Genomic DNA, 65,014 nt, shown 5'->3' with positions numbered 1-65,014 from the left:
GCAATCCCTGTGTCTTTTTTTAGGGTCCTCCTTACTAGGTAGCCTCCCTGGAGTTATGAGTAGCAGTCTATTCATCCTATGTTTTACATCTAGTATCCGCCTATAAGTTAGTACATACCATGTTTGTCTTTCTAAGTCTGGATTACCTCACTCAGGATGATTTTTTCTAGATCCATTCATTTGCCTGCAAACCTCATGATGTCATTGTTTTTCTCTGCTGAGTAGTACTCCATTGTGTATATGTACCACATTTTATTTATCCATTCTTCAGTTAAAGATCATCTAGGTTGTTTCCAGGTTCTGACTACCACAAAGTGCTCTTGTGGTATGATTGAGCATTTCTTGGGTATAAGCCCAAGAGTGGTATAGCTGGATATTTGGGGAGATCGATTCCCAATTTTCTAAGAAAGCTCCATATTGATTTCCAAAGTGGCTGTACAAGCTTGCATTCCCACCAACAGTGGAGGAGAGTTCCCCTTGCTCCACATCCTTTCCAGCATAAGCTGTTTTCAGCGTTTTTTTTATCTTAGCCATTCTGACAGGTGTAAGGTGGTATCTGAGAGTCGTTTTGATTTGCATTTCCCTGATGATTAGGGATGTTGAGCAATTCCTTAAATGTCTTTCAGCCATTTGAGCTTCCTCTGTTGAGAATTCTCTGTTTAGCTCTATAGCCCATTTCTTAATTGAACTGTTGGGCATTTTGATGTCTAATTTCTTGAGTTCTTTATATATTCTAGATATCAGCCCTCTGTCAGATGTGGGGTTGGTGAAGAATTTTTCCCATTCTGTAGGCTGTCGCTTGTCTTGATGACCATGTCCTTTGCTCTACAAAAGCTTCTAAGTTTCAAGAGGTCCCATTGATTAATTGTTTCTCTCAGTGTATGTGCTACTGTTGTTATATTTAGGTAGTGATCTCCTATGCCAATGTGTTCAAGACTACTTCCTACTTTCTCTTCTATCAGGAAGTGGTTGGGGTCTCGGGTAGATGTGTGTGGGGGCAGGGCGAGTAGATTGCAGGGTCCACTGGGGAGTCTTAGAGAAGGGGAACCTTCCCAGGGGAGCCCTGCCTGCTGGCCATCAACTGGGGCCCAGTTAGGCGGATCTTCCCCAGGAATGGCTAGGCCCAGGGATAGGACCTAGGGGCAGGCCTCCCTGGGTATGATGCCAGACACTCACCTCTGGTCCAGATGGGAGCTCTGGGCAGGATCACTTTTATCTTCTTAAAGAAAAGTATGAGACAGTCACTGTCACCACAATTCAGATTTTTGACTTGGGACTAGAAATTTTTTTTTCTGCAGACACAGATGGTCAGCCTGGCTCAGTTCATTCACTTATGCTTTTAACTATCTTCTTTTTACCTTCCTTAGGAAGAATTTCATAATGCCTGTGATTATTATTGAGCATTTCCACAAATGTTTACATCATGTTCAGGAAAAAGGTAATCTTAAGTGGCATTTCATTTTCTTTCTTTGGTGAATAAATATTTGACTATGATGTACCCTGGAACCTAACTGAAACATGAACAAACAGGAAGTCGTGTGACTCCGTTACTTAAGTTTTTTTTTTTTTCAGATGAGATTTCTTCCAGCTAGACAGATAACAGTCCTTCCATCAAGAATCTTAAAGGGTTAGCTTTAATTAAGAGCATCCATAATTTGAAATAAATGTCTACACAAATCATTCACAGTGCACTTTAATATACATTGTTCTCTAAATTTCAGAACCATCAAAACTTTTCATCATGAAAAGTACCAGGGAAGGGACACTGAGATGGCTACTTAGGTGAAAAGAGAGAGTTTCCTCCTCCCAATTTGTTTCTTTATCTTCACATGAGCAGAATGACAGAACAGTATGGCATGTATTGCTTGTCATCTGGCTGTCTGGCTGTCTATCTATCATCTATCATCTTCCCCTTCTCTCTAAATAAATATATTGTTTTTAAAGTACTCATCAGTAGATTTCCATATATTCATCATATGAATGTTTATTTTTATAATGACTGAATAAACAAAAACTGTTTAAAATCATGGGAAAATCACCTTTGCTAGGAGATAATAGTTTTTAATCATAGCCAAAAGAGAATCTGCCCCTTAACTTTGTGTCTATGAAACTCTCAATCCTTCCCTCATAAAAGTGTGAGTTTCTACTTTGTTTTAAAGGACCTATCATTTAATTTTCTCAAGTCCATCTGTTAGTTTGGTAGAACCATTGGCTTTGTGCCAGTGGTTTGAATCAGCTGTGCCTGTGTGAAGGAGATAGCACTGTGGTGTGGGGCTAGTGTTTGTATTCATGTCATAAATATGTTGACAATTTAACTTAAATGGAAAATCACTCCAGGCTCAAAATTGTTGTAAATAGAGAGGGAGGAGGGAACTAATGTGAGAAAAGTGGCAAATTTTCATATCCCTTCCTCCTACTTTGTTTGTCTTCTGTTTCTGGAGAAATAAAAGTGGTGTTGTCTTATTGGGTAGGACAGTTTCCCAATGCTTACACCAATCCTATCAATCTCGGTAGGCACACCTGCAAAACCAGAGCTATGGAAGCAAGGGAAAAAGTATCTAGAGTTGATGGAACCCTTACCTGTCCCTCATTACTCCATTTTCTCAGCACAAGAGATGATTATATACACACGCTCATTGGTCAATACCAAGTTATGCTAAGCATGTGTTAGTCAATGGCATTGGCTAAAAGAGATGTTTTCATCACAGTGATTTAACTACTTAGTAAAGAAGTAGCATTCCCTCTTCATTATGCAATTTGTCTTTGCTATATCCTCACAGGTCTAAATTTGAAGTTTCCTCTCTGAAGTCATCCACCTGATGAGTACTGCAATGATGAGTCTCTTTATTGGAAGGTAATGTACAGGATTCTAAGAAATGGAGTAAATCACGGTTCTATGAAGGTTCAGATGGCCAAGGACCCATTTTCTATAACAGACCAAAAACATAGGTAGACAAGGAGAAACTCTTCAAATGCTGTTCTTTGGCAACTTCTGATGTTTTACCTGATGGGGAGCATCGGTAGGGACAGTGACTAGGCAAGGACAATGACAAGTGGTTTCTTCTAGTGTTATATTTCTCCTGAAGCCCAATGGATCAGGAACTTTATGGGATTTATCACACACATGTGCCCATTCCCAGCATTATTGATTTCATCCTGGATTGTGAGACTCTTTTTCTAGGAGACACGATCATGCATTTGAACTCTTATAATACCCAGAGCTTTTAGGTCCCCTTCTCTGGCTGCTCATAGACTTCTTTTTCTTTAGTCTTACTTCTGTTTTTTGTTCATTTTTTTTTCCATTTCTGATGGCTGCCACCTTCTTCTGCCTTTGCTGTTCTTGAAGGATTCAAGGGTTTCTGCAGCTGAGATCCTCTCTCAACCCTATTACTGCCATTGGAAGTAATACCCAGAATGCTATCCTCAGTCATTTTATTTCTGGTATCAGCTTGGGTCATTCACTACACCAGGAACAAAGTAGGCCTCTTGGAAATATTTCATATGTGGGGAACCGAGTGCTTGTTTTCCAAACACTGCACAGGAAGTCTCATTCCTTCATTAAAATCCCCCTTTTCATATTGAAAAATAAAATCTACTGGGAAATGACATCGTTTGAATGGGAAGGAGGGAGGGTCACCTGCCTCAAATACAGGAGCATGGAAACACACCCAGGAAGATCCTGCAGGGCTGGTTACAATGTTGGAATTGGGTTGGGGTTACACTGAGAGACGCCACATACCTAGCTGTTGAAAACTGCCTCAGAGGTGCCTCAGCAGATAGACAATATAACTGTGAGGATGCTGTGATGAACGGCTGGCAGAGGTAACTTGAACAGTGCAGCCCCCAGGAGAAAAATCCCTCAGGTTGAGTGTGGTTCCCTCCATTCTGCATTTAAGAGACCAAAACGAGATAGATTGCATGCCTCTGTGGCATACACATTGAGATTAACTGTTGAAAAAAGAAAAGGCAGCCAGGTAGTGGTGGTGCATGCCATTACCCAGCATGTGGGAGGCAGAGGCAGGTGGATTTCTGTAAGTTCGAGGTTAGCTTGGTCTACAAAGCAAGTTCCAGAACAGCCATAGCTGTTACACAGAGAAACTCTGTCTCAAAAAAAAAAATAAAAAATCAAAAAAAGAAAAGAAAAGGCAAAGGGGGAAAAGACAATAGCTGTGGACATGGCTCAGTTGGCAGAATGATTCCTACCATGTAGGAAGCTTGGGGTTCAATCACCATGCACACTCAACAAGTTCCCACTTCTTTAGTCCACACAGGAGGGACTGGAGAGTTCAGAGTTTGTTCAGCCAGGATATTTCTTTTAATCATAGAGCAGTTTCTATGCCTAGAGAGGTGATGAGGTTTGGGTGCAACCTGTGGTACATTGTGATTTTCATTAATTACTTGATGTCTCACAACGGCAAGTTTACATTTTTGTTGAGTTCCTGTCCCTGTCAATGAACAAGGAAGGATGTGGGGCTTTTCATTTCACCAGCATACTGACAGTGTAGAGTTCCAGCCCAAGCTCTTGCTCCTCATTTGTTTTTGAATTCACTTCCTAAGTGTTTAAGGCTCTGCCATCTCAGTATTAGAGGAAGTTGAGGTTCCCAGCAGCAACCATGCTCACAGAGTCCACACAGAAGTGTCTCTGTGAGAAACGTGACCTCCTCCTGGACATCACTATTTCTTGAGTATACTGAACAGACTGCCTGATAGTGCTGAACACAATCAAAGCAGAAGAATATAAAATATACTTCTATTCCACCTGGCAAGATAGAAAACCAAGTCTGAACTTAGGTTAATGTACAGGAATCTCTGGGATACTTGTGGAAATTTGGGATTACTTCCATGTCACTCTGAGAGTCTGAATTGGGAACTGGAATCCACATAACAGTTCATATAAAAATAGAAGGGTTGACTACATTAAATCCATAGCATAGTACTGAAATTCTTTCCTATGAATATATTCTTTCTCCTCCATATATTAAAAACACATCAAAAATGATGCCCTACATGATAGTTTGTGCCTTACATTCTAGGACTCACAAAGCATAGACAAGTAGACCTCTGTGAGTTCAAAGTCAGCCTAGTCTACAGAGTGAAATTTAGGATAATCTTGGCTACAGAGTGAGATCCTGTCTCAAAAGACAAAACGAAAACAATAAAAAGAAGTTACCCCCAAAAAGGTGGGGCATAGTGATGTACACTTGTAATCCCAACACAATAGATTTGGATGTCTGTAGGCCAGCACAGGCTACATGATGAGTTTCAGGACTACATACAGAGACCCTGTCCCAAACATCATCAACAATAAGAATAACAAAAAGAAAGTGAATAACACATGAACCTACACATGAGAATAGTTTGTGAATGTTTCAGTAAGGATCTAATATCCAGGACACTAAAGATCTCGCTTCATTTTCATTTTATGTGTATGGGTGTTTTGCCTTTTATAAAGAGTACACACTTAGAAAAACACTCTCTTGGAGCCAGAGAGATCAGAAGTCATTATGGTTTGGGTACATCAGTTTTCTTTTCTAGGCAAATGTCTAAGCTGAAATAATACATTTACATACCTCACAATATTAAGGGCTTTAAGAGGCAGTGGACAAAAACAGAACTGGATCTTTCCTGCAAGCTTTGAGTGTCCTGGGATGATATTAGAGAAGATGGCTTGCTTAGTATGGTGACCATGTGCTGTCCCAGCATCTCACTTCCAGCATCAGCAGCAAGGTTCTCAAGTGATCAGGCAGATAACCTGGGCATCTCCGTCCACATGAGTGTTTGTGAACTGTGCCAATTTTCTCTTGGCTTCTGAGGTCAGACTTGAGGGTTGTGAAACTAAGCTGTATCCTGTGCCACTCTAAATGAGCTTGTGCCACTCTAAATGAGGAGGCTGTCCCCTGGTTACCTGGAGGATGTAAAAGGAAGGAAAAAAGCTATCTGACCAATGAGACCCTAGAGAACTAGAAGCATTTGGCTGGTTAAGCTTTTAGGCTTTTGAGCAGCAGTTCAGCAGAGGTCCATTTGGATGAGGACTCAGAAGCATCCAGTCTCAGGAAACAGGATCAGCTGAGGAATTAGCAAGATGAGGTAGCTGTGGCTTGTTCTGTCTCTCTGATCTTCCAGCATTCACCCCAATACCTGGCTCCCAGGTTTGATTTTATTAATAAGACCTTCTAACAATTATGCAACACCAGGCCTCCTTCTTAGTTGCTGGTCTTTGCAGGCAATCCATTATACCTTGCTTTCTAGATCTTTTCACATCTCAGATTGATTTGCAAAGTCATATCTCTCACATTTTCTCTCTATCTCACTTCTCTCCTCTGCTTCTTTACCCCAGCACTGCTCTGCATGTTCATAAAAATTTTCATACCAATTTTGGCACATGCTTTGCTCTTAAATTTCAATAGGTCCTCGACTTGGTCTCTACAAGACCTATTTAGAAATAAGGTTGATAATCACATTTACAGGATTGAGGCTTCAACATCAGAAATGACAGAGATCACCTGACAGACTTCATCAGCCCTTGGTTCCATGCTTTGGTGGAGAAAGTCCAGAGATCTGGAGAACGTGCTTTCCAGGCTGACAGGGGGCTCCTCTTTACAGGGACTGTCAAAAGTAGAGAGGTGAGGTTAGGCTATAACAAAGCTCTTTGATTCAACAACCCTGAGCCTCTCCCCTTGCCGGTCCTTCTCATGACCTCCTATGTGTATTGGACCCAAAGATAGCAGTACCAACCATTCCCAAGCATGTAGAGTGTAACAGGTGGCTCCAGACCAAGGAATTTAACTTTTGTTTGCTGGTTGAAACACCATAATAATGATGTACATCATGTTCTATCCCATGATTATTGAATTCCTGGTGTGTGTGTGTGTGTGTGTGTGTGTGTGTGTGTGTGTGTGTGTTTATGTGTGTGTGTGTGAGTGCATATGCATGTGCACGTGTGTTTCCCACTCAAGGTGCCTCTACATAGCCTAGACTGAGCACTGCCTTGCCACTGACCTTTCTTTTGTCTATTGATTCAACATTTGGACCATCATACACTTCCTAGGACTGTTTGTTCTAAAATCTGGGGGCTTAACTGGGCGCATGTGTCTACAGCCAGACCTGTAAAGAGCTAATTGCTGGGAGTCATCCCCAGTGGTGGATGGGTCCAGCAGAGGATGTAAGGCATCAGAGGGGTAAGGAAGTGAGCCAGGCCATGGTGGTTGAGAGAATCTTGCAGCCTGACTGACTAGCAGCCAGAGTGTTTCTTTATTTATACAGAATTTAGTTATCAGGAACTAGAACATATCAGTTTTTGTTTTGAACGCATGTTTCACTTCCTTTTGCTCATCTTTTAGTCATCATTAATAAACTATGACAGAATAGAGTTATTATTTCAAATCATTTTCCCTCAGGTTTTGACATCATTAATAAACAGAGTTATCATTCTTACTCATTAACCCCATAGCCCAATTTTTGGAGAATCTAGAGGCATTTGACAGCCTGTGCTCAGGCTGGTTGCTTTGGTTGCTTCAAGGACACTAGACCAAAACAAAATCTTCAGCCACTGTGGACATTTTGCTATGTCTCAAGCAATGTATTATTAACTCTCAGTGGTCAGAGTGCCCAGGAAAAATCCTCAGGCTAAAGCTGCTGCAGTTATTATTCAAATTCTGGCATAATACAATCAATGTTCACATTTATAACTTTATAGAATTTGTCTATATGTCTAATCCTGGCATTCTGTTGTTCCTTGGTCAAATGACATTATAGTGGCTCTACATGAGCTAACTTCTAAGAGAGGGAGGTCCTCATACTTTTATCATCTTTCCACTCCATACTTTGCTCATCAGTATGTCTCTGTGTAGGGCAGAGTTGTATGCCACATAATTGTCTGAGTGTACAGTGGGAAGAGCCTTGTAATATGAACTGTGGCCAACTCCTCTTGACCTTTTTGAATTTACTTTGTTTTGAATATCTTGTTCCAGTGTAAGTATAGAGACAGATGTTTCAAGAGTGTCTCATAGCCTCATGAAGAGACCTCTGGCTTCTTTATATGTCACAGCCTACAAGGTGTAAGGAAGACCTTCAAGTAGATAAGGATATCTCCCTAAAAGCAGGGCAGAAATAGTATGTTCAGGACTTTCCTGGGTAAGCTCAGAAGCAGCATTCCTGGGAGAAGGTATAAATGATTCATAAGGAATTTTCCATCAACCCAATATCCTCAAATTGTACAAATATTAAAAGTGCCCAAGTATGTAACAGGTGGAGATGAAAACCAAAGGTGGCATGGCAGCCATGATGTGGCTCAGTTTTGCTGGATCTTTGTCACACAGCTGGCTTTCTAACTTCTGCCATTCCATTCAGATATGACTGTGCCAGCTAATCACATCTTCACTCACAGCCTCATAGCTTGAGTGAGCTCTGTTTACTCTCAAGGGGAAATTTTTTTTTCGAGACAGGGTTTCTCTGTGTAGCTTTGCGCCTTTCCTGGGACTCACTTGGTAGCCCAGGCTGGCCTCGAACTCACAGAGATCTGCCTGCATCTGCCTCCCAAGTGCTGGGATTAAAGGCGTGCGCCACCACCGCCCATTGGAAATTTTTATTACTATCTATGTGACTTATCTTTGTTTTGAACTCCCGAATCTCTAAAAGTCTGAAGATCTTCCCCCATGATGTTTACTTCAGAGGACTCATCACTCCTACTCCCCATCATCCTGACCCAATTCTTAGCATCATTTGTTTCTCATCATTCTGAGTATGGATCTGAAGCAGGGGAAGAGCCATTCCTGTACAGTGCTTTGAAAGTGAGCCTTCAACTCCCCATAGATAGTTTCTAATGAAGCAGAGAGCCAGATCTCTGACTTTGGAAGGAGGGTGTGCCAAAGAAGTTTCTGTGTGACCCCCCAGAGGGACTTCTGATATGGCACCTTGGTTTCAGATCATTTTGGAGTGAAGTAGTTATCAGGGAGATAAAGGCTGTACTGTGGACATCAGCCATCTCCTCCCTGGACATTCTCCTGTATCCTGGAGAGCTCTGGCATTCCATGTGATGTCACCAGTGTTGTGGCAACACCAACTGCCATTGGGGCATCTGTTCATTACCTAAAGGTTTCACTTGCAGCCATGCTGGAAGACTGAGCAGGCTCCTTGGGAGACGGAAGGCAGAACATAACGAGACTAGAGAGAGGAGGAAGGAAGCTGGCCTTCATTCTCAGTGCCACACATTAAGAAATAAATGGTTCTGGGGAAAGTGCAGTGAGTCCTGAACAAGGGATGGGGAGCTTCCTGAAGGAGGAAAGGCTTCAGCTGGGTTTTTCACAATGGGACTCAGGATCTTGGAGCTGTTTGGAAGTAATGGACCTATTAAGCTTCTCTGAGTTCCTAATAAGCAGGCCTGGAGTTGAGGATTTCTGGTGGTTAGTTTGGCAGAGAGCCAGGAATGGTCAAGCCTGCAGCTGCTCTGCTCAGGGCCTCTGCTTTCACTCCGAGTGGGAAGAAGCATAGGAGGGAGAATGAGGCTTCAGTTACAGCACTGAACTTCACCCTCAGTGGACATTGTTTGGTTGTGTGATGCTAATAACAGGCAGAGTAAAGTCCCTTGGCCAAAGTTGTAGGTTCTCATTTTACCTCATAGCCACTTGCAGGGCAGGAGCCACCAAGCATTGTTGCATTTCAGTGACCCCTAAGGTTCCTGAGCTCCTGCCCGCTCACTAGCCAGTCATCTTTTCTCTAACTTGGGTACAGGAATTGGCCATCACTCTTCCTGCAGGTGTTTGTTCTTGGTGTCTGAGGGCTCACCTGAGGATGCCCAGTCCTTAGGTATCTCCAGTCTGTCCTGTCACTAGGTGATCACACCTTTGCTAACATCATGATGAATGGACTGTACTCTGCTGAAGTTTTGGAGAAATTTTCATCATTACCTATGTGACTTATTTTTGGTCTGACAGGACACTCATAATCTCCACCCACTCACCCACAGTGTAACATCCCTGTTCATCTTTCCTGATATCTTCATTCACTTCCTGGAACTTATCTTCCTCCCCCATCATCCTGAGCTGATTTCTTAGTATACTTTACTTCTCATCTTATTGATTAGAGATCTTAAGGAAGGGAAGAGCCCATTCCTGGAGAGTGTTTGGAAAGTGAGTCTTCACCTCCACAGGTTGACCTAGTGAAAAGTTTCTAATGAATCAGAGATCTCTTGATGCTGAAGGTGCTGAAGGCCTTCCCCTGTGTCTCAAGGAAGGCTACTGGAAAGGGAAGCTTGGCTTTTAGTGAATTGAGGAAGAGATAGTTATCAAATAAGTGGTGACAGTTGGCAGTGACTCTAACAGTCCCTCCTCTGAACATTCTATTGTCTCCTAGAGAGCACTTGACAAGATCTGTGAATTCACCATGATTGTGGTAACACCATCCGTCCTTGGGGCATACCTTAAGTGCTTATAGGGCTCACCAGAAGTCATGTTGGCAAGATTGAACACAGTGGTTGGCAGAGAGATCTGGCTTTCTAAGGAGGAAGTGAGGCTTGAGGTGGACCTTCCAAAAATAGGGTTCAGTAGCTGGGGTCTTAAAAAGAGATAGGTCTATGCTGCTTCTCTGGATTCCTGAAAGGGTAGACTCAGAGTCAAGGATTCCTGATGGTTAGTTGGCAGAGAGCCAGGAGCTGTCAAGGCTGCAGCTGCTGTTCTGGGAGTTCCTTAATTTCATTTTGAGTGGCAAAGAAGGCCATCAGGAGTCACAGACTAAGGAGGTGTCAGGGTAGGGTGTTCCTACAGTTCATTGTCAGCGGATTCCTTTAGGTTCCATGGGTATCTGATGTGAGTACCAAGGAGGACTCCCTATCCATGCACCAAGGTCTTAGACATTCAGTTACTTTTAGTCCTGGACACAGGTGAAAAGGGATTGGTGGTGCTAAGCACTAGGGACTTCAGGAATTTCCTGTCTCATGTCAGATATGAGCTGATATTTCCAGAGCTGCATGGCTGGGTAACATATGCCTTCCAGGGACAGTGGAGCTGCAGTAGGGGCTGGTGCACATATCTAGCCAAAGTGACTGGGGACAGAGACATGGCTTCTGAGCCCCAACTTGAGGACAGCTGTCCTGCTCTTTGGGTCTTCACTGGGTTCCATGCATTCCCTCTTTCTCAGGCCTCTTCTTGGGACTCAACATGATCTCTCCTGGCCCTGTGCCATACAGCCGTACAAATTCACTTATGTTCATCTTTATACAGGGACTACTGGAAAGGCATCAACTCCAACCTCCCTCACTGAGCAAGAACAGCAGATGAACAAGGTGGATAGACTGACCCGTCAGCTACAGATGATGACCAATGAAAGGAATGAACTCTCTATAATCCTGGCCAATTTCACCAACAATGATTTCAACAACAGGTAGTCATTATGTCCAGTTCTATGGTGACTATCTTGATCCTACTGAGTCAACCCCAGCAATCCTCAGGTCATTGGAGGCTGTGCCTTCAGGGTATCCTCATGCCCAGGCTAATTTTTCTGAGTGCATCTGAGAGGCAGAACAGAAGCCTAGTTGGGAGTGAGATGGGGATACAGGCTGCCCTGCTTCCTCCAAATGAAAAGCAGAGCTTGTGGCCTGAATCACAGTCTGGGGATAAGGGCAGTAGTGTGTGAGCTCTTACATGCATTTCAAGAGTCTTTGACAGGTGTTGGCTTATGGGAGATGCTATGTGCTGTGAGTTTATGGTGACTCTTTGTTCTGACCAGCAGGTGCTTGGGTGCTGGTGGCTGTTGGAAGCAGCAGGAGGGGCCAGGTGCCACTTGGTCTATCTCAGTGTGTGCTTGAAGGCTGAACTTCATCACTGCTCCTTTCTGGTCTTGATCCTTATACTCTGAGACAATGCTACCTCCCTACATTTATTTGGCTCCGTGTGTGTGTGTGTGTGTGTGTGTGTGTGTGTGTGTGTGTGTGTGTGCATGTGTACCCAGTCCTGGCAGTTGGAGGTCTCTGGCAGGGCATGTGGTTCTTCCTGTGTCAGGAAGTTTCCAGGCAATGTCAGTAACTCACTGTGAGCAACAGTGTTCTTGGCCTGTGTGCTCCTGTTGGCAGCCCATTGGAATCCACTGGAGACTTATAAATTTATCCTTAAGTTGGGTCTACTCCCTGAAAATACTGATTATGTGATCTGGGCATCCATATAGCAATAGGAACCTGGGATCAAAAATCCCCATTCTGAAGACACAAACAACATTTATCATACATTTCTGGTGGGTCCAGACTTGTGACACAGACCCCTGAAGACTTCTTGGAGAGCTAATCAATTCCTCCAGGCCCAGTGATGGCACTCATGCAGCCCTGGCTCACTCTCTTAGCACCACCTGACTGCTGATCTGAGGCCAGGACAGCAAGTTTAATAAGCACCACATTGTCTTACTTTATAGGTTCCATAATACAACATCAACTGTGCTGGGGTAGTTGAGGGCACCACCTGAATTCATATGGTCATTGGGTCCTGTGTTCATGGGGTTCTTTGTTCCTGGGCCATGCCCTACCACAGGCTCAATTTCGAGCTGGAGATGCTGAATATGGAACATAAAAAAGTGATGGTGGACCTGGAGAAATTCCCTAATGAGATAAGTGAGGCCTTGAACAAGTGCAAGGAGTTGACCGAGGAAACTGTCTCCTGCAGGTGAGTAACTGACTTCACTGCAACCCCATTACCTGGGAGTGACTGCTTTTTACCATGTTTTTGTCTTTGAACCAAAGTGAGGCCTTTTGTTCTCTCCTGTGAGCCCCATAGCAAGCAGTCTGCCTTGTGCTCTTGACTTGGGCCTCTTGGACCAGTTTTGCTAAGAGTGAAGTGTCTGTGAGCCACTCCCATCATTGTCCTGCCAGCCTCAGAGGCCTCTAGATAGAAAAACTATTAGCACCATGATGGGGTATCAGGCATTCGTGTGTCTCTGGGACTCTGACAGGGGCTTACAGAGCTGGTTCCCATGGGACCCACAGATGGAATCTATTCCCATTGGATCTTCTGTCCTCCATCAAGAATGTTTACCCTCTACCTGCTGTTGTTTTCCCAATACCATGAACAGTTAAGCACATGTTGGGGGAGGCAAACTTGCTCTCAGAAGTACATGGATCCCTTTCAGTTTCAGGGTTTTCAGAGACAGTCTGAGTCTCTCTGAAATTTGGCTCTTCTCTGGCTTTGCCAGCTACTAGATTATGCTGGCATGGCTACAGTGGACTCTAGTCTGGGCATGGGACCTTGCATGGATGATGTGGGAGTGGCATATGGAGGCTGGATGGGGCTCACCTTGTTCTTTGTGGTGGTTCAGCATCCTTCACAGCCAGCTCCTGAGTGAGTGGACTCATCTGAAGGAAAAAGTGAGCATCTTGAGAGAGGAGAACCGAAAGCTGAGGGGGGAGCAGATTTCACTACAAGAGTCCTGTGAGGAGATGAGGAGGCTCTGTGGGGAGGCCCATGAGAAGATCTATGACCTCTGGGCCAAGGAAAAGCAGGTAGGCTGAGGTATTGTGTGCAGGCTGCCCACCATCTTTAATCATACAGATGTGCATTCACACGCAAACACACACACACACACACACACACACACACACACACACACACACACACACACTCACACACACATTCATGGGACCATCCACCCACTTATCCATCAGATCACCAACATCTCATCCAATTGTTGGTTTCTGTGATCATTCCTAAGTCTTTCTGCAGAGTTAGCCTCTTGTGAGATCACAGGTTGGAAACAGCTTTGAAGGAGCAGTGCCCTGTGAAAATGCCAAAGGAGTGGTTCTCATTGTCACCCTTTTTGTCTTCTCTCATATGTTACATCTCAACATCAGTTCGCCCTCCACCCTTCCTCCCACTCCTTCACCCCCAGTTCCCTCCTACCCCAGGTCCACTCCTCCTTAATTTCCCTTCAAAAAGTTAATTATTAAAATAACATTGAAACCCGGGCTTTGCAAATGCTTGTTACATATTCTAACAATGAGCTATATCCCCCGTCTTTTAAAATCTTGAGTAATGGTCACACCAAGTTGCACAGATTAACTTTGAACTCAGTAGAGTTCAGACTAGCCTTTAATATTCAGTTCTTCTGTCTCAGCCTCTGAGTAGCTAGGATGATGGGTGTGCATCACAAATTCAAACCTAGTCTAAATACTTCAATTAAAATGAATACTTAAACCAAATGTCAAAGGTCAATGGATTACAAATATGTGTTTTTAAGACATAGGTGCTAAATTATTAGTGATCTCAAAAACATCAGTGAAAATATAATTTAGATGTGTCATCTTTAGTAGACAGGTAGCTTTAAAAAATAACAGAATGGTTGCTTTTCAAGAATATTTCTTGGGAGTCACATAAATGCCAGGAAGTAAGCTATACTTGGAACAAACAGATAAGATGTCTGTCCTGAAGGAACTGAGGAAGTTATTACCTTTTATCCATCTCGTACATTCCAGCTGCTTTTTGCTCTGAGCAACCAACCCTCCAGCTCTTCTTGTGTCTGAGATCTCTAATAGAAGAGGATTTTCCTGCAGGAGGCAGCATCCAAACCCTCCTGTTGGTTTGTCCATGAAATTCAGTCTCCACAGGAATGGCAATCTTACCTCCTGCCCATTTTTCACAGCCTGCAACTCACTGCTATATATGAAAATGATTATATGCCATCAAATCATAGGAATTTCAGCTCCTTGTTAATATTTTAGTGGAAGGAAATTTTAAGCTTTCCCTTGGGTAGATACTACATAGTTAATAACTATTTTAGAGTGTTATAACTATTAAATAATTTATTTTTATTGTTATTGAGTGAATATTCTCTTTTTTACTGAAAATAGATCATTCTCTCATACAATAGTTCCCAACAGTAGTTTCCCCTCCCTCCACTCCTCCCAGTGCCCACAAACCTCCCCTCCTCTTCAGATCTGCTCCCCCTTGGCTACTTTTCAGAAAAGAACAGGCCTCCAAGAGAAAACAGCCAAACATGACAAAACAAGATAAGACTAAACAAAAATAAGACAAGACAAAAGCCATCATATAGACTGGACAAAGCAATCCAATAGGAGGAAAGATGTCCAGAGAGGAGGCAAAAGAGTCAGAGACAAACCCACTCCTACTATTAGGAGTCCCATTAAAACTCCAACATGTACTCAGAGAAGCTGGTGCAGACACATGCATGCTCCATGTTTGCTGCATCAGTCTGTGTGAGTTCGTGTGAGCTCTGCTTATGTGATTCACTGGGCCATGTGACCTGATAGAGAGTTTCAATTTAGTCTCCCACTTCCACACAATGACTGGCTGTGGGTCTCTGCACCCATCTGCTGCTAGAAGAAACTTCTTTGATGACAACTGGCAAGACACCAATCTATGAGGATAGCAGAATATTGTCAAGAATATTAGCAATTATTTTATTGATTTTTTTTTGTAGTTACATTTGGTTCTACCCTAGGTCTGTGGGCTATTTGGTCTCCAGTTCCTGGCCATCCTGGCAGTGTAGGGCATGGACTGCTTTTCCTTCCATGGGCCTCAAGTTAAACCAGACATTGTATGGCCACTCTCTCAAGTTGTGTGCCAGCATAGCCCCAGCACATCTTGCCCGTAGGACAGACTATATGTTGAGGTTTTTGCAGCTTGGTTGGTGTCCATGTTTCTCTTTCTATAGCCTGCAGAGTACCTTTCCAGGCCAAACAGAATAGAAGATAGGGGTGAGAGCTCCATGAAGGCAACAGCTTGTTCTCTCTATGTTCAATGAACTGTATAGATGTTGCCCACAACAATGGTACCCCACTGTCAGTTTTCAGAGACGAACACTTTGTCCTAGCATCAATCTGGGTTGTTTAGAGATCTCCACAGAATTCCCTTCCCAACAGTTCAACTGACTGCAATCCAGTCTCACCACTGGAAGCCTTGCCTGGCTACAGAAGATGGTCAGTTCAGACTCTGTACACTCCATTACTAGGAATACTCACTAGGATCACCCATATAGGTTTCAGGAAGTTTTCTCTGCACTAGCTTTCCACAACACGCTCTAAAGGCCCCCAACTCCAGCTGTGTCTCCCCATACTCTCTCCCTCTATCCCTTCCCCCTAATACATGATCCCTTCTAAACCTCCTCCCACTAACCCCAAGTCCCCCTGAAAAATATATTCTATTTTTCTTTCCCAGGGAGACCCATATGTTTCCTCTAGAGACATCTCTTCATCTAACTACTTTGTATCTGTGGAATGTAGCTTGATTATCCTTTACCTAACAACTAATAATATACTTAGAAGTGAATACAAATTATACTTGTCTTTCTGGGTCTAGGTTATCTCCCACAGGATGTTTTTTTCTAGTTCCACACGTTTGCTTGCAATGCCAATTGGATATCATTTTATACTCCCTTGTGTAAATGTACTACATGTTCTTTATTCCTTTGTCCATTGAGGGACATCTAGGTTGTTTCCCGTTTGAGGTTATTATGAATAAAGCCACAATGAACATATTTGAGCAAGTGTCCTTGTGGTAGGATAGAGCATCCTTTGGTTACATGTCCAAGAATGTTTTACCTGGGTCTTGAGGTAGATCAATTCCCAATTTTCTGAGGAAACACCATATTGATTCCACAGAGGCTGTACAAGTTTGTAATCCCACCAGAAATGGAGGAGTGTTCCCCTTGCGACAAATCCACACCAGCATGAGCCGTCACTCCTGTCATTAATCCTAGCTATTCTCACAGGTGTAAGATGGAATTTCAAAGTAGTTTTTTTTTTTTTTTTTTGATTTTTCGAGACAGGGTTTCTCTGTGTAGCTTTGCGCCTTTCCTGGATCTCGCTCTCTAGACCAGGCTGGCCTCGAACTCACAAAGATCCACCTGCCTCTGCCTCCCGAGTGCTGGGATTAAAGGCGTGCGCCACCACCGCCCGGCCTCAAAGTAGTTTTGATTCACATTTCCCTGATGGCTAAGGTTGTAGAATGTTCCAGTGTTTCTCAGTTATTTGAGATTCTTCTTTTGAGAATTCTCTGTTTAAATCTGTACCCCATTTTTTAATTGGATGTTTTTGTTTGCTGATGTCTAGTCTATTGAATTCTTTATATATTTTGGATATTTTCCCTCTGTCAGATGTGGAGTTGATGAAAATCTTTTCCCATTCTATAGGCTGCCATTTTGTCCTATTGATGGTGTCCTTTGCCATAAGAAGTTTCTCAGTTTCATGAGGTTATTATTAATTGATCTTAGCTCCTGTGCCAGTGTTCAGGGCTATTCCCTATATTCTCTTCTACCAGGTTCAGTGTATCTGGTTTAATGCTGAGGTCTTTCATCTACTTGGACTTGGGTTTTGTACAATACAGAGAATATCAGTCTATTTGCAGTCTTCAACATGCAGACATCCAGTTTGACCAGCACCATTTTTTGAAGATGCTTTCGTTTTTCCATTCTTTCTTTCTGGATTCTTTATCAAAAATCAGATGTCTGTAGGTATGTTTATTTATGTCTGGGTCTTTGATTAGATTCCATTGATCAATGTATCTGTTTTATGCCAATACCATGTGGTTTTATTACTATAGCTCTGTAGTACAGCTTGAAATCAGGGATGGTGATACCTACAGCAGTTCTGTTACTGTTGAGGATTGTTTTAGGTATCCTAGTTATTTTGTTTTTCCACATGAAGTTGAGAATTGTCTTTTCATGGTCTTTAAAGAATTGTTGGAATTTTTGATGGGGATTGTGTTGAATCTGAAATTTCTTTTGGTAGAATGGCCATTTTTACTATGTTGATCTTTCTGATCCACAAGCATTAGAGAGCTTTCCACTTTTTGACATCTTCATTTTCTTTCTTCAAAGTCCTGGAGTTTTTAAACATATGAGTCTTTTACTTACTTGGTTAGAGTGACCACAAAACATGTTATAGTATTTTTGGCTGTTGTAAAGAGTGTTGTTCCACTGATTTTTTTTTCAGTATGTTTATTATTTGTATGTATTTGTGCTAATGAATTTTTTAAGATAATCTTGTATCCAGCCACTTTGCTGAAAATGTTTTTCAACTGTAGGAGTTCCCTGGTAGATTTTTTAGGGCACTTATATATACTATCATATCATCTGTAAATAATGATATTTGTATTCATCCTTTCCAATTTGTATCCTCATGATCTCCTTCAGTTGTCTTATTGTTCTAGCTATATCTTCAAGTTCTCTATTGAATAGATATGGATAAAGTGGACAGCTTTGCCTTGTTCCTCATTTTAGTAAAATTGCTTTGAATTTCTCTCCATTTAATTTGAAGGAGGTTATATGCTTGCTGTAAATTATCTTTGTTATATTTGGGTATATCCCTTGTGTCAACAATATCTCTGTGGTATACGCTAATAAAACTTTCCCAGAAATCAGAGAACAAGACAGCCACTGGATTAGACATAGAGGCCAGACTGTGGTGGCACACACTCCTTACCTTTAATTCTATCACTTAGGAGGTAGAGATTTGTCTGGATCTGTGTGAGTTCAAGGCCACACTGGAAACAGCTAGGCAGTGGTGGCACATACCTTTAAACCCAAGGCTTGAGATCTCATGTCTTTGCTTGGGAAGGACACTCGCCTTTAATCCCAGGAAGTGAAGGCAGGAAGAAGAAAGGTATATAAGGCATGAGGACCAGGAACTAGAAGCTTTTATGCAGTTCAGCTAAGACTCTTTTGAGTGAGGACTCAGAGGCTTTCAATCTGAGGAAACAGGATCAGCTCAGGAGTTGGCGAGGTGAGGTTGGCTGCGGCTTATTCTGTCTCTCTGATCATTCGGGCTCCAGGCTTTTTATTTATTATAAGACCTTTTCAGTTCATGTAACATATCTCCAGGACTTTTATCATGAAAGGGTATTGGATTTTGTCAAAGGCTTTTTTTTGGGGGGGGCATTAATTAAAATAATCATTTTTTCTTTCAGTTTATTTGTATGGTGGATTACATTGACTAATTTTCATGTTGTACTGTTCTTACATCTCTGGGTTGAAGCCTACTTGGTCATGATAGATGATGTCTTTGATATGTTCTTGGATTTGGTTTACAAGTATTTTTATTGAGTCCTTTTGCATCTATGTTTGTGAGGGAAAATGGTCTGTAATTCTCTATGTTGAGTCTTTCTGTGGTTTGGCATTCAAGGTAACTATGGCCTCATAAAATGAATTGGGTAATATTCCTTCTATGTTTATTTTGTGAACTAATTTGAGGATATTGACATTAACTCTTCTTTTTCTGGATGGGAGAGTTTTAATGACTGCTTCTATTTCACTAGGTGCTATAGGTCTATTTAAATTGTTTATCTGATCTTGCTTTAACTTTGGTAAGTGGTACCCATTGAGAAAATTATCCATTTCTTTTATATTTTCCAATTTGATGAAGTACAGGATTTAAAGTATGTCCTTGTGATTCTCTAGGTTTCCTCAGTGTCTCTTGTTATGTTCCCATTTTTGTTTCTGATTTTATCAATTTGGATATTCTCTGTCTATCTTTATTTAGTTTGGATAAGGATTTATCTATCTTGTTGATTTTCTCAAAGAACCAATTCTTTGTTTTATTGATTTTCTTGTGTTGTTCTCTTTGTGTCTATTTTACTGATTTCAGCTATGAGTTTGATTATTTCTTGCAGTCTACTCTTCTTGGATGTACTTACTTCTTTTTGTTCTATAGCTTTGAGGTGTGCTATTAAGTTGCTAGTAAGAGATCTCTCTAATTTTTTAATGTAGGCACTTAGTGCTATGAACTTTCCTCTTAGCACCACTTTCATTGTGTCCTATAAGTTTGGGTATGTTATGGATTCATTTTCATTGAATTCTAGAAAGTGTTTAATTTCTTATTCATTTCTGTTTTCCCACTTTTCATTCAGTATAGAGTTCTTCAGTTTCCACGAGCTTATAAGCTTTCTGTTCTTCCTGTTGTTGATATCCAGCTTTAATCATGGTGGTCTGCTGGGATGCAGGGAGTTATTTCAATTTTCTTGTGTCTGATGAGACTTGCTTTATGTTTGAATATGTGGTCAGTTTTGGAAGAAGTTCCATGAGGTGCTGTTCAGAAGGTGTACTCTTTTGTGTTTGGGTAGTATGTTCTGTAGATACCTGTTAGGTTTATTTGGTTTATAACTTCAGTTACTCCAACATTTCTCTATTAATTTTGTCTATATGACCTGCACACTGGTTACATGAACATTGGTGAGATTGGAGTATTTAAGTTCCCTAATATCAGTGTGTGAGGGTCAGTATGTGCTTTAAGCTGTGGTAGTATTTCTTTTACAAAAGTGGGTGCCCTTGTGCTTAGGGCAAGCCTTTAAGAATTAAAATGTCATCTTCGTGGTGTATACTTCCCCATCTCTTTTGATTAATTTTGAATTGAAGTCCTTTTTGTTAAATATTAAAATGGCTACACCAGCTTGCCTTTTAGGTCCATATGCTTGAAATATCTTTTTCCAATCCTTTCCTCTGACATAATGTCTATACTTGATGTTGAAGTTTGTCTCTTGTATGCAGCAAAAAAAAATGTTTCCTGTTTTTTTTAATCCATTCTGTTAGTCTGTGTCTTTTTATTTGGGAAGTGAGACCATTGATACAGAGAGATATCACATGACTAATTCCTGTTATGTTGTTGTTGTTGTTGTTGGTGGTGGTGGTGGTGGTGGTGGTAGTGGTGGTGGTGGTGTGTGTGTGTGTGTGTTGTTTATATTCATGTTGAGTTTGTGTATATATTTGTGCACTTTAGAATGTGTGTGAGCCTCTATGTGTATGTTCACTTGTTCATGGAACATCTTTAAAACTGATAGAGACTAACTTTAATGAGAAAATCCTGTGCCAGCTTTGTTGGAAACCATGTAATCAAACATCACATGGAGCTGCCCATCTTTCTGCATGTCCACATAGCACCCTAGAACAAACACATAAAAACTGCTGTAACTAAAAGTCTTTCAAGTGTTCTCAGAGTCACAAATATTTATAAATATTAAAAACAAAAAATTTAAAAAGTCAGAAAGGAAATCCTTTGGAGAAAACCAAAGGAATGGGGTACATTGTGGTGATTCCCTTGCAGGCTTTACAACAGGGAGGGGAAAATGATCCATGAAAAGACAATAATGAAACTTGGCTCAGCCCAATTTTATTGCGACCAGTGCTGGAACAGGACTCCAAGAGTCTGGACCAGATCATTTAACTTTAGCCATATGTAAGCATAGCTCAATTTTTGAAAAAAGTATTCAGATAACAATTAACTCAGTCCCAAGTCCACAACAATTTAAGTTATGTTTACATTGAGATTCCTTACAAAGTACATTGGACTTCTCTCACCAGAATGGGTACAGTTGACACATAGATGGTGCCCACAATCTAGGCTGTAGGGAGCATGACTGAGGTAAACATAATACCTATGGGCATCAGGATTAGCCACCAGTAAGATAACGTAGAAGCCACTTAGGCTGCTGTAACGCACAAGTGACTTCAGTCTTTAGAGTAAGTTTATGGTCTAAAAGCTCAAGATTTAGGGGACTAGGTCTTGGATTAGTAATAACATTGATTCTGTGAGATATGGCAGAGCCTGTCTCAATAGACAGCAAAGGGTCACCAGGTTATAAAATGACATCATTCCTAGCATTCCAGGAAGAGCAGCTGTGCTCCTCATTCCATTGAAGATGTAAGCTGTGTGTTTTAGTTTCCTGGCTTCTCCAGTACTTACCTGTGTGCATATGGCTTTTTGCTCTCTACAGTAGATGATGGTGAGGAAAGAGATGGTGAGGCATATCACAGTGCCTGAGAGGTAGGAAAGCCTGGATGAGGGTTTGTGTCCCTTCTCTGTTCTTAGTGAATGGTGACTGCCCACTGGATGGTCAGGTGCCGTCCCACACTCTGTTTTATTCTCAGTCTCATGGCCTACTACCATTTTCTTTCCACCTTGGCCTCACCTTTGCTGAGTTGACCTTGGCCTTGAAGCTTGGCCTGAATTTTATTCCCTGAGAGATTCTGAATTGTAGGGGTGCTTGTGGTTTTATCTCAGCTGAGCAGAAGTTCCATAGCCATGCTGAGGTTTGAAAATAGGGCTGTCTCAGTGCATCCCACTTACGCTCATTATAGTCTAAAGCACTCACCCTCTGCTGTGTCTGCAGCATTCAGTAACTGATTTTATTCCAAAGTTGTTAAGTCTGAGTTAAAATGGGCCTTATGGAAGGTTAGGAGAAATAAAGAGTCTCAGACATTGCTGGTGTTGTAAAATTGTGTAGCCCCATGAGAAGCTATGTACAATTTTTCAGAAAGTTGAACTGCAGTCCCCAAGTAACCCAGTGATTCTGGAATGGGAAATCAATTGTTCACAGAGAAACTAGCTGACACCAGGGTTGTAGCAGTCATCTTCAGAGCAGCCCTGAAGTCAGAACTATTCAGATACCCATCATCTGTGAGTGTAAACGTACAATGTGGTCTGGGCTTTCCATGGAATCTTGTTCAGTAAGAAATAATACATGCAATCATTTATGACTTAGTCAACCTTCTCTTATTCAAACAAATCCCTGACACAATCACCTTACAGGGATGAAAGGATTCTATTGGCAACTGGTTGAGGATTTTCTAGTGTCCTGGGCTCATTGCTTTGTGTCTGAAGTGAGGCAGCCTGTGGTTTAGAGAGCTCCTTTTGGAGGAAGCTGTTTACCTTGGAGACACTGGAAATCACTGAGTGAAGCTATTGGCTGCTTCACCACCATCCTGTTGTCCAGTGCTGGGGACCCAAGCCTTTAGTGCATGGACTGGGGAACTTGATGAACAGGCACGGCTTATGGGCCAAACACCCCACAAGTCCATTTTTTGTGCACTGGGTTTACAAGGTTTGTGCACTTCATTGACTGGTCTGTCCATCTGTCCTGCCCACTGTGTTCTTCCATCTAAGGAATGTTCAGTTTCTTCTTAAATGTCCTGGGTGATCTTTTCTTATATTAGCATTATCTGGGAAACTAAACATGTGAATGCAATGTAGTATGCTTGTACGTGTGTGTTCAAGAGTGTGTGTGTTTAGGAGTGTGTGTGTGTGTGCATATGAGTGTTCAACCTTGCACTAAGAACATAATCTTCTACTAAACACAAGCAGGAAAGATTGGAGGAGAGACTGCAATACCTGCTGAAGCAGAGAGATCTGGTCACCAAGCACAAGGTCTTGGCAGAAAAGCTACAGCATTACTTCACTGTCTCCCAGATGAGGTAGGACCCCAGGCCAGGAGGGAGTGGCACTCAGTAGTTCCCCTCTACCTGAATCTCTGTCCTATTTGGATTTCTGCCCATCTGCATGGTCTTTCAGTCACAGCCAGGGAGAGAACATCTGAGTGTATGAGCTGGTTCAGTCAACAGAAATGTCTGTCCAGGAAAAATACGTATTATCCTTAATCTTGCTAGAGATTGTGTCCCCTTCTTCGTTTCTGAGCTCTCATATGTCCTGAGTTCATTGATCTTTATGTCTCCCCACACATGTTCCTATGGCAGCCCAAACCTAACAGGGAGAGTGTTAGATGGAAGACAGTGTGCCCTCCTGCCTCTTCATTTTCCTTCAGGATGGCACCTTTAGAGGTAAGGTGCAGATTTGCATGGAGCCCCTTCTTACTGATTACAGGCTTTCTGCAGTGTGCATCTGTTTGCTGTGGGAAAGTTTCTCTGGAAATAAGCAGGTTTAGAGTTTGACAGGTTGAAGCCAAGGAAGTTTCTGTGCTGCAGGAGTAAACAGAGCCTGCACACTGCAGTGTTGTGTAGACACCACTAGAGGGCCTCATACAGTTAGGTTCCAAGGTTGCTGAGTTGCCTGGCATCTGTTCAAGGCCATGCATATCTCTCCTGAACTGTGACTCTGACATTGCTATGCTGCTTTTTTTTGTTTTTGTTTTTGTTTTTTCAAAATAATGTATCTGAACTATTGGAGAAATGTGCTGGTTTCTTTTTGTTTGTTTGTTTTTGTTTTTAGTTTAGGTGTGTATTTCTCAGTTCATTCTCTAGCAATTTTTAAAGGCTGAGAAAAAATCCAGGGCCAGCTGCTCTCTGGCCCTTCTCTCTTGAGGAAGAAAAGAATAAGCTCAGCTCAAAGGTAATGCAGATTGTCCAGCTGAATGGAGCCGGTGGGGACTCAAATGCTGGCATGGCAGGTCCCCGTCAGGCCTGTGTTCCAGCTGCCTTCCTCTCCCAGGTCTAAAACACTCCAGCATGATCTAGAACAGGCCACAGCCCAGGGTCAGAGCCTGCTGCAGACAAACCTACTTCAGCAGGGACACTAAGTGTGCCAGGCAAAAGGGCCACCATTGACTCCTGTCCCCTGCAACCATGGCATCCATGGGGTGGTCTTTCTTCCTTCACATTGGTGTCCCGTGAGTGAATAGGGCCTGGTTTTGTCTAGGCCATAGCAGAGTTAGGATGCTTATGGGAATAATTGCCATTCTTTCTCTGACAGCACCACTTAAGAGAACTCCACTCTAGCATCAATACCTCCTCAACAAAAGACATCTTGTAGCTGTGAACTAACCAATGAGGAAAAGCCCAACCTACCAGCAGGGATCCATGTGTCTGTTGGTGCATTATTCCAGGAGAAGATAAATCATCAGAAAGAAGCTTGAGCGACAGAGGACCTGCCAAGATTACTCAGAACCCAGCCATCTATTAACAAGTGGTCCTCAAACGGGGCACAGCAGCATGGGGAGGGTATGTTGGTGAGCCAGAGTTACTCTGTCAGTGTACTCTCCATGTCTTTAGTAAGCTGTCTGAGTCCTCCACATGTGGTGAGAAACCTGACAAGAAAGCCTGCATGGCTGTCATGCTGTTATCTATACATACCACATGGAGAAGAATAGGATTCCCTCCCCAGGGCAATGCTGAAGCCAACTCCATGTCTCGCGAAAGTGTTGCTGAAGATGACGCACTGCAGAGACTACAGCACTCCCTCACACCTATGTGAGTCAGTTATCGGGTCTTCCATAAAGAAAATGACTAGGGATTCTCTAGCTTCGCAGCCTGGACTGGCATGACTGACTGGTCCTGAGAAAGAACTTATAGAGGAGGTCTGAGTCATCTTTGTGCTTTGGAAAGCCAAATGTGCTCCATTGGTTTGTTGGGTCTAGAGTAGAAGAAGATTTGTAGCTTAAGTTTTTGGAGAGGTCTTTTCTTTGCTGGGGTTTTGTTTGCTTGGTGTTTACTTTAGTTAGAAATTTTGTTATCTTTTGTCAATTATTTTATTCTTGTCAGTGTTTTAATAGTTGGCTAAATATATACATTGCATTTTCTGACTGCCTTTTAAAAGTCCCCATTGAAGACTTTTTATGAATAAAAAAGCAATTTCCAACTCTTCACTTTTCCAACTCTTCTTTACTCAGGCATGGTGTTGCACTCCTGTAACTTCAGAACTCAGAGGCAGAGATGAATCTCTGCAAGTTCCAGGAGCCTTGGCTACAAAGTGAATTCCCATCTAACCAGGGCTACATAGGGGGTTGACACCTTGAATGTGGATGGCATTGTCACCTCCAGTCTTCATGACCTAGCCTTTATGTTAACAGCCAGATTTAGAGAATGTAACAATGATGAGCTTCTGGAAAGAAAGGAATCTCCCTTCTGCACTACATTAGTCCTTTCCCCATGCCATTTCACAATTGCCCATTGTGGTTCTGGGAGAGCAAAACAGTGAAAATGGCCTTGAAATGCATGAACAAAGTTTACCACTACCCACAGCAGAGGGGAACTGCTGAGCTGCAAGTGTGAATACTGGAGATGCCTTCTGACCTCTCACTCCTTAAGCATGACTATTACATTGGGGAGATGTAGAGTAATGACCTGCTCTGGCACTGTCATCTGCTTCCATTAGGAATACTGTGAGCAAAGCCTGAAGGATTCATTCAAATCTCTGAAATGGTGTTTTCCATTGGTTTATGACACAAAACATTTGATAAAATTCCATAAGGCTGTCTCAGATAGGTAACTCAGAATACCAATTCCATCTGTTAAATTTAAGAAGTATGAGTTTGGGGCTTGGGGAGATGGTTCAGTAGTTAAGAGCATTTGGGTTTGGTTCCCAGCACACATAAGGGGGCTCATATCCATCTGAAATTCTATTTCCAGAGGACCCAATGACTTCTTCTGACCTCTGTACCAAGAATGCCTCTGGTACTCAGATATACATACAAGCAAAACATTCACACACAAGTATACATAAAAGTAAAATAGGTGAGTATTACCAACTAACTTAATGCTACTTAGCAGATGAAAAGCTTCATCTACTTTTACTTTTAAATATTATCTCCAGATTTTTCTCAGGCTACATCAGAATTCACTATCCTACTTTGGCATCAAATACCAAGGTTGTTTATTTTATTTTATTTTATTTCTAATAAAACTAAATTTATTCAATACCCTAGAGTAATAGTTTTGATAATAACTATCCAAGAGTATAAAAAGTATGACATATTTGTAGATTTCTAATGTATTAATACAAAGTGCATGCCTAGATAAAGTATGCTTACAGGCAGAGTTGAGTGGGAGAAGACTGAGTTGAGGTCTAGTAATAAATATATAAATGCAGAAATAAAGATGATCAATCATTGGGCAGTCTGCATATGGTGGCTTGTACTAGGTAGGTTTTTCACAAAAGGAAGAAGCACACAAGGTAAAACTATAAAACTACATACAGGTTGTCATAAACCGTGGCTCTCCTTGTTGTGAAACACTAACAGACTTTAAAAATCCAGTTTTCGGGCTGGAGAGATGGCTCAGAGGTTAAGAATGCTGACTGCTCTTCCAGAGGTCCTGAGTTCAATTCCCAGCAACCACATGATGGCTCACAACCATCTGTAATGAGATCTGGCGCCCTCTTCTGGCCTGCAGTCATACATGCTGTATACATAATAAATAAAAAAAAAAAAATCCAGTTTTCAAAATAATCATGAGTGACAGAATACTAAGGCAGCATGTACCCTTCCCTCTAAGAGATGTCTGACATGGCAGTGTTGTTTTTTCCTGAATTTTGAGAAGAAGCCATTGAACAGCTTCAGGAGCGTTCTGTGGAGAAACCCTCTCTGAGATCTTAATGTGAGGCATTCCATTCAGCTACGTGGATGTTCAGAAGCCCAACACCAAGAAACCAACTCAACTAGCCAACTTAATCTCAAATATACAACTCTTCTCTTAAGTCTACTTTAAATAGTGGGAGAAAAGCAACAAAAGCCCAAATTGTAATAAGGTCAAGACAAGGCAAAGGGCTACTCTATAGATAAAACCTCCACAAAGGTCAACTGAGGAAATCCAGATCTAGAACTGAATCATACAGATTTCAGTGAGTCCCAGGTAGTCATTTAACAGCAATGTCAATTATTTACACACTGCAAGTTCTCTAAGAAATGTGCCTCAAGCAGCATCAGCTATGCCCAGTGCATCCCCAGGACTTACACATATTAATAAGTGTTTCTAACCATGTGTTCTCTACTATGTGGTGATGTTTTGATACTATCCGTATAGGACCTTGCCCATCCTACAGGCTTGCCTTGCCCAGAAGGAGCTCCGGTTCTGTTTTAGAAGATTCACATAAAGTCTTATTTTCAAATATTAAGATGAAGGGAGGTGGCACGATGCTACCTGTGTGTTCAGAAATTGCTTCCTCCTCCAAGCTATTTGGAGAAATCTCAGTCTCCTCTGCTTAATAGTCAGTAGTACAGGTCTGAATCATCAGAAGTTTGGTAATGCTGAAGCATTCCAAAATTTTTAACTGTCTCTAGAGGCAGGTCATGCTACTGAATTATGACAAATTATCATGAGGAAAAATAAGTGTAGCCACACATTTAAAAATGCCTCAACCACAACCTTTCCACAGAAAGACTAAACTACATATGGTTTATCATAGAACAATCGCACCTCTAGCCTCTGAAATCCCCTTATTTCATTCATTTGGGGTTATTAAACAAGCAAAAAAAAAACACTTGAAGAGTACTTTACAACAGCATTCAGCTTTCCTATGAAATACCCAGCATCTTAAATATTATGTACACTTTTTTCCTTGCAGTAAGTTAGACACTGGCTTCTGAGTTTGTTGGATGGGGAATGGGTAACACATTAAAACTGTTATATAAAATGTCTTTTGGCAGAATAATAGGTATCCAAGTTAAAAATAGGAGGGTTAGTTTGTTGCTTTATGTTCTTTTCAAAGTTTAAATCAATCTTTGTTCCCTTCTACATGAACCTCAGTCACTACTCCTGAGGGGAGATGGGGCGAGGTGCCAGCCCCTCCTCCTCAGGCTTCTCAGCAGCTGCTTGCTTTGTGCTGCAGCAAAGCTGGAAGAGATGGGTGTCAGTGAGGACTTGGCCAAAACTGCCCTTAGAGATGATCCCACAACGTATTTTCTGCCTTTTCCAGTAGGTAATATCTAAAAAGGAAAAACTGGAGTCCTCTTAGAGCTGGAAGCCATCTCTGTATCTGAGCCTTGATCTGATGGTTCCTGAAGCAGAGAGACTGGGCCGGAGAGGCACTTGAGGTGCTATGAGCATCAGGATTGTGGTGTTTAAATTCCTTCTGCAGTTTACTGATGTGATTGCTTTTCATCTGGTTTCCAGATAGAGTTCTCACTTTTTTGATTTAAATGTCTTTAGACTGGGTCCTGCCCTTGTGTCTACAACATGATTCCAGTTTTGTTGTTGTTGTTGTTGTTGTTGTTGTTGTTGTTTTTGCTTTGTTTTTCTGGATCTGCTGGCAACTTCTTCCATCTTTTCACAAGAAGCACACACACACTGCAGATGTCTTGTGCAACCCAAAATAGCTCTGAAAATCCTTTTTGTAATGTTTCCTGTCCATGAACCAGGAGCTAGAGGACTTGGCTCTGCAGATACAGCAGTCCTCTGTTCTTCATCACATCTTTGGCTTGTGAAAACCAGACATATTTCCTTCTGGGCAATAGCTTCCATGTGCATCAGCATCCACACAGGGCAGGCTGCACCAAGCCAACTTTAGCTGGAAAGCTTTTATCTCCGGGTCCCACCAAGTCTCGCCAGTCCCGGAGCCCACTTATAAAATAAACACACAGACACTTACATTATTTAAACTGCTTGGCCATTAGCTTAGGCCTATCATTATCTAGCTCTTACTTTAGCCCATTTCTATTAATCTATACTTTGCCATGTGGCTCGTGTCTTACTGTACCTTATATCTTGCTTGTCCTGGCGGTGGCTCCAGGCAGTCTCTCCCTCTGCCTTCCTGTTCCCTCAATTCTCCTCTCTGTAAGTCCCGCCTATACTTCCTGTCTGGCTACCAGCCAATCAGTGTTTATTTATACAGTGCCCACAGTGAATCCAGCAAGTTTGCTGATTTTATATGCTACCTAAGTTAAAAAAAATTCTAAAACCTACCCAAATAATATAGGCTAGAGGGGTAATAAAACAAAATGTTGAGGCAGATTAATGATAAAAAAAATGTAAATGTGTTTATACTTGTCAAAAGTTCTTAAAGTGGTAGTGTGGAGCTATTTTAATGGTTGTAGCAAAAGAGATGGAATTGAACCATATGAAAAAAATGAGTTTGATGGGAAATTTGTCAACCTTAGATATACTTCATTGTTCTCATTCATTGTTTGCCCCTCATTATGCAATTTATTTTAAGAGAACGAAAACAACCCCCCATGTTTATAGAACTTTTATTATCTCCCTCTGTTTTGTAGTCAGAAGGTCCTATGGTATATATGTATGGTTACTTTACCATGATATAAACCATGTGGAAAATAGAAACAATGAAGATGATTGAGGAACAAAGATATGAAAATGTTTTCATCAACTCCTATTTAGACATCAAAGATAATCCATATCATTAGGTGTGGTGGTGCCTGTGTTTAATCCTAGCACTAGGGAGGCAGAGGCAGGATGCAGTGTTTGACACACACCCCAATTGTTAGTTTCTGCCACGCCTCAACAGCCTGCATCTGCTGCTGCCACCACAGCAGTTACATCACCACTTGTCATTGGGTTCTGTCCACCCTCAGCTCTGCCACATGTGCAGCCTTAAAAATACCCACCAGACACAGCTCACTCCCTTTCCATCCCTCTGCCTTTTTCACATCTCTTTGCTTCTCCTCTCTCTTGCCTCTTCTTTTCTCTCTTGCATCTCTTCTTCCTCTTGTCATTCTGTCTCTTTAAGTCTCCACTCCAACACAGCCCTTCACACTTCCACTCACCATTCCCCAATGAACCTCTTTGCACTAGCTGTTGCTGGTGGTGTGTGTTGCTTAGTGGCATACCTTGGCAGGACCTCCTGAAAGGTACTCAGTATCACCTCGCTTTCTTTTTTATTTATCATTTCACCAATTACTTAATTTAATTTAGTTTATGTGCTTTGGGGTGTGGGATAGGGAGAAGTATGCATGTGGAGTTAAGAGGACAACTCTTTGGAAGTCTTTTTGAGAGGATGCCAGGGTTAGAGAAGGGTCAGACAGGGGACAACAGGCCCTTGGATAAATTGTTCTTAAAAAGCCCACCAGATGATCTGCTGCCCCATCACCCCTAGACAATTAGGAGCGGCACACCTGGCATTTCCTGCCATAACATAAAGGATATGCTATAACATAACTGGCATAATAAACAAAGCACCAGATATGTCCTCTGAGATGTTTTCTCTGTTATAGATTGTATACCATAGCTGTCATAGGGAATGAGTTTCCTGCAGATAAAAATGGGATGCCTAGCTATCAGAGGAAATGGATCTGCTGGTCAAATGGATACAATAACATAGATTGCTAGAGGACAGGGCAATTTCCTTTCAGTTGCAACTCTCTAATCAGTTCAAACCAGCATCTCTAACCTGACGTAAGCACCACTCTTGAGCTTGTAATGATATAGACTTGGAATTCCCCTAGATCTTCTACCCAAACCATTAGAAAAACCCTGCTTGAGTGCTACTCAGGGTCTCTCCTGCTCTGCTGCATCAGATGGATGGAGATGCCCAAGTTAACTAGCAGCAATAAATAGACTTTGCAGAATTTGGTCTCTTGGAGGTCTTTGGGGGACTCGGGGTACAACATGTTCCATCCTGCTACCTTGTGGGATTTCAGGGTTGAACATAAATTCTCTGGTCTACTTGGAAATGCCTCTTCCCAATGAGCATTGCTAGTCCTCAGTTTCTTGAAGAAGAACTCCCCCCCCCAATTTTATTTAAATTCCAAGTAAAGTTTTTCTGCCTTACTGTTAAATTTCAGACTTGACAGAGGAGCTGACAAGATGGTTCAGCTGGTAAATTAGGCACTCACCACCAAGACTGATGATCTCGGACCCACATTTTGGGGGGCAGATTAGCAATCCCTTACATTAGTTTCTGACCTCAATACATGTACTGTGCATGCATGTCACACAAATGCACAGAAATAATAGTAGCAATAATAAATCTAATTTAAAATTGGTGGAGAATATTGTTATGCCTATCTCACAGAATTTTAAGTTTTACTGGAGCTGTATGTCAATAAAAATTATGTTGATTTCTATATTTTATAAACCCAAAATCTGTGTTAACTTTGTATTAAGATTAAAAATAACAAATATGTTTCTAAATTTATTTAACTCAGTTGTGCTCTGTTATTAGCTGCCTATGTCTAAACATGAAAAAGAGCACCAGACTTTAGTTACAGAGATTATAATGCAGTACTAACACTTGCCTCTAAAACAAACATGTTTTTGTCAGATGACTTGCAGGGTGCAGTCAGAAAATGAGGCCAAACAAAAATCCAGCATCTTTCCAAAGAATCCATTAAGGCCCAGGAGCTAACTAGAGCAAGTATGCAAAAATGCTTTGAACTCAAGGTGAGGTCAAGGTCACTGGGTCTTATGAAAGCAGCACAGGGTGATTGATGGCACAGAACTCAGAGCCTGGAGGCAAGGCAGGGTCTCCAGAGCCAGGGCTTTGCTAGCCTTGTTCTCAGACATTCACTCAACCTCCCAGCTTTCATTTCAGATGGTGAGATGACAACTGCTGGAGTTGGCCACCTTCCTTCTTTGTGATTGTGAAGAGCTTTAAGAGTCCTAACAGCAAATGACCACTATTGTTAATTCTTAATTACATGCTAATTGCAGGCTGAATGTCCCTTATATGAAATGCTTGGGATCAACAGTTTCAGATTTCATAGCATTTTGTATTTCAGATTTCTTTAGATGTGAAATGCCCAATCAACCAGTGCAAGGTAAGCATGGGGTGCACGGGGTGGTGGTGGTGGTGGTGGTGGTGGTGGTGGTGGTAAATTTAGTTATATATAGAGAGAGTGAATTGAATTATGTCAGTACTCACTTTTGATGAGATTTATTTAACAGGTTTCAGACACGCTTCAGGGTATGGAATCTTGGTGCCAAGCACAGTAGCACACATAAAAGAAAGAAATACTCAAGTTTGAGATCAGCCTGGGTGGCTAGACTTAAAACAAAAAGAAAGAGGATGAGATAGACAGATAGATAGATAAATAGAGATAGATAGATAGATAGATAGATAGATAGATAGATAGATAGATAGATAGATAGATAGATAGATAGATGATAGATAAAATGAAAGATTAAAATCTTCTCATCTTGGCCACTTCTATTCCTGATAATTATTTACCAATGAGGTCCTTGCTGTTCTCTGGAGCTTATATTTCCAGATAATTCCAGTATGTGCCCTTTGGCAGTGAAAATCTTGGAGAGTCCTAAGACCTATCCAATAGATTCTTATGAAATCCTTAGGTTTTGTAAGATGCCCTTCCTGAGGAGAAGAACAACTCAAATGCCCAGAAGAAGCCAGGATCTTCTTACGACTACTTCCATTCCTGGTTCTTAATGACATTACTGTGTTGATGAACTTTAACTTATATGTAACAAAAGCTCTAGTTTAGTTCTAGTGGAACTCGCTCTGTAGCCCAGGCTGGCCTTGAACTCACAGAGATCTGCCTGTCTGCCCAAGTGCTGAGATTAGAGGCATGCTCTCCCACCACCTGGCATTAAATTGTATTTCTTTTTTCTTTTTTCCATTCACAGGCAGGTTTATTAGTTCTCAGCTCAGGCTTGCATCACTGGCCAGGACAGCTCTGCCTGTAGCTTCACTCCTGAGCCTGCGAAGCCTGTACCACCGCGCTGCAGCATGATGATATCACGTTCTGTCAGCGGATCCCCGTTCACCGGGTCCACCATGTCCTTCCGGATCAGTTTCTCGACACACTCCAGGGTGACCACAGCCCCAGAGGGCCGCAGCACTGCACATGGTGTGGCATTGCTCAGGCTGTCTCGGGTCACAGCACACACGTAGCGCTCACTGCGTGTGATGAGTCCCACGCGGTCTCCAGAGTCGTCGAGCTGCGTGAAGCGCACTGGCGTCAGGTCCGACATGCATAGAGGCTTCCCAGACATCGGGCAGGTCACAGTGCGAGATGGTTTTTCCAGCTTGGTGGCCTTTGCCTCAGGCGTCAGTGAGGGAATCCAGAAGCTGGGCAGCGCTTTGTTCTTGTCCTTGCCTGGGGGACCCGCACTGGCCCCTGGCCGCTCACCATCTGTGTTGGGTAAGGTGGCAGCTTTGGACATGAAGGGGTTGAGGGGCCGGCTCAAAATGGCAGCCTCCTTCTCCAGGAAGCCTCGAACTTGGTCCTGGGCTGCAGCTCGCTGAAGCTGTTTCTGCTCTTCCCTCCGGGCTGCTCGCTGCTTCTCATAGGCCTTCATCTGCCCGGCAATCTCTTTCTTCTGGTGTAGGATGTACTCCAGGATCGCCTCCCGTTCGTACAGGTAGCCATCTGGGGTGACCACAGGATCATGGCAGGGCTGCAGTGAGAGACAGCAGCAGTCAAAGTCCTTCACAGCGTCCCGGCTCAGTCGGATGTTCCGGGTTCCATAGCCTGAGGCCCCTGCGTCCTTCTTCTCATGGTAGGTGTAGACAGCCCCTGTAGTACAGTTCTTACTGTGCCGCGTCATCCTCACAAACGGTTATCCGACCCGTCGCTGCTTCTACTGTATTGTGATGACACATAAAGTTCCATTTAATAACACACTGGGAAACAAATGTAGATATTGTAAATTTTCTTTCAACTGGGATTTCTTACAAAGAGTAATTGTTTTCTTGACAACTCCTGATCAGATCCTGTTTCCACGAATCTTCAGACTGAAGCTTGTGAGTCCTCACCGGAATGGATCTCAGCTGAACTGCTGCTAAAGGCCTAAAAGCTGAAAAGGCACTAGTTCCTGGTCCTCACACCTTATATACCTTTCTGTTTCCTGCCATCACTTCCTGGGATTAAAGGCGTGTGTCTTTCCCAAGCAAGACTTGAGATCTCAAGTGCTGGGATTAAAGGGGTGTGTCACCATGCCTGGCTGTTTCCAGTGTGGCCTTGAACTCACAGAGATCCAGATGGATCTCTGCCTCCCAAGTGATAGGATTAAAGGTGTGTGTACCTCCATTTTCTGGCCTCTATGTCTAATCTATTGGCTGTTCTATTCTCTGGCCCTCAGATAAGTTTATTAAGGTACAAATATATCAACCACAGAACTCCCTCTCCCAAGTGGAAGTAGTGTGGCTTATGGGTGGAGTCCCTGCCTAAAATCTCACAGTGAGTGGCTGGGTGCCAGTATGGTTCGCCAGTGAAGCCCTTGCCTAGAATCTCCCAGAAGGGGGCAACAGGCCTGGTTTAATGCTATAGCACTTGGCTACCTTGCAGAAGGCCCTGGCTTCCATTCCCAGCACTGAAAATAATAAAGAAAATAACAACAGTGTAGGTGGCCCCAGGAATGCATCATGGGTTGACTGGACCAAAGTCTAACATGGAAAAACAAGAGAACTGTGGATGTCTAGAGGCCCACACACTGCTGAAGGGCTACATTCCAGAATGCTGAAGTGCCACAAGGCTAGGAGCAAAGCAGGAGTCTGAAACTTCTAGCTAGAACTCTCAATGTGAGCCTGCATAGAGGGCACCATTAGCCAGGCAGGAAGTTGTCTGGGCTGCTTGCTGGCATCCATACCCACTGAGAGCCTTGGTTACTTGGGATAAGGGTCTTGACAGAAACTGAGAGTAGAGCACATATCGTAGGAAATTAGAACAAGCACTAAATGCAATGTATGCCACTCTTAGAAGATACAAGACTGGCATGGTGGCATACTCCTGTGTACATAGCACTAGAGTTTTAGGGATTTGTTTTTGTTTTCTTTTCAGCACTGGGAATGGAACCCAGGACCTCAGCACTGGGCAGACACCACAGAGTTACAGCCCCAAGCACTCAGGAGGCAGAGGCAGGCAGATCTCTGAGTTTGAGGCCAGCCTGAATAACAGATCGAGTTCCAGAACAGCCAGGCTGTTACACAGAGAAACACTGTCTCAGAAAAACAAAACAAAATCCCTCATGTTGTATACTGAGGACAGTAATAGATTTGACTATGGCTTTGGACCTGTACCCTTCCAACTCTGTACACTTAGGGACGACCATACTGAAGGTGTAATAGTGAGGTGCAGATTGCTTTGGAAACCTTGGCCACTGCTTACTAGTTCATGCCCTATGGAGGTAGGTGTTATCGTAGAAGCCAGGAGGGCTGAATTGTCAGGAAAGCAGGTCTTCAGGAGAGAGAAGTGATAACCAAAGCCACTGAGACAGAAATCCCTAAATTATAGATCTGTTAGCCCCATATTTTTATTTACTTTTATTTATTTATTTACTAGTGTTTTACCTTATGTGTGTCTGTGCGCCATGTGCATGCTTGGTGCCTATGAAGTCCAGAGCAATGCCCCCGGAACTGGAGTTAGAGGCAGTTATGAGCCATCAGGAACTGAACCTGGGTCTTCTGCAAGAGCAGCCAGTGCTTTTAGCCACTAAGCCATCTCTTCAGTCCCCCCATTAACTCTATTATAATTGAGATTTAATTATTTTTGTCTTCTGCATTCGATGTAACCCTGATCTAACTAATGTTAGTGTGATGGTGTGTAGATACACATGCAGGCAACACTTTGTACACATAAATCTTTTTCCTTCTTCTTTTTTTTTTTTTAAAGAAAAACACGATCCAACATGGTGACATGACTTTAGTCCTAGCACAGACCTTTTCCCAGACCTCAGGGAGTTCTATGGTTGCTTGGGTAGTTTCTTCAAGGAATAGGTTTAAGTTTTCCTCTTCCACCCTTATGGTGATATTTTATTTGTGCTGAAATGTGATTTTATTTGTATGTTAATAAATAAAGTTGCCTGGGGGTCAGAGCTAATAGCAAGCCATAGCAGAAGTCTGGCAGTGGTAGCACACGCCCTTAATCCCCGATCACATGACAGGCAGATCTCTGAGTGTTCAAGGACACTACCAGCATGGAGACACACACCTTTAATTTCAATACCAACCATAGAAGACCTGGAGGTCTGTACAGACAGGTAGTGACGAGAAGGTCATGTGGTTGGGTTTACAACCAATGAGAAGGCAGAACAGAAGTAGACAGACACACAGGAAGTAGGTCTCTTTCTCAGGAGAAGGATGCAGTGGCAGCAAGGGGTAAGAAGACTGTTTTAGTCTCAGCTCTTAGCTACTGCTCTGACCTCTTGGGCTTTTAACTCTGCATTTGGCTCTGTGATTCTTATTTAATAAGACCGTTACATCGACACACCCTGCTGTCCCTTTATTTCCTAGGGAGGGTCCCCGGCTCCAGTGGTGAATGAGAAGGGCATGGACCACAACATTGCCCCACCGTGCTCCTTCTTGCTTTACCTGGGGTCACTGGCAGCCTGGCACCCACTGTTGCTGTTTGTAAGCTTTGAAGACTTATGCCAGTGTAGAAATTTGGTGTCTTCTTAAGTCCAAAGCAACAGGTATAGAAAACAAGCACATCTTGAGAATGCCATAGGAAGTCAGTTGCCAGCACCTCCACAGCACACAGGAGCACAGGCCCATTGAGATGGCTGGGTGTTGAAGGCAGTCCAGCAGATGTGCCATTAATTTCCCATGTCTGATGAATGTCCCTGTTAAACAAATCCTGCTTGTCCTGTATACAGTTTCAAGACTCCTGCATCTCTCTCTGACCTCTAAGCAAGTACATCAAAGGTCAAGTGGCCTGACCTCTGACTGTTCCATAACAGGTTTCTCTACAGGCTGCTGGGAAGCCACCTGAAGGAAGGACCAACGCATTGCCAAGGACCAAAAGCAGGGCCTGACTGGGGCTTGGGGGTTGGCATTCTGGCATCAGGGAAGGAGCTGCCAGGCCTCCCCCAGAGCAATCAAGACAACCTCTCACAGACATGCCCACAGTCCAGCCTGATCCAGACAACCCCTCACTTCCCAGGTGATCCTAGATTGTGTCAGGTTGGCAATGAAAACTGACCACCAAGGGGTCTCTGTCAGAAAGGATGTGATTCAAGAGTTTGTGATGGGAGCATGGGGCAGTGTGTCTGAGGGCACAGCCATATGTCCAAGGAACTGCTTGCAGATCCAGGGACCATGTGGGGATTGGCCAGGAGCTACTGTTTGCTGTTGGTTTAGGGGCTCTGCAGAATTAGACCCCACTGGGTGCCTGACATCTGGGCACTTAGGAGCTGGAGATAGGAAGATCAGGAGTTCAAAGTCATCCTTGGCCACACTGGGGAGATTGAAGCCAGTCTGGGCTACATGAGACCCTACTTCAGAAAAAAAAAAGCAACAAAACATTCTCCAGGTGGGGATGAGAGCAGCTCACGAGTCTGGCTAGGGTTTTCTCATGTGACTGAGTGAAGGCTGTGATTAAAGCTGGGCCAGTCAGGGTCCAGGACCTGCCTGGATTAAACAGAGTGCTCATCTAACAGTGATGATGACTGGTTAGGGATGTATGCAGACATTTTATTTGGATTTTTGTCATTGGTGGATGGAACTACAGCTGCTGGTTGAGCCCTTGATGCACACAGTAACCCTAGATAGGCCCTGACTAGCCCAGAGGTCAGCAGTATCAAAGCTGAGGAACTACTTTTATTTTATTTCATTTTGTCATCATAGGTAGTTGTGCCTGGCACCTTGGCACATGTGGCATCAGAGGACAGCTCTGTGGAGTTCTTCTCTCCTTCTAGCTTCCTGTGCATTCCCCAGATTGAGTCCATCATCAGGCTTACTATGCAAGGAAGAGCCTTTATGGGCTGAGCCAGCCAACCCATTCCAGTGTTTTTTCTTTTTTCTTTTTTTTTGGGGGGGGCATTGTTTGTTTATTTGTTTTGTCTTTGTTGTTTGGGGTTTTTTGTTTGTTTTTGGGTTTGTTGTTGTTGTTTGATACAGGGTCTCATGTAGCCCAGACTGGCCCAGAAGTTGCCTTGCATCTGAGGGCAGCTCTGAATTCCTGAGTGCTGGGTTGGGCCTTGAGCACAGGAACTACTAACTTCATAGCTCCAGAAGTCAGTAGCTCCTGTGGTGCTGTGAAGTTTCTTAACTGTTTCCCTGCATAGCACGGTTGTTAAAGCAGGAAAATAGAGCCCCTCCCTACCTCTCTTATAGGTCACCACTTTGAACAGATTTATGTTTATCTCTAAGAATTACTTATTGTGGTTTGTGGGTTATGATCATCCCAAGACTTGTTCAGCAGGGCTCCATCTTCAGCACCACAAAGAAGAAACACTTAGCCTAATGGCACCCATGGTCACTTTAGTCTGTCTAGAATGCCTGTGCTTGGGGAGTTGACAGGGTTTGTTGTTGTTTGTTTTTGAGACAAGGTCTCACTGTGCAGTCACAGACTGGGTGGTGGTAACAGGTGTGGGTCCCAGGTGGGATGAAAGCAGCAGGTGTGAGTCTCAGATGAGGTGGCATCAGCAGGTGCAGGTCCCAGGCAGGATGGAGGTAGCAAGCACAGGTCCCAGGCAGAGTGACAGCAGCAGGTACAGGTCCTAGACAGTGCTTCTGTCATAAAGGGCATGAGGGCCTGGGTGCTGGGGTTGAGGGTGACATCTTCCTCTTGTGACAGTCTGAGTCATGAGTCAAGAGGCACCTGTTATGTTCTTGGTCACTTATGGTGGCACAAGCCTGAACCCCCAAGCTGGGGCAGGAGGAGGATTATTAAGTCTTAGGCCAACCTGGACTACATCTCCAAAAACCAAGTGAAAGACTCTTTTTTAAATAAATAAAATGGTCTATTTTAGACAAAAGCATGTTCAGGGAGGCTCCCCAGCTAGACAGGACAATGTCAAAGAAAGCCAACTCCAAGTCCTTCACAAGAAGAGACAGGTAAGTACAGAGGTATTGGGCGGTGGGTAGTTCTGACTCCCAGCACCTAAGGCTTCAGGTCAGAGGCATTCAGTCCTCCTCTAGGACAGAGGCCAGGACTGTGCTGCCCATGAGACCTGCTCAGGTGAGTGTTCATATACTGAGTGGGGTAGGGGACACCCATACAATTTCCAGGCAAGTATAGTCCTGGCTCCACCCCCAACCCCTCTGACACTATTTCCATTTGAACCTATGAAGTACACAGAGGTTGGGGGTTCTGCCATACCCAGAAGAACCAGGTGAACGTGGTTTACTGAGAACTGAACCGCTGGACACTGCAAGATCTGCAGCAGACCATGGACATGATGGAGTAGCAGATGCTGCTAACCCTGCTGTTTGTGTGGGTAGCTTAGCTGGACCTCATGAGCACCAGTGTGTCTTCTGTCATCTCCCCACCCCACCTGAGTTGGTCTTGCACCCACAGGTGGAAGAGAACATGATTCTGCTGGAGAAGGATGAGAAGGAATCGGCAGTCATGTGCTGTGAGGAGAGGCTACAGGACGGGTGCCAGAGATGCAGCACCAGCTGCTGCTCCAGCAGAAAGACCAAGAGCAGAATGCCATCCTGGATGCCCAGGTGGGTCTGAGAATGCTCCTGAGGACAGGGATGCATGAGGGAGCAAGCAAGGGTCAGGGTGTCACCTCTTGCATTCTGCCCACTCTGCTTAGGCTCCTGATGTTAGCATAGACTGGGTATGGACACCTGTGTCTGCCACAAGACGTGCAGAATCCTTGGCACCTGCCAGCTGATGGCAGCAATGTCAGCTGCCATCCCACCCTGGTGTCTAGCACAGCAACAGTATCCTATCAAGGGCAGATAAGAGGGGTTCCTGTTTCCTGGATGAGATGGCTAAGTCAGCCTCCAACCTTGTGACTTTCCTATGGCCAGGAAACCTGAGGCTGGAGGCTGCCAACACCCTGTTGGCTGCATTCTCAATCTGCTAGGGAATCCTGGGGCAATTTTCTAAAGCTAAGCACATAGCTTCCATGACTGTACCCTTAACACAAATGCCAGTGTAACCATCTCCATTTTCTGAATGTCGGATTAAAGGCATGTGTCACTACCACTTGGCAATAGCCTCCCTCCAAAACATGTGTGAACCTGTACTCAGATTGTTAGCCCAGCCTACAGAGCAATTTTAGAGTGTTTGATGACTGGGTGTCTTTCAGGGATGTGAAGCCTATGGGTCGCAAACTGAGTATTTCCAATCTGCAAGTGCTTGTATGTATGAATATCTGACAATTTTCTCTCAAGTTTTATAAAAATCTAGTGAAATTATACATAAACTTGTTGGAATTGAGTGACTTCAGTGTAGAAGCTTAGTTCTGAAGTTTTCTTTGTATTTCATAATCATTTTCTGAGACATTTGGTATTTTGAAAAAGGGCTTCTCTATAGTCTTGGTTGCCATGGAATTCACTCTATAGACCAGGCTGGCCTCAAATCCAGAGATACCCCTGCCTCTGCTTCCTAAGTACTGGTATTAAATGGGTGTGCCACAGCCCGACTGGGAAAGTAATCCTCTTGGTAGTGTTCTTGCCTAGTGTAAATGATGCCCTGGGTTTATTCCCAGCACTGCACAGAACCTCACGTGGTGGTGCATGTCTGTACTTCAGAACATGAGAAGCAGAGGCAGGAGGATCAGAAGGTGCTGCTTTGTCCTTTGTACTGCTGTGATGTTAGTTCACTTCCCCACATTCTTAACTTTAGGTAAACACTGACACTGTATCCTACCTAGCTCATTAGGTCAGAACAGATGAGAACCAGCACCTTTTTTTTCTGTGTAGCTTGAACACAGGATCCTCCTGCCTCACCTTCTTGAGTGCCACAATTACAGGCTACCTATCCAGTTACAATCATGTGAAGCATAGTGAAGGTTAATGAGTCCTTTTCTAAACCCGGCATGATGCTTGTAACCCTGGCCCTCAGGAAGTGGGAAGGAGAGAATTCAAGGCTGGCCTAAACTAGGGAGTAAGACCCCATGTCAACAAAATCCTTTTCTAAGTCATGGTTTCTCAACCTTGGCAGTACTGATTCAGAAGAGAAAACTGTCAGGGAAAGGGTGGGTGGTGCCCTGTATCCTATGCCATGTTATACTATGGCATGCTTAGCAGCATCCCTGGCCTCACAGGTTGATAGAGGTACTTTCTTCCCAAGGCAAGCCAGCCAAAATGCCTCCAGACATTGTCTAATGTCCTCTCAGCTGCAGATCAGCCCTGATGGAGACTGCCTTGGGGAAGAGGGAGTGGTTTATCCCCTGGGAATAGATGAGCAGGCTTGGAGGGGCCTCTTCCTGAGAGAAGGGACACAGAGGGTTATCCCTACAGCCCATTTCTCCACCCACATCTCTGAAGATGTTCCAGTCCTAAAAGGATTATCAGTGTAAGACCTGCTCCATGTCATGAAGAATAAATTGTGTTCTAGAGCCTGGGTGGGACATAGATCAGGGATGGCCTGCCATAACTGAGTCAGTGTTCTTGTCCTGTCCATCGCCAGAAGCACCACTACAGGAAGCTCCCAACTGAAGTACACCAGGCTCTGGGCCAAGTCCCTGCTGGCTACATCCCTTACTTCACACACCGCTTCCCAAGGCTGCTGCTACACACTCACCATGCCCTGAGAACCTGTGCTTCTGAGAGCTTCTTCCTGCCCTACTAGTCACCAACTTTGGATGCTGGGAGGTCCTGCCAGATGTCAAAGATCTGAGACAACCAGGTGCCCCAAAGGTGGACCAAGGAGTTAAGGCTATGGCTCAACCTTGTCTAGGGAGCATCAAAATATTGAACAGCAGTTTAGCAGCCTGAGGCTGTTGGAACAGAGGAATACTCTGGGTTCTGGGTACTCACAAAAACACAGGATAAGAAAAGATATGCACATATATTGAATAAATATAAAGCCAAGGAAAGAACAGTCAAATCCAATAGAAATATATCTATACAAGTTACACATTAGACTGAGGGCAGGGGAAGAGGTTATAAACTCAGATCCAAACATATACAGAAATAACTCACACAGCAACCCCTTCCCCACCCAGCCCCAAGGCCACGGGCACTGAACAGCAGTCCCGGAAGCCCAGCAACGCAGTCCCAGGCAGAGCTTGCAGAGTGAAGGGACACCAGCCCAAAGGACAGAGGCCTAGGTGTTGTCCTCCAGTCTGCTGCTGGGAGACTTTGAGCTCAGCATCCTGTCTACCATGGTGTGGGCATAGCATAGCTGTCTGCCCAGTTCCTCGCAGCAGCCATATTCCTCCAGAAGGCTCAGGCTGTATGTGTGGAAGTCCCGGTTCTTGTTGATGCAGGTCACAGCTGCCATCATGGGGCACAGGATAAATTTGGTGTGGTCCTTGGAGGCAAGAAGGGAGTGAGTGAAAAGCTCAGCTGGGGCCTGAGGTTGAGGCAAAGGGGAGGAAGGCCCCCCACCTGGTGAAAGGGACAGCACTTCCACCCCACCCAGCCACCTCAAGTACAGGCCCCTGCACACCTGGAAGAAATTAATCTGTATAGTGCCATTGCTGAGGTGCAGGACGATGGCGCAGCTTGTGCGGAGCCATTTTTTCAGGTAGGGCAGCCAGGCCAGCTCATCACCTTCCTGGGCTGTGGTGTTGGCCCCTGCCGTCATGGTGGCCCCTGCCTTCGGCAGGTGTTCATTCATGTAACTTCGGAAGGAAGGAAGGAAGGAAGGAAGGAAGGAAGGAAGGAAGGAAGGAAGGAAGGAAGGAAGGAAGGAAGGAAGGAAAGGAAGGAAAGAGAGAGAGAAAGGGAGTGAGAGAAAGAGAGAAAGAAAGAAAAGAAAGAAAGAAAGAAAGAAAGAAAGAAAGAAAGAAAGAAAGAAAGAAAGAAAGAAAGAAAGAAAGAAAGAAAGAAACAAGAAAAAGAAACTGTGAAGACAAAATGGGATTAGATTAATGCTCACAGTCCTGAAGGTTGTGCTGGTGTCTGTCATGTCTGTTTTCAAGAAGTATACACAGAAGCATTAACAGAAGAAAGTTTGCTCTTAGGGCAGGAGAGATGACTCAGTGATTAAGAACACTGACTGCTCTTCCAGAGGTTCTGAGTTCAATTCCCAACAACCACATGGTGGCTCATAGCCACCTGTAATGAGATCTGGTGTCCTCATAATAAATAAATAAATCTTTAAAAAAAACAAAAAAACAAAGTTTGCTCTCAATCAGTTAAGAGAAACGCATAGAGGATTGATGATGAAAACATCAAAAGAAATGTAAACAGACTGGGAAAAGAGGGTCAGATGCTTCTTGTTCATTCTTCTACCTATTTAATCCTTTGTTTTCTTTTTCAGACAGTTTCTCTAACAGCTCTGGCTGTCCTGGTACTCGCTTTATAGACCAGGTGGGCCTCGAACTCACAGATGTACTTTCGTTTAAGTATAAAATGGCTAGACCACAAACTTGATAATAGCTCTTTCTCCCATCAGAAAACTGAATGAGGGCTCTATTGCTTCAGGAGTTTAATTTCTGAAATTCAGAGCAAACTGTAGGCAAATTAAATACTAATAAAGAGTAGTCTTCATGGAAAGTTGAATACTTAGAGACTAATGGAGCTAGGAAGAATGTGGTTATGAGCACCATTGTTAACCAGAACATCTTACTCAGTGGGCAGATGAAAAAAAATCAACTGTATTATTCAAGGTTCTTTACATGATCAGGACTGGGAAAATGAATCTCTCCATGTATGTAGAAAGTTGATTTCATAGAATGTCTTACAAGCTGTGTTCCAGGAAGTCTAACAATGGCTGCCTACCAATGAAAATTTGAAGAGTACAGTACTTGTTCAGTTCATGAGGCTAAATATTTTAGCTGGTCTTAACTATACACCAAAATACCAAGGAAGTAGGCTCTAATGCTACTAAAGGAATGAACTTGGTGCTAGGGCAAGGAGCCAAAGAGAGAGACAGAGCTTCCTCCTTCAGTATACTTTATATATGTAGGCAGCTTCCAGAGGTACAATCCAGATTAAAGGTGGATCTTAACCTTTGATTTTTTTTTTTGTGTGTGTGTGTTTTCAAGACAGGGTTTATCTGTGTGACCCTGGAATTCATTCTGTAGACCAGGAGAGCCTCAAACTCAGGAAAGTCCAACTGTTTCTGCCTCCTGAGTGCTTGAGTTAAAGGTGTACACAACCAGCAAGCAGCTAATTTTGGATTTCCCCTCAAATGACCCAAATTAAAGATGGGTCTTTAATTTCAAAACAGTAAAAATAATCTCTCACAGGTATATCAACTCTTTGGGTTTTAGTTAATTTCAGAAGTAGTCAGTTTGACTACCAAGAATAGCCATCACAATAGCCAACAAAGAAGAAATGAGAAAAATTTCTTACCTGCAGGAGGCAGGGAAAGCATGCTTTTCCTAAACAAAGGAAGTATGTGGATTTTACTTAGGAAGTCTGAACATGTTCATGTAGAATTCTCCCTATTCCTAAACAGGCAGGTAAAGAAAACCACTTCTGATCATAATCAGAATGTAAAAGCAGAGATATTTAGGGATATTCTTAGTGCAATGTCATGCAGAAACTTATGTAAATTATAAAAATGATGGAAAGAAATCCCTTGGCAGGTTCATCTTGTACCACAAGGTCTTAGCTGAAAATTAATAAATGACACAGTGGAAAAAATATTGCTTTGGAAACTATGCAACCTGTCAATCTTGTTGTTCAGTCTAAAGGATAACTGTACCAATGCCATTGCCACAGATGGAAAAGAGAGAGAACAAAAATACAGAGGACTTCAAGGAAAAGACATTTTACATCACTGTACCCTCTGCTCTTAGATGAGTGGTTATGATGAACTATATTAACCTCAGAATGAAGCAGCTTTTGCCTCTTAACAGGCTGACTCGGTGGAAGTGAAAAGCTCCTTCCATGCAAGAACATAGGGATATCCTGGCTGCTGTCTGTCTCTGGGCTGTGATATCACTGTAGAAAATTTCATTCTTCCCTCTTTCTCACATTAAAAAAAATTAAATTATGTGAGTGTTTTGCATGCATGCATCATTGCACAGTGCTTACAGGGGTCAGAAGAAGGCAGGAGATGTCTGGAACTGGAGTTACAGAAAAGGGTTAGCTACCACGTGGGTTCTAGAAATGGAACACAGGTCCTCTGTAACAACACCCAGTGCTCTTAATTGCTGAGCCATCTCTCCAGCCCCTCTTTTTATTTAAAGTTTATTTTCCTAAATTGTTAATTAAAAGATATTACATTCCTTTTCCCTTTTATCTCTTCATTCCATCCCTTCCAAAACCCCTTCTAAATTCTTCCTTTTTAATTATGGGTGAATAAGTATGCTGAAATACATGAACACAACCTGTTGCATCCAGGTTTGTTGGTTGTACCTATATGGATAGTTGGCTGATCATGTTGTATTGGACAAATAATTAGGGAGCTCATCTCTGCCTTATTCTCTCAAATGGAAGAAAATTCTACTTTTTTGTCAGCACCAGGTTTGTGCCCCTGGCTAGTCTGCCTTGGATAGGAAACATGATCAAGAATAGAAAACTTAGGGTAGAAAAACACCTTACTAGTTAAGAGCACTTCAGATTAAAGATGGACACAGCTTGTACAACATTCTAGTAGTTCCACTTTCTTCCTACAGGGAGAGATTCATTCTACCAGTTCTGATAATGTAAAGAACCTTGAATAATGCAGTTTTTTTCACCTGCCCACTGAGGGATATGTGCTGACTAACAATAGTGTTCATAAACACATTCTCCCTAGCTCCATTATTCTCTAAATATTCACCTATCCATGAAGACTACTCTTTATTATTATTCTTTTGCCAACAGTTTGCTCTGAATTTTAGGAATAATACTATACTATGTGGGACTAGTACAAATGTTAGCCAAATTGTGTCCAGGAGGATGAAGGGGAAGTGCCTATGGAGATCAGGAAGATCACATGGTCTGTTATTAGAACCAGGGGCACATGGTATTGAAATGCAAATCTCTGCTGGTTCACAAAAGTTCTGGGTCTGCAATGGAAAGTAGCATCAGGAATCATTGTGCTGTGTCTTTAAGCACAGTTTAACATATAGGGGTGCTCTTGTCATTCAGGTCTCACTAGCCAATCAGGCCTACAGGTGACCTGCTAGTCAGAAGGTGTGTAGGGTCCTTCCTGCTGCCAGCTTCAGAATTGTCTTTGAGAGACTCTGTCACCAGTAGTTTTGTTTGCTGTGCTGGTAGTATTGCTGTAGGGAGCTGAGCAGAGGGCAAGGCTGAGCTGAAAAGCAAGATATGGTGAGTGAGGGACATGCTGTTGAGTCATGGGAGACAGTGTGGTGGGTCCTCCACTTGCTGGGTGGAAGGAAGTGGTCAGATGCAGAGTTCTGCATGTTCCTGCATGATTCTGCATTGTCCAGCATGATCCCGCTCATCCTGCATGCGACAGTGTGGATCTTTGTGGTCCTGCATGGTCCTGCATAGTCTTTGCAATTCTTGGGGCTGGCTGGCAGCTTCTGAATAACTTCAGTCTGCTGCTGCAGAGCATTGGGAGTGGGACTGTGCTTTGAAATGTCCTCGGTGCCATCACTGTGAAGTACTGGCACCACCATGCTTGTGTTGTTTCTATGGAACACATATTTGCCAAATTCAAAGAGGCCTGGTCCCTCCCTTATCTTCCAGAAGTTCTACACTTTGAACATTTAACATTAAGGTTTAGGATCCAACTGGAATTACTTCTAGCAGCTTGTATACAGTATTTTCTTTGTAGAGTTGCACTCCCATGTTAAACTGTGATGTAGAAGAGTAGAATCAATGGTAACAGAATTGATGGTACAAGGTCTTTACAGTCCTTAGGAGACATTAATTCACAAAGTAAAATTTAGGTAAGAGAGGACTGCATCACAAATACCTGAAAGATAAGTAATATGCTAACCATGCCAGTTAGAAATTAGTATGATAAGATATAAATGTTTGTTCCCAGGATTAACCAGCTGATACAGATATATATGATATATATATGATAGGATAAAAGATTATATTGTTGACCCTCCTTTTAAAGAGCAACAACTTGTTTAAAAATGTTTTACATTGCTATGGATTTTAGTTTATTGATACAAATTTAAAGTTAATTTTGTTATACTGTGTGTATATTTTTACTCTTGTTTAAGGTATGTTTGTACAGCTCATTTAAAATTGTAATGGATAATTAAGAAATAGATTAATAATTAATCTTCCATGATAGTCAAACTTATAGTCATGTTAAGTTTTCTAGGTATACATAGATATGATTCAAATAGATAGATAATTTTCAAATACTTCAAAGACCTGCAGAATATGGCATTTAAAATGTTTTTAAAAATGTAGACTTTCTGGACAATGAGACATGTCAGCTCTTGGTAGCACCGATTTACTTCAGAGACGAAGATGGGCATCAAAGACACTCTATATGGAGTTTATCTTCACCTTGGCAAAAATAGCCATTTGGGAAAGAAACTGTTGTACCTGGACTGCTTGATTGACTGGATATGCAGTTCCCGTAGCAAGGTGACCACTGAACTTTGCTTGGCAAAATGGTCCTTCAGGTTCCTGCTTCACAGAGGAAACTGCCAGACATTTTACAGGACACAGAGAGAAGTGGCTGAGAGACTCAAGGCCTGTGGGCTGAAGACAGATGCACCGACTTTACAGGGGAACTTTGGATGACTGTCCAGGCAGCCAGCTATCTCTGTCTACACTGCAAGACTCTTGAAAGTTGCTTGGATCCTTCTCCCGTTTCTCACGTAATTTTATATCCTTCTGAGGTCTTTGATGGAGTTGAAAACTAGATAGTTATAATTTTATTTAGTTATGATAAGAGATAAGTTAGATATAAAACCTTGAACTCACAAATATAAGATAGATAGGATATCTTCTAAATTTTGCCAAACACAAATAGACTAGTTATTATAAACAGACTAGATATTAGAACTGTAATTCTTGCTTGATAATTGTTTTGTTATCTGTAATTTTACTATGTGAAAGTTAAAACCTTCCTTTTAAAAAAAAAGAAAATGGGAAGTGCTGTGAATATCACTCTGTACAAATAAAATGCTGATTGTCCAGTAGCCAGGCAGGAAGTATAGGAAGGATAAGCAGAGAAGAGAATTCTGAAAAGTGGCTCAAAAGAAAGCTTGCTACATGTCCACACTTACTACATCTGAAACTGGTTGTTATCTTTTGCTATTACTATGGCATATATCTTTATATGTCTGTGCACATAAATAAATATGAGCTACTGGGTCCATTTGCTGTTTCTTCTATTTCTATGATTACAGGGCAGACCACTTTGTTTTGAATAACCAACTAGGGGACTCATCCCTGGGAAAAACAATTCTCCCCCTCAATAGTCTGTAGTTTCCTGTAGTATTTGATCTAGGGAGAGGGTCTCATTAGATCCCCTCAAACCTTCTGTGTTAGTATGTGTACTGGCCATGTTTTCTCTTCCACATGATATCTTCTTGCATGGTTCAGGGCCTGTCTATTTTGTAAGCAGTGTCTTTGGCTTCCCAGCTCCTGTATGAATGTAGTTCTGGAGGTCCAGGTCTCCTCTTCCAGAGCCCTGTGGTTGTAGTGGATGGGCTGCCATGCTGTCTCCTCAGGCCTTGATCTTAAAGGAGCTCTCCAGTTTAGCTTCCAATCACTCCACACTGGACCTCTTTCCTCAAATCTGAGGTCACCACAGGATTCCCAGGTTCTCCAAGTCAGGCTAAAAATGATGTCTGGAAGGGCATTTCCAGAGATAGTGAATATTTGTGAGCATGTTTTATGGGTGTGTCTGTGAAGGACTTGCCTGGAGGTGCATTTGATGATTGCTGTTGGGTTTGCCTCAGGGAGAAGATGTTTTTCCCAAGTGATTGGCAGGCTTGGCTCAGGGAGGCAGGGAGGCAGGGAGGCAGGGAGGCAGGGATGCACAAGCTCACAGGCCCTGTGCACCAACCCAGTTCTTGCCTTGCCTATCTCAAATATTTGTGAAGCTGAGTGGGGTGTTCATGGAGTGTCACCTGCCCTGATCATTTGCAGCCCTCGAACTAGTCCCTGGAAACTCCAGGAAACTGGATCTAGCTGAAAAAGGAGTCCAACCAAAGCTTCTGATGAAACCCAGATAGGTGGAGGTCATAGTGCTGCTACTGTATCTGTTTGGGATAGCAGGAAGCTGAAAACATCACAGGAATAGCTGGCCATGGTCATATAGGTGAGAACCTGATGGAGGAAAAGTGAGGCAGGTATACAACTAGTCTTATTCAGGACCTTCTTGCCACCAGGTTACCTTCTGATTCTTTAGTCCCAAAGCACTCTACAGACCTTTCTTTGAGTCCAAAACCATTCCAAATACTTCCTGGTGCCCAGCCGCTTTACAGAGCCTTCCAGGGTGGCCCCAATGCCTTCTGAGACTTCAGGTACTGCAAGAGTCTTGGAATGTTCCAGAGACAGCATGGGTGATATTCATAGGTAAGCTCCTTGGTAAAACTGGAAATGTTATAAGCTAAACACACTCATAACTATATTTTGAAGCATTATTAATTTTGTATTTAAAAATCTAGTTATATTTGCTATTATCAAAATTATGGAGCTAGTTGATATTATAAATTGCTGCTCTTCCTATAGATTGACAAGTCAGCGTTAGACAATTGTTTGGAAGCTCCCTCTTATATAGGAAACTGTCATATTTTGAATAATGAGTCAATGATATAGAATAAAATGTTTATTGGAATTTTTTGTTTGTTTGTTTTTTGAGAGGGTTTCTCTGTGAAACAGTCCTGGATATCCTGGAACTCACTCTAGACCAGGCTGGCCTTGAACTCACAGAGATCTGCCTGCCTCTGCCTCCTGAGTGCCTGGATTAAAGACATGTATCATCACCACATGGCAAATTTGTCTAATGTTCAATATATATTATTTTATATCTGTTTTATATATTCCATATTTTCAATATGTATTATTCATTAAACTATACAGTGTGAGTTTTAGACTAGCTGGAATTTTCTAATGGGACCTTGTCTCAAACAACAAAGTAAGATTATATTCAACTATGTGTGTGTGTGTGTGTGTGTGTGTGTGTGTGTGTGTGCTCATGCACACGTGAGCACTATGTAGACCATATTCAAGGAGATCTACCTGACTCTGCTAACATACCCAAATATATTCATTTATGAAAATGATTTTTCTGGGATCAATGGCTCACACCTAAAATGAATTTGAGATATTGTTCTTAACCTGAGGACCTCTGCAGTGGTTAAGCTGGGACCCTTGAGTGCATATTGGAAAATGTTTTCAGGGTGAGTCAAAACAAATCAGAGTTGGAATTTTATTTTGAGACAGGGTTTCTCTATGTATCTCTAGCTGTTACTGAATTCAGAATGTAGGCAAGATTGGCCCCAAACTCAAAGAACTCTGCCTCTGCTGTACAGGTATTGGAATAAAAGTTATTTGCCACATTGTCCAATTTTAATTTTATTATCTATTTACTTATGATTGTTTGTATGTATGTGCTCATTTATTTGTGGAAAGGTGTGCATATGTGTCATGGATTGGGTGTTAAAGTCAGAGAACAATTTGGAGTGCTGGTCCCTTCCCCTCAGCATGTTTGAGATGGGGTCTCTAGTTTGCTATCTCATGTAAATAGGCTTGCAGGATTTCTCTTGTCTGCCTTTTCTCTTGCCTTAAAAACACTGGATTATAGGCATGCACTCTTGAAACTGTAATTGTAATACACAAGTAAAGGGATGGTTGCAAAGTGAGCACTTCATGTGTTGAACCATTTTCACAGCCCTAAAGTTTATGAAACAGAGAATTTTGGAGTGAGTCTGTTTTGAGACAGTCTCACATTCTAACCTTGTCTGGCCTGGAATTCACTATGTAGTAGATGGGCTAGGCCTGGAACTTGAAGAGGTCCACCTGCCTCTGCCTCATGTGATGATACCTGGGTAAAAAGAAATTTTTCTTATGGATTTAGCACAGATATTAGTAGAAATAAGTTTGGGAAAGTGTAGTCTTGTGAGGGAGAGCCACACTTAATTGATAGAAAGCCATGTGACAGTGTGTGCCTTTCTAAGATCCATTTCAATGGGTTCTTAGGGAGTTTCTCTCTCTGTGTCTCTCTTCTCGGTGTCTTTCTGTCTCCTTCTCTTTGGAAACAAGATCATAGTTCTGTTCCTGAGGATGTTTGGGTGTGATTCTGTTTTAATGAGGTAAAAACATGGGTCAGAAGAGTTCTGCACTGTGCCTTACGCTACATGAGGTTCATAATTCTGCCCTGCAATCCTCAGACAATTGCTGCTCACATCTGGGAAAGGAGTAAGTCCTTATTCAAAAGGTTTTACATACTTTGGCCTTAAATATGGCTCATTTGTATTTGAGATATCACTTTAAAAAGGAAAATTTTCTATCTACACAGCAAATTTTATTAATTTTGTGTGACAGTTAATATTGATTTTTCAATTTGATAAGATCTAAAATCAGCCAAGGGAGACTCCTCCAGGCCCATATTTGAGGACTTATCTAGATCATGTTTTTCTCTGGGGTGTGGTTATGAGAGATTATCTTGTATAGGAAGTTCATTGAGATGAGAAATCTTTTGTCCCTTCCAGGAGTGATAGTACCATTTCATCCCATTGTCTTGTTACTGGATTATGTAATAAGAACCAACATTTACCATTCTCTGACTCCTGACTATGGATACAAGGTGATCAGGTTAATAGGAGAATTAACATACAATAGGTTGAAGGAATAGAAACTACCCTTGCTTGCTATCTGGCTAGAGCCCATTTATTTGGGAGTTTGCTGAGATTTTTCTACCTTGGTGTCTTGACTGCCAATCCAAGATTGAAGGGCTCATGGAGAGCTGATGACCATGTCGAGATTCAAAACACCTGCAGAAAGGGCCTGAGAGGACACTGCTTACAGCAGACACCCGAACCTGTGGTAGATTCTAGAACCATAGGATAAATAAGGAGACTTGCCAGTGTGGAATAGTATTGGCACTGAAGGAAAGTTGTGTGTACTAGGGATGGCAAAATCTAAAACACGGAGCTTCCCTAGTCCATGAGATCCCAGAATATCATTAATAGGCTCAGAATTTGCACAATGTGATACAGGAATCTGTTCAAAAAGGAAAGAACAGAAGTATTGCTTCCTAATTTGTTTTCCTTAAATGTGATTGATTATTTGCTATGCTCCTGTTCTTCCCTCTTTGAAAACAGTGGGATGTTATTTATTTTTTCACAAAATATACATTTAAGAGACTGTAGACTTTTTAAATGTTGGAATTTTTAAAGGCTATGGGATTTATGAATTTGAAAGTGTTTATGTTATGATTAACATGAGACTCTGGGGAACATGGATAGAAACCTTTTGTTTGATAGGGATGTATTATAAAATTATGAGTCAAATGAATATTTCCCCCCCAAGGTTACTTTGGGTCAGGTTATTTTATCCACTTAACAGAACAGAGACTACTCTACCACCCTGTTTGCTGCTCAAAATGAAAAGAATCCAGATTGACAATTCATGGACATCTACCAGACCTTTAACTTGAAATACATTTTTAATCGTGATCTATGAGACACAACTTTGAGTCTTTTTCTGTGTCACTAATGTATAATTCCTTAATGCTTTCATCCCTGCAACCATGTACATAAAAGCTCCAAAAAGTGGACAGAGTAGATTGTCTTCACATATATCAGCATACTGATTCAGACATAGTTTACAAGGAAGAAGTTGGAATGGAAATTCATACTTAGTTTATAAGGAAGAATGGAGTGGAAAGGAAAGTGATGGAATGAAGAGAAAAGAGGGAAAAGTGGTGTAATATCTTTTAAATAAAATGTATAGCAATATATTTTAAATAAAAAGTGGGGTAGAGAGATGGTTCAGCAATTAGTAATATTGGGGGTTTGTTACAGAAGACCAAAGTTCTATTCCCAGAACCCACATGGTAGCTAACCATTTGCTGTAACTCCAATCCTGGGCACCTCCTGTTTCTTGTTTTTTGTTTTTTTCTGGACTCTGTAGATACTGTTCACAGACACATGTAGGCAAAACTCTCACATAACTAAATTTAAAAACCAGTTAAAGCCGGGTGGTGGTGCCTCCCAGCACTCAGGAGGCAGAGCCAGGAGGATCTCTGTGAGTTCAAGACCAGCCCGGGCTACATCATGAGTTCCCAGAGAGGCACAAAGCTACACAGAGAAACCTTATCTTGAAAAAAAAAGTTAAAAACAGAAAAAAATAAAAAAATAAAATTCTCTTCAGTGGTTTCAAAGTCCCAAGACAGACAGCAGACAGAGATAGTTAGAATGAACTCCTTTTTGTCCTGAATGGAAGGAGCCGTGGTCTGGGAAAAACACAGAAACCTCACAAGATTACAATTCCCATATAGTTTTGTTTTACAAGGTCTGGTTACAGAGTGATCACAGCGGGGGGGACAGTTATGTCAACAGGTACATTTTTTCCTGAAACCTCAAGGGGGTAACAGGGCGGGAGTGGAGTTTACAAAAAGGTCACAGTGATCCTCCTGGAACACTTGCAACTATCCAGGTCCCAGTTGAGCACATCTCTTAACAGAAATCTCTTTACATTGTTACATTGTAGGGGTGGTTGAATAATGGCTGAGTCAGGTGGCCCTCAAAACTAGTTCTTTTAGTTTCTCATTTCCTGGTGCTTCAAGTTTCTCCTTTCCTGAGGCTTGGTGGTGTAAGCCTGAAGGGCTAGGGTCTTTCAGTTTCACAGGTACATATATCTTTGAGTTCAAACATCAAGATTAACAGATGTCATAGGCTCCAAAGCAATCTACTTTCATAGTGTCTTTTCTGCAATTTTCAGCTAAGACCTTGTGGTACACTCTCTGTGAGTTTGAGAACACTATGTTATATACAGTGAGTTCCAGGACAGCCAAGTTGATCACACAGAAAAACCCTGTCTTTAAAAACTAAAAAAAAAAATAATATTAATTATACTACTTAAGTAATTATAATAAACTAGGTCATGGGAGACCATGGGAAAAAAATCACTGAAGACCTTAGAGAGGCATGGCTTGCCCTCATCCTTCTTGGCCCCAAACACCTAGGTTTTTCTCTCTGTTGAAATACTTTCATCTGCATCTACTCCACAGAATTTGTCATCCTCAATGGAAGCATCTATGTTGTTTTAGTCAACCACCAAAGAGAAAGAGAATGTGTGGTCCTTAAGGCTTCTGAATAATCCCTGTGCTGAACCTCCATTTGAAATACCCAGCTGGCTCTGCTGTGTGTAGCAGGTTAATTCAATCACATTCCCATATCTATACTAAAGTCCTTCATGATGCTGATCTGAATGCATGGGAAGAGAAGCTTCAGTTTTTTCTGCCTCTGAGAGCCAATAGTGCTCTTTATCTTGGCTCTGCTATACAACAGGGAATGCGGTTTGTGATCCTTGGCATCCAGTCTCTGTGTGTGGTAGCAAGCATAGGGGGTTGTTGGTGTTTGGGAATCTGAAATATTATCAGGAAGATGAAATTGTAAAATAAAGTTTCCTGAGAGGATCCACATATAAGGGAAAGAGAGATGACATAGTCTCTGGTAAACATATAAATGGAGATGACATGTGTTGACTGTTGTTACAGAAATGCTTCATATGCTGGAGCCCTGAATGTTTAATTTCCCCCTTACTTTTGACATGGCTTTCTTTTTCTTTTTCTCAAGTGGCTGTGGAAGTAAACACTTTTGAACACATGTCACCTATATGTGTTTCCCCACTTTTCACAGTTCTCTCACTGTTTTAGATTTTCTAGATAAATTCTCTCAATTAATACATAATGTATATTTTTTTATATTACACACAAACATGGATACTCACTTCCTCCTTAGAATGTAATTGGGTCATTTAAATCAGTTAGGAAGGAGACATGTTATATGACCCTTCCAAGCAGGAATCAATTGCTCATTATATAAAAATCAAAGAAAGAGGCACAAAGAAACAGGAAGGAATGTATGCCCTGAAAAATTAATGTTTAAAGTGGAATTGCTATAAAAGACATACTGTGTCATATACTAAGATGAAGTATTTAAATGTGATACAAACTTCCAAATGGAATTTGTCAGTCATAAGGTGGTGGGGAATTATCCTAACAAGAGTCTTTTGTTGTTTTTACTTTTCTGTTTTTGACTAGATTTAAAGAATCTATTCCACTGTTTCTCTTTGTTAGCTACTCACCTCCTTGTCAACCTGCACTCCCCTTCAGTTGTGCTGACCCCTGCTACCAATCTCTCCCACAGGGGCTGAGGCTGATTTTCTTGCCCTGGCTGAGCAGAGTCACATTTGCCTTCATCACTTAGACTTCACTGTCTTCTCTTTAGCACTAGTGACAGCTCTGAGGAAATTTACAGAGGAATGTGAAAATTTAATCAGAATTAATGTAGAAACTGAAGTTTCTCTTCAGGTATCATCTTTACTCCCTGTGACACAGGAGGAATGTTCCAACATTCTGTACACGCACTCTAGCTGTTAAAGGCAGAGATGCTGAAGCAGGCCTAAGTTCTATGCCTTTACATTTGTGTTGCTTACTCATGCCTAAAATGAGTCCTTCATAGCTCAAAACTCATCCAAGTTGAACAACGTCCTTTATGAAGGCAAAACTTCTAATTCTTTCCTAAAGAGACCACCTACTAAGAGAAAAGCGGTCAAATGAATGAGCCTATGGGGGCAATTCAGTGGGAAGCCCACATACTCAAAAAGAAGTAAGCCATGCCTTTCACTGGCCCTTTCATTTGATAGGTTGTGGAAATCTATCCACAAAGAAAGAGGAAGTGCCACTCATGTAGGTCACGTCCCCTCAAATTGTGTTTTATACAAGTACATACATGTAGATAAGAATATGTATAGGGTTGGGAGGGGCAGGAAAAGGGAAGAGGGGAATCTTTGATTGGTATGTAAAATGAAAAAAATTCCTAATTATAACCAATATTTCTATTGTGCTAGATTTATATTTGTGCCTAGAATCATTATTCTTCCACATAGTTTCTAAACTCTCCTACTCTCCCATCACCCATAAGATATGTAAAAATTACAAACCTTAAAAATATACTATGCTATCACTAAGTATTTGTTGATGAAATGATTGGTTTCAACATCTTTATCTTTCTGAGAAGTACCGTGCTCCAAACTGTTTCTGGGAAAGAAGCGGTTGAAAACAGCAGTTCACATCTGAAAATACAGATTGTTTTCATTATGAAACCAGATTGCAGTCTCCTGAAGGGTTTAGTAATGCTAGATGTTCACTCAATTCTGGATATGATTGTCGAGCATAGCTTACTTCTTTAAAAGAATATATCAAATCAGGTTATGTTAGAATAGTAACAATAGTTATCTGAAAGCCTGAGATTCTGGTAAGTTGAGGCTGGGCACCTCAGCAGATAGAGTAGTCCCACAGTGGCTGTCTCACATCGGAGAGACCCACAACCCAGTGGTTGCTTAGAGCATGAATCTGTCTACCTGAGCAGTCTGAATGTGGTACTAGAACTTTAGAAGTTTCCTGGAGAGGTGATAGTCTCTAGTCAATGGACAGATACTGCAAAGATGTTTCTGGTATCAGCAGAGCAATCCTCTGCAGCAGCAGCAGGTTAAATCAATTCATCAGCAAGAGGAACGGCCAGGCAGGCACAAGGTTAACAGCCTGCATCCTACTCTGCCCTTTTTAATCTAGGCTGCTAACAGAAGGTTTCACCCACACTTATGGGGTGGGTTCTTTCCACATAAATTAAGGCAACGAGGTCAAGTTTTTAGTTCGGTTCCCTACTGAGGCAATTCTAATTTGTGGCAAATTGACATTAAAACCAATCTTCATATTCCACCATTGCTCACTGGCCACCTTAAAATCCATATGCTTATGCAGACATAAACATACACACATCACAGCAAGGAAACAAAAAAAAGGAAGAAAAAAAGGATATATTTAGAAAATGATATTCAAATTAAATTGTAAATACAATATAATCTTTTATCCCTCAAGCCTCATATTTAGTTCACAGTATAATACAATCCTCTTTTAGATGTCCTATATTCTAATATCCTAAAAATCCAAATTCAAATCCTTTAAAAGTCTCATATGAAGTATCAGGGACTAAGGGGGTCCAGCCCCTCGATGGTCCCCTCCCAGGGTTTGGGAAGAATCTAACCAGCTGATAATTAATCTTTGATGAAAAGAAATGAATCTATGTACATGAAACTCCTTAGTCCATACACTTTATTATTCTGGGTCAGTTCTCTCTCTACACAGCTTATATTCTGCTCTCATTTTAGCTCCTTTCTTGCCTGATTTCTCTCTACATTTATGCTGTCCCCTCTAGGTTCTATCTTCATCTTAGTTCTTCATCTTAGTTCTGTTCCTTGTAGGTTCTCATTCATCTGGTTCTTTCCCATACCATCTCCTCTCCCATCTCATCTTCTCTCATCTGTTTCTTCCTCATCTTGTTCTTTCCCATCTGGCTCTTCCATCTCGTTCCTCTAGTACTCTCTTCTAGCCCTTCAATCTAGTTCTTCCCCATCTCAGTTTGTTCCTCTCAAGCTCTTACCCATCTAGTTCTTCCATTCTCTTTTCTCTTCTCCATCCCCCTGTGCCCTGGAAGTCCCAGTAAATATACACTTACAAGCAGTAATCCCTTGGCAGAGCAAAGCTAGCCTTCCAGGGTCAAATGGAGGGATGAGAAGAATCACTTAGAGAGGCAGTAATACTTAATTATCATTTGCAACCCAAAAGGGAACTGACTAATGGGGACATGAATTAACTAAAGGCTAAATTCAGGTAATATTTAAGAAGAGAAATTTTATGTGCTCCACTATAGTCTTAAACGTGATTGGTGGAAAATGTTAAGACTCTAAGTTACTAGGTCAATGGGAGAAAATAAAACTGTCTTCTTTTTTCCTGTGGTTCTTATCTATTCAAGTTACCTGCCGTGTTTTTCTGGAGGGTAAGGGAAAGTGTGCTCGGTCACTAGGCAACCTGTGTACAGCTAGATGCCTCTGGTGACAGTAAAAGGGAGATAGGTAGGATTTGGGAAAGGAGGTAGTTAAGCTTAATTGGCACATCTGCCATGCCTTCTCAAACAGGTAGTCTGGACACTTAAGTCTGTTCTTAGAGAATACAGAGGTATCTCTTATAAGGTACTTTCCTCCATCTGGGGATGGACCTGGCCAGATGCTGCCAATTACGATAATTACAGGGAGGCTTGAGCTAGGGTTCTGGCTGTGCATAGCTGTCAGCACAGAAGGTTATCTAAATATTCCTTTAGTAGAGGGGAAATGGTGCCCACAAATGATAGAAAATCTACAATAGCACACAAGAAACTCATAGCAGAAAACAACTGATAATCAAAAGCCAAATATCACCAAGGCTTCTGAGCCTAAGCTTGACCTCTGGAAGGCCTTTGGTTTCTTGCAGGTGTTAACTTCGTCATAATCAGGTGAAATCCTACTTTGTATATTTTTGTGGCTTGCAGCAATAAAGAAACTGTGTACATACATCTAGCACATTATGTTAATAGTGTCTATTATAATTCCAATCCTGAAAAAATAAATGCCATAGCATATAGGCAATCAAACCAAGCTAAAAAGACATCCAGCAGAAAAAACTCAAAACCTGGTGTTTTATGAAGTCAGAAATAGACTGTCTAGCAAATTTCTTTGGAGAATAATTGTTTTAGTGTCTCATAACTTATCTTTGATAATATGGGTTCATAACATTTGACTGATAATAGTATCTCATTCAATATCGAATTAAATTATAAATAGAAATAAGAAAACAATAAAGTCTCTTTAATGTAGGCATACTTATTTTATTAACAAATAGAAAAAGACCATTTATGTTGAATATAATAATTTTATATTTTTTAAAGCTGAAGGGCACTCTCTAGGGCCAGTCTCAGATTCATGATCCTCCTGCCTCAGCTTCCCAAGTTGCTAGGTTTAGAAACATGCACCACTATTCCCTGATAAAATGTATTTCTCAAACTGGGAGGTGAGATCTATGTATTTGCTTGTATAAGGCATATGAAATTGGAGTTTATATAGCTACTGCCAGGTTACTCTCTCTAGAAGCATCTGCAGAGCTCAAAATGTAACATAGTTCTATTTTCCAGTTTCCTGTCTCAAACCTTGCACTTGTGTCTTTCACACGGTCCTACTGATCTTGAGTGGAAGTTGGCAAGAACAAAGCTCTGGATGAGATACTTTGATGAAGGTGGAACTTTCTGCCTCCTTTCAACATTATCCCCAGACCCAAAATATTTCTCTATCTTGCCAACTGATTCAACAACACTTGCATTCCCCAAAGTGACCCTGATGGAAGACAGAGGAGGCACAACTTGAGAAGCCCCACAGTGACACTAAAACAAAATCTGTTTCCCTGGACACAAACTGTTTTCCTCCTTTCCCTTCTGCATGACAGCTCTCATCTTAAAGATCATGAAATCACTCAAACTTATGCTTTTGTCATTTCTCAGCCATGAGCCACTAAGTCATTTCACATGCCGAAAATTTACCAAATCACTTGGAGAGGTGAATGATAAGAGCACAGTCCGACTGATGCAAGCTCCCTGTCCATGCTGAGTCACAGGAACGCCAAGCTGATGACCTGATACAATGTCAACATTGTTAGATACCACTTCCTCACTGGGACTAAACACAGCCAGTTCTGCGGAATAGAAGTCAACTCTAATCTAGCCATCTGTGGAATTGACTTGACTAGGGTCCCTGTCACATACAAGCAGCTGTGTGATTTTGTGAAAGTGACTCTCTGGTTGTCATTTTAATTTTCTCCTGTTTCCAATAAAGCAGCCCTATCTGGTGGCCTCCCAGATGGCCAAATGGGTCTTCTGCTCCAGGTAAGAGGATGTGAGGCTAGGTCAGATAAGATGAGGCAAGGTGAGACAGAACAAGAACTGTGGGATGGTAGGTGTGCAGCTCTGGCCACAAGGCCTCCCTCTGTAACTTATGAGCAGACCATGGAGGCCTGAGCACCCACTTGTCCTGTGCTGAGCTGGAAGCCTGCGATGTGCAGACCCCCAGTGTTGAGAGGCTCCACAACCTTTGTCTCTTGAGACACTGCAGACCATTCCCACGAAAGCCACATCCCACCAGTAAAGGCCAGCCTCCAAATAGAGCCACATGCAACGCATCCAATCATAAATGGCATGTGAGGCTTAAGCCCACCCCTGAAGCACTCTGGCCCAATGAGCATCCGGACAGAGACTCTAAACCTCCCCCATTCCACCTTGTTCTTCCGGCCTGGTGCATTGAGCATGCTCAGACTTGAGGAGGTGAAGGAACTGCTGAGGAGCTGCTGAACCGTTGTGGAGGAGGTCTGTGGAGTTCAGTCTGGTGAAGGCCGTCCCAGGCCAGGGTGGCCAGGCTCAGGGTCTCTGAGGGGTGGACCACACGGGTGGGAGACCACCATCTCCTCAGAGTCTGGACTTCCTCACAGCCCCGGTTCTGGTGAGGCTGAGGTGAAGGCAAAGGCCTTCTTGGCAGCAGTCTCCTCTTAGGCCAGGTCTAGTGAGGGCTGGGGCAGTCTTCTCAGAGCCTGGAGACTCCTCACAGCCCAGTTCTCCTGAGGCCGCGATGCCTGCTGTGAAGATCCAGGATGGCAGGATGCAGTTCTGAAAGAATGATTATAGGCTTTCATCCAAATTGCTATAGGATTAACCTTTTCTGTATTTCTTTACTGCATCTTATTGCCTGTGGGATCTGCGATATCCCTTTTCTCATTCCTTATGTGAGTAACTTTAGTATTCTTTCATTTTTCTTCGCTAGTGTGCCTAGAGATTTATCAGTGTTATGTAGATAGGTATCTTTCTCTTACTTCTTGTCATATTTATTTTCAATTTATTGAATTTTAAAAATTGATTAGGGGCTTCTTACTTTCTTTTTAGTATTTATATAAAATTTATGTCACAGATTATAAATTACTTAAGTCAGGTGTTAAGTATTTCATACCTATAATCAAAGCCCTTGGGAAACAGGATTCCATTAGTTGGAGAACAGACTGGGCTCCACACAGAGCTCTACACTGTGGCTATGCTACAGAGAGAAATCACAAAATCCAAATGTATTCACATTCATATAAAATCATTTAATGTTTTAGTTTTTTTCTAATTATGGTTTAGCTTTATTCCATAAATTGTGTTATCTTTTATTTCCACTTCGATACTTTTACTCTTACTATGACTTTCTCTTTTAATCTATTGATTATTTTAAGAATGAAATGTTTAATTTTCATTTATTGGGGATTATTAAGATACTATTCTGTTATTAACTTATATTTTAATTTCCCTGTAGTCACATTGCACACATCACTTTATATCGGGTCTTTTATGTTTATTTAAACCTGTTTAGTATCTTGTAACACGGAGTGTGTTGAAAAGTGACTTGTGTGTTCTGGAAATGTTGTCTTAAGCTGTCGTTTGAGGAGGTGTTCTGTAAATATCTGTTAGGTGAAATTGATTGACAGCAGTGTTCATGTTCTCCTTGCCTGCTTCTTTCTTATTTTCTCTTTTTATAGTACAAGAACTTAATTATAATTTTAATTTTTTCTTATTACCCAATCTTATCCTGTGGATATATCAAGAGTAAAATGGAATTTTCTGTTCTAAATGCATCATCTTTAACCCTTTTTAGATAGGAACTTTTGTTCCTATGTCAAAATTGCCCTGAATTACTCCATATGTTCATATTTTTTAAAAGTCAAAAACCTCATTCATTTGAATTCTTATTGTTTAGTTCATATTAACAAATGGTAGAAAGTGAAATTTTATTTTTTTTAACCTATGCATTTTTTTTTATTGATTCTTTGGGAATTTCATACCATGTACCCCAATCCCACCCATCTCCCAGTCCCTCCATATCTGCCTCTCACTCTTTTAGAGTCCCCCCACAAAGGAAAGAAAAGGGGAATATAAATGAGACAAAATAAACAATAATTAAAAAGAAGAAAAAGTAAAGCACTTCACTCCCCCGACCCCCATCTTTCCCACCTCTCCATCATCTCTCCATCATCTTAGTGGCATTAGGAGCTGCTGTGTATCATTCAGGTCTAGCATTGATGGTGTACTGAAGCCACGGGCCTTGAACCTGACCAACATCGCTTTACACATGAACATTTGCAAGTAAAGGCATTGGACTTTCCCTCCTTTTGTTCTGTCAACTCCCATCTCCAACTTTAATTGTGGATTTTTCAGTTTCCATCCACTTTCTCAACCAGGTTGGAGGATTCGTAGTTAAATTCTTTTTAAGTAGAGTGTTCTGTCTGCCTGGAAAATTGATCCCTTTTCACCACACATATGTATATTATAATATTTGTGTTATTCATAATAGAAACTTTCCCTAGTAAAATTTATTGTTCAGCAGTTTACTTTGGTAGTAACATGGGTACTAGGACATGTTAAAGAACTCTGCTTTTTCCTGCCTCCTTACTCTGATACTCTGCCCATACATTTGTTTTCTATTCATCATAGAGTGAAATCCTTTGTGCACGTTTATCTAGTCTGGCAATTTCTCCCATCTAGACTTGTATGTTTAATGCAATTACATGGTTAGTTTGAGTCTTCTATCTTGATAGTTTTAACTTCATGGGTTCTGTCCAAAATGTCTTTCTGTGTCTGCTTTTGGGTTTTTATTCTATTTATCCCCTCACCTAGTTTGTTATTCAGACGTCTTTTTAAAAAAATTAATAGCTATTTTTCAGGCACTGAAGGCCCATGGGCTACTAAACTCAGAGCTCTTTCCTTGGTGACTTATGTTAGAAGCTGCCAGACCTTTGGAGCTCATCCATTGTGTGTTGTGTCAGCCAGATCAAATAGTAGTTTATAGTTTACAGATTATTGATGCCAAAATTTCTGTCTTTTGTTATGGTGGACTTCAAAGCTTTTGTAATCCTTCTTAATTAAATAAACATGATGTATGACAATATGGTGATGGAATTTAAGCACACTGTAACTTTCATTGACTAGAAGTAATGAAATGCCAAGAAAGCCCTTATAATATTTAAATTTTTTTTACCCTTTTCAATCCTCTGCATCTTCACTTGAAAGGTGGAAGGGCAGGGATATGCATTACTTTTTTTTTTTGAAACAGTGTTTCTTTGTGTAGCTTTGAGTCTTCCCTGGATCTCGCTCTGTAGACCAGACTGGCCTCCAACTCACAGAGATCCACCTGCCTCTGCCTCCCAAGTGCTGGGATTAAAGGCTTGCGCCACCACTGCCCGGCAAATTCTTTTTTTATTTTTTTTGAGACAGGGTTTCTCTGTGTGGTCCTGGCTGTCCTAAAACTCAGTTTGTAGACCAGGCTGGCCTTGAACTCACAGAGATCCGCCTGGCTCTGCCTCCCGAGTGCTGGCACTAAAGGCATGCACCACCACTGCCAAGCTATTATGTTTAATTTTTATGCAGATTTATTTGCATCAACTTTATACAACTCAGATTTCTTACATGGTCCAATAATTTTATATACTGGTGTAAATCTTTTAGGATTCTGGGTTCCAGAATGACCTTATAGTACTTATAATTTATTAATTACACTCCTTTATTCTTACAACTGAGAGTGTGAGAATGAACTGACATCATGTACAGCATCCATGCAACCCTCTCTGCCTCTCTGGTTCCAGAAAACTCAATAGGGAAATTTGGAGAGAATACTTTTAAAATTCCACATATGTGTTTATAGGGGGAGGTATGTGCATAGGAGAGCAGTTCCCACAGAGATAAGGAGAGGCTCCAGATTTCCTGGAACTAGGGACATTGGTGTTTGATTATGAATCACTGTGATGGCTGATGGAAACTGAACTCAGGTTCTTTGAAAGAGTACAGTGTGTGTTTTTCTGTGAGGCCAACTCTAGCCCCATCATTCAAACATTTTAAGAGATGTTTAGAGGATAGTAAAAATGTAGTCATTTTGTTTAGTTTTATTAAAATCTATAAGCCCTTATGCATATAAGTAATTCTTTTTTGTTTTGTTACTTCTAAAATTAATCTTGTTATTCTGTACATATTAATTATACAAAGTCACTAATTTGCTCACATACATCCTCTCACTACCCTGTTATACTCCCTCCATCTAAAATATGTGCCCTCATGCTTCCTCAAAAATTTTCCTCCTACTTTGATATTTTTTCTAGATCCATATGGGATATTTGTATTTTGGAGAACTGTCTATTTTTTTAATTTTGATGATACATAGTTGCAGCATTTTTCTTGATAATTATATAATTAATTTTTTCTATAGGTTTTCTTTCTTTATTGAATTATCTTGCATTATTTATGTATATCATACTTTGTTTATCCTTTAGTATATTGGTGGTCTTCTAAGCTCATTCCAAAAATCATCTGTGTTGTAGATAGCACAATGATAAAAATTACACACAAACTCACATACACACATATACATGATTCAGTATAGTGAGTGCACTTTTAGAAGTAGGCACACCCAGGAGTGACTCAGCTGGTATGTCTATGTTAAATTTTCATTCATAGCCATCATTATAGCATCCACAGTACCCAGCATGTTTTATTTTACAATAAACACAGCATATATGCTCTTTTTTACACTTCCTGTGCAGCATTAAAAAATTAGATTTGGTAAAAATTGTAATCATTAAAAAGACACTTAAAGCTGGAATTATGGGGCAATCTAAATATTACTCATCACCAAAGGATCATTTGTCCTCTTCTGTATTTACGTTGTTTATATTTTACTAGTGTGAGAATGGGTTTGGGGGCCCAAGAAAATGGCCACCTAATCTGTAGTGTTTGAGCCAGGCTGTAAGTCCTGCTGCAAATTTATTTTAATGCAAGTGATTGCCATGCCTTCCTTACTCTGAGTGGTCAGAGCTTGACCTCATATTACTGCATGGCTGGT

General features: G+C 41.9%; 3 protein-coding genes and 2 pseudogenes across 7 annotated transcripts; 2 read left to right on the top strand and 3 right to left on the bottom strand.

The window, feature by feature from the left end:
- The first annotated feature begins 9,044 nt into the window (after nucleotides 1–9,044).
- LOC143269263 (disks large homolog 5-like) lies at nucleotides 9,045–24,397 on the top strand. Its single transcript, XM_076554364.1, has 6 exons — nucleotides 9,045–9,240; nucleotides 11,217–11,376; nucleotides 12,513–12,644; nucleotides 13,294–13,477; nucleotides 23,063–23,172; nucleotides 23,452–24,397. The coding sequence occupies exons 2-6, from the start codon at nucleotides 11,270–11,272 to the stop codon at nucleotides 23,531–23,533; spliced, it is 615 nt and encodes a 204-aa protein (XP_076410479.1). The 5' UTR covers nucleotides 9,045–9,240; nucleotides 11,217–11,269; the 3' UTR covers nucleotides 23,534–24,397.
- A 3,587-nt stretch (nucleotides 24,398–27,984) lies between these two features.
- Nucleotides 27,985–28,827, bottom strand: LOC143269283 (SIN3-HDAC complex-associated factor pseudogene; annotated as a pseudogene).
- Nucleotides 28,828–32,238: 3,411 nt separating this feature from the next.
- Nucleotides 32,239–33,885, bottom strand: LOC143269250 (nitric oxide synthase-interacting protein pseudogene; annotated as a pseudogene). Its single transcript, XR_013045666.1, has one exon. The product of XR_013045666.1 is annotated as a nitric oxide synthase-interacting protein pseudogene (transcript).
- A 1,239-nt stretch (nucleotides 33,886–35,124) lies between these two features.
- On the top strand, nucleotides 35,125–48,376 carry LOC143269267 (uncharacterized). Of its 4 annotated transcripts, XR_013045675.1 has the most exons (5): nucleotides 35,127–39,112; nucleotides 39,350–39,491; nucleotides 39,576–39,727; nucleotides 39,820–39,949; nucleotides 40,166–40,311. XR_013045675.1 is itself a non-coding variant. In XM_076554371.1 (4 exons), the coding sequence occupies exons 1-4, from the start codon at nucleotides 39,036–39,038 to the stop codon at nucleotides 40,388–40,390; spliced, it is 441 nt and encodes a 146-aa protein (XP_076410486.1). In that variant the 5' UTR covers nucleotides 35,125–39,035; the 3' UTR covers nucleotides 40,391–40,437. The 4 variants fall into 4 exon arrangements, 3 of the variants coding, with proteins under 3 accessions (XP_076410486.1, XP_076410487.1, XP_076410485.1); XM_076554371.1 differs by lacking the exons at nucleotides 39,820–39,949; nucleotides 40,166–40,311 and adding an exon at nucleotides 40,321–40,437 and having other exon boundaries at nucleotides 35,125–39,112; XM_076554372.1 differs by having other exon boundaries at nucleotides 39,820–40,312.
- Nucleotides 42,008–42,806, bottom strand: LOC143269275 (serine/threonine-protein kinase PLK1-like). Its single transcript, XM_076554388.1, has 2 exons — nucleotides 42,630–42,806; nucleotides 42,008–42,491 (listed from the first exon to the last, which is right to left on the bottom strand). Exons 1-2 carry the CDS (start codon nucleotides 42,798–42,800, stop codon nucleotides 42,285–42,287), a joined length of 378 nt encoding a protein of 125 aa, XP_076410503.1. The 5' UTR covers nucleotides 42,801–42,806; the 3' UTR covers nucleotides 42,008–42,284.
- Nucleotides 48,377–65,014: the final 16,638 nt, after the last annotated feature.

This window comes from Peromyscus maniculatus, chromosome 18 (assembly GCF_049852395.1).
Source record: "Peromyscus maniculatus bairdii isolate BWxNUB_F1_BW_parent chromosome 18, HU_Pman_BW_mat_3.1, whole genome shotgun sequence".
Taxonomy (NCBI): Eukaryota; Metazoa; Chordata; class Mammalia; order Rodentia; family Cricetidae; genus Peromyscus; species Peromyscus maniculatus.
Note: the sequence above shows the minus strand (reverse complement) of the source record. Positions and strands in the feature narration are given on the sequence as shown.

Bases quoted from the DNA above. Each gene is read 5' to 3' on its own strand.
- LOC143269275 (XM_076554388.1), bottom strand. From the start codon at position 42,800: ATGAATGAACACCTGCCGAAGGCAGGGGCCACCATGACGGCAGGGGCC. The intron at 42,492-42,629 runs GTGTGCAGGGGC...CTTGCCTCCAAG, and splicing joins TACAGATTAATTTCTTCCAG to GACCACACCAAATTTATCCT.
- LOC143269263 (XM_076554364.1), top strand. From the start codon at position 11,270: ATGAACAAGGTGGATAGACTGACCCGTCAGCTACAGATGATGACCAAT. The intron at 11,377-12,512 runs GTAGTCATTATG...GCCCTACCACAG, and splicing joins AACAATGATTTCAACAACAG to GCTCAATTTCGAGCTGGAGA. The intron at 12,645-13,293 runs GTGAGTAACTGA...GTGGTGGTTCAG, and splicing joins GAGGAAACTGTCTCCTGCAG to CATCCTTCACAGCCAGCTCC.
- LOC143269267 (XM_076554370.1), top strand. From the start codon at position 39,036: ATGTTCAGGGAGGCTCCCCAGCTAGACAGGACAATGTCAAAGAAAGCC. The intron at 39,492-39,575 runs GTGGGTAGCTTA...TTGCACCCACAG, and splicing joins CTGCTAACCCTGCTGTTTGT to GTGGAAGAGAACATGATTCT. The intron at 39,728-41,645 runs GTGGGTCTGAGA...GTCCATCGCCAG, and splicing joins ATGCCATCCTGGATGCCCAG to AAGCACCACTACAGGAAGCT.